This window comes from Vitis vinifera, chromosome 13 (genome assembly GCF_030704535.1).
Source record: "Vitis vinifera cultivar Pinot Noir 40024 chromosome 13, ASM3070453v1".
In the NCBI taxonomy this organism is placed as follows: domain Eukaryota; kingdom Viridiplantae; phylum Streptophyta; class Magnoliopsida; order Vitales; family Vitaceae; genus Vitis; species Vitis vinifera.
Genome location: NC_081817.1, coordinates 15,945,853 through 16,017,941, shown reverse-complemented (window position 1 = coordinate 16,017,941; position 72,089 = coordinate 15,945,853). Strand labels below are relative to the sequence as shown.

At 31.0% G+C, this 72,089-nt stretch overlaps 2 protein-coding genes across 3 annotated transcripts; both read left to right on the top strand.

The window, feature by feature from the left end:
* The first annotated feature begins 10,709 nt into the window (after positions 1-10,709).
* On the top strand, positions 10,710-22,150 carry LOC100244053 (SUN domain-containing protein 1). The gene is made up of 2 exons (XM_002265610.4): positions 10,710-12,170; positions 21,591-22,150. Exons 1-2 carry the CDS (start codon positions 11,088-11,090, stop codon positions 21,894-21,896), a joined length of 1,389 nt encoding a protein of 462 aa, XP_002265646.1. The 5' UTR covers positions 10,710-11,087; the 3' UTR covers positions 21,897-22,150.
* A 33,927-nt stretch (positions 22,151-56,077) lies between these two features.
* Positions 56,078-63,819, top strand: LOC100249224 (calcium-dependent protein kinase 1). Of its 2 annotated transcripts, XM_010660615.3 has the most exons (8): positions 56,121-56,251; positions 56,762-57,738; positions 60,988-61,131; positions 61,278-61,430; positions 62,193-62,308; positions 62,494-62,661; positions 63,001-63,225; positions 63,487-63,819. In XM_010660615.3, the coding sequence occupies exons 2-8, from the start codon at positions 56,955-56,957 to the stop codon at positions 63,604-63,606; spliced, it is 1,710 nt and encodes a 569-aa protein (XP_010658917.1). In that variant the 5' UTR covers positions 56,121-56,251; positions 56,762-56,954; the 3' UTR covers positions 63,607-63,819. The 2 variants fall into 2 exon arrangements, with proteins under 2 accessions (XP_002265450.1, XP_010658917.1); XM_002265414.4 differs by having other exon boundaries at positions 56,078-57,738.
* Positions 63,820-72,089: the final 8,270 nt, after the last annotated feature.

The following is a 72,089-nucleotide window of genomic DNA, read 5'->3' as shown; positions in this document are numbered from 1 at the left end:
GCTTGTGCGAAACTCGCACAACATTCGCACAACACCTTCAGCTTGTGCGAAACTCACACAACACCTTCAAAATTCGCACAACCCATGCGTGGTGTGAATTTTCCTCTGTTTTTGCCAACTCCACTTTAGATATTTTCTTATGTAATTTTTTGATGTAATTTCCTTTCTTATCCTTGTAACTAGACAATCACAAGCTTTTGCTTTTGTAAAGACTATATAAGGGGTGGAAATCACCTCTTGAAAAATATACAACATGTGTGTTACGTTTTACACTTAGTAAAATACAGAGCTCTCTCGTTTCCCTTTTCTCTTTACTATTTTCTTTTTCTTGGAAGCCAAACAACCTCTGAGGATGTTTTCCCGGAGGATGAGAGGTTAAAATTTTGGTTTCTTGGAGTGAAGGAAGCTAGGTGAAAAGTCCAGAATAAAAGGTGGAAAACTCCCGTGCATTAAATACAGGTAGTTGGAGTTCATAAATGACTTCTAAATCCAAAGTTTTGCTTTAAATCCCTTAGAATCACTTTGAATGACCAATACATGGTAAGCTTCAAGTCTCTGTGGATGCTTATTGCTAGATCCATATCAGTCCATTAGTTATCATGTACGAGCCATTGGAAAGTGGTTCAAGGTGAAGACCCATAGTGTCTAAAGCCATTAACGGACCTTGACTACCATTTCTATTGACTTTTTATGGATTAAATCTTCATTGTTAAACCTATACCGGTTCGGGAAATAACTATAGGTTAAATCCCCAATGCGAGGAGAAAAATCCGAAATTTTCCACTTTGCATTCTGAACTTGATCCTAGCAACCTCTAGCTCCGGGAGACTTTCTTTCTTCCATTTTTACTTAGTTTTATGTTAGTTTAGTTTCAAACACCTTTCAAAACAAATTTTACTTTCTTTTAAACTTTAAGTTTTTGATAAAGGAAATCATTAAATTCAATTTCTAATCTTGAGTATATCACTGGTAGAATGAAAACCCATTCCAGAGTTCAACCCTAGAGCCACTATGCTATAGTAGCTTTGCTACGCTAGTATGAGGTCATAGGTTTTATAAATGTTTTTGATTAAATGACCCGACTGGAGTTATACGCGAATCAGAACCTGAAGTCTCTTTTCACTTATGTGACCAAGCCGTTTATGCCATAACTCAGTAAAGGCTTCATTCTTAACAATGTTCACCTCTCTCTTGACTAGTCTCGCTTCTTTCTTATAGAGAGTATTGTTTTTCTTCCCCTTAGCTAAAACAAGAGAACCCTTAGTAAGCTTCTACTTACCCTCTTCAAGGTGACTATGGTTGCCCTCATCACCAAGCTTCCCAATAGAGATCAAACTAAAGCGTATTTCAGGAACATGTCTAACATCTTTCAGAACCAATTTGCACCCAATGCTAGTTTCTAGCTCTACATCTCCCATGCTAACAATTTAACATTTTGCTTCATTTCCCATCCTAACCCAACCAAAACTGCCACTGGTGTAGGAAAAGAAGAAATCTCTACATACAGTGATATGAAACAACGCTGTTGTATCAACCACCCAAGTGGAATCCTGGCATGCCAGGTTTACACACGCATAATCACAAACAATGAGCATATCACCATCAGATGCAACTATTGCAATGTCTTTGTCCTCTTTCTCTTCTTCAATTTTTCCTATAAACTGTTATCTTTTGAATTTCCTGCACTCTCTCTTAATGTGCCCTAACCTTCCATAATAAAAACACTTTATCTCTTTTTGGGACTTTGACTTTCCTCTTGACTTGTCACAGTTATAATCACTGTAAGGTTTTCTGCTTTTACTTTTCCTCCGCCTCTCTGTAACAAGTGCTTCTATATTAGAGGAAATACCTAACTTTTTTCTTCTTGCCTTTTCATTAAACATGTTGTTTTTTACCATGGTGATAGTTATCACACCATTTAGGGCTGAATTAATCAAGGATACCCCTAAAGTTTCCCAATTGTTTGGTAAGGAACTTAGCAAAAGTAAAACATGTACCTCATCATCTAGCCTAAGCTTCATGGGTAGACAACTCATTCAACAGTCCCTAAAAATTATTGAGATGTTTTGCAACACTATTACCATCCTTGTACTTTAAATTCACAAGCCTTCTTATCATAAAGGCTTTGTTCTGTGCAATCTTTCTCTCCTAAAGACTCTAATTTCTGCCAAAGGCTATATGCATCAACTTCCTTGGCTACATGATGGAAGACACTTTTATCAACCCACTGCCTAATTTGTCCAATGGTTTTCCTATTTAATTTCATCCACTCATCCTCGGTCGTAGTAACTGGCTTATAACCCTTGCATTCAATAGGCTCAAACAACTCTTTGCAATATAGAATATCCTCCATCCTAGTTTTCCAAATTGAATAATTGGAAGCTGTGAGTTTAATCATTCCCCTACCAGTCTCCTCCATTTAATTCACACAAGAAATCCCATTGCTAATCAACTTGGCTCTGGGTGAATTCTCAATATACCAACAAACACCATAATTTTTGTACTATTTCTTTGTGCAAAATTAAATAGGCAATAACAACTAGCAACAATAAATAAAAAAACTCATGCAACAAAAAAATAAATCAAACACTAGAATTTTTACATGGAAAACCCCCTAATGCGAAGGGAAAAACCACGAGATTTAGTTCAGTTCAAACTTTAACTATCAACAATAATGGGTTACACCTGTCTTCTCTAAATAATCTCTAGAGGCTGCAAAATACATTCAGAGCACATATAGCCTTGGATTATACAATCTCTCTTCGCAAAAGAAATAAAGAAAAATTGGAGAAAGTATACCCAAAAAATGTCATTACTGTTCATGGGTAGTAACACTAGTTCCTAAGCTCAAAATCTGATCTCCACCGTTCAGATTGTAGCTACTCGAGTTTCAAAACTCTCCTCCAAATTTCAACTCGATCGAACCACAGATGAAACAGGATCGACTTGTTGATGAAATCTGGGTAGATGCGTTTTTTTTTCTCTTTTCTTTTTTTTTCTGTTTTTTTTTCCTAATCTATTTTTATTTTTATTTTTAATGTAACTGACTTGGGCCCCAAGCATATGGGGCCAACTCCCTCACATACGAGGGAGCCCAACAGTGAGGAAGAATGAGTATTGTCTATCTCCCATGTTTGTTTACCAAGAAAATCTAGAGAGAGAAATTAGAGAGAAAAATGACTGAAACTTGGCATTTTGGAACTGAGATGGAGTAGAAAATGGTTTTAGGTTTCTTGTTGGAGAAGAAGAAAATTATGGGCTTCGGTCTTTGGGTTAGAACAAAGCCCATAAATTCCATTCAGTTTAAATGGAATATTTTTTTAATTTAAATGAATTATGCATATAAAAATTATTTATATATTTATAATATCAAATTAATTGAAGAAAACACTTTATTAATTGAAAAAAATTAACATCCAAACATATTTTTTGTTTTACTTGTTAATTGTTTATTTATTAATTCAACCAACTATTTTTTTTAAAACAGAAACTGTTTTTTGGAATTTAATTCCCAAATATATATATATATACCAACAACACCTATGACAAGGTCATATGCAATGAAAACAGGAATTATGCCATGATTCAAAACAAAGAAGAGGGTTAGAAAATAAATAAGATAAATAACCAAAGAAATTTAAAAAGAGAAGGAACCACAAACTTTTTTAGTTCATAAATTTAAAACTATCCATGATAGGGGGTAAACTGGAAACATAAAACAAACCATCCATGATAGGAGGTAAACATAAAACAAACTTGAAAATTTACATAATTTAAAAACCATCCATCATAGGAGGTATATCATAAAACATAGATACATAAGGAGAAATATCTTACAATGGGAAGAAAGCTTTGAAGAAAGCTTGGGGCTTGAAAGGCTTACATGTTGAGAGAGAAATAAGAGAGAAGAGAGAGTATAAGCTTGGGAGAGAAAATGGGAAATTTCAGATGAAAAATTCAAGATTCAAGGTGCTTACAAATGAGGATCAAGCCTCCTTAAATAGCCAAAAAGAGGGAACAAAGCACTGTTTGCTTTTTGACTAACTGCCATGAATAGTAATCTGATGCATGAATAGTGAATAGTGAATAGTAAAATTCACTTTTCCATCGAATTCCATCAAAAAACCCATTTTCGACTGAGAAGACTATTGACAGGCAGTTTTAGACTGTGTAGTCACATGCTTGCTGCTTTTGGTACTGAAACTGCAAAGCTGTAAAATATTCTTGACGATAGGAAGACATAAGGCTGATGACTACTTGGACCTTCTTATTGGAGGAAGGATTCCTTCACAGTTGTCACCATTGTTTGGAAGGTAGCTTGTTGAATCATCAGATTCTGCATAAGAATTTTCTTGGGAAAAGCTTGAGCTTCCTTCTTCAAGGATTTTCTGGAAATCTTAAGGGGTCTTAGCTGCTGCGAGCATGGCTTGTAGCTATTGCTTTTTGAGGAGAAACTGAGACATATCATCACTGGCTGAGACTTGTGTGGGGTTCTTGAGGAAATATTGCTTAACTGCATCAATAGATGCATCATTTTTCAAGGTGTCCTACCATTTAGTTTTAAAAGTCCTTTCCAAAGTTGGAAAGACTGTTGATTCATCTGTAATGATAATATAGTCCCATTGGACTATCCAAGCAAGGCCAAATTTGCTGAAAAAGAATAGTAAATGGGGAAAAGTTGAAAGTTCTCTAGGGATAACAAAAGAACTGCTGAATAGCTCAAAGCCATCCAGGATGGGCTTAGGAAGAATCTTAATAGTCGGACCATAATAAGTCTACCAACCGTGGAACCAAAATGGGAAAGAGGAAAACTGATTCTTAGATGGAAAATAGAACATCCATGAATGATGGAAGTCCTTATTCTGGATCAGAAAAGCATTGAACCATGCTCTCTGATAATCCCAATAATTAAAAAACCTTGGCTTTGATGGTTCAGAAAATTCCCTTGAAAGATTAGGATTTCCACCCCATTACTTGACAGTAAGAATCTTATAGATATGACAGGTGGAGAATGCCAAGCCCATATTGCTGAATTTATCAGCGTTATGCTTAATTTTAACAGAACCAGTTTCTGTAAGGACTACTTCATAAAACTCTCTTATTTTTAAAATACCACCAGAGGGATAATGAAAGTTTTCTTGAAAAGCTTTTGCAGCAATCTCTCTGGGGTTTTCAGAGAAAAATTCTCTTTCAATAACCAAAAGAGGTTGATTTAAATCATTTTGCCAATATCTTGATTTTGTTGAAAGATGTGTGGGGTTGGCAGCCACCACAATTTGCTTGTTTGAAAAAGAGGAGCTTGATGCTAATTCCTTTTAAGAAGGATTAGCCTTAGTGACTTTCTTGAAGGTCTGAGATCCTGAAATGGCTGGGTATTGGGTGCCCTTGATTGGATTAGCTGGATCAGAATGATCATAGTACAAGGTCATCATCTTATTAGGCATAGGGTTAGAAGAAGGAATCCTTGCTTCTTCTTCTTCAACTTGTTGGCTCCATAGCATTTTATGGGGAGAAGGAGCTTGACTGGATTGGGTTTTCTGGTTAGGAGCTTGGGTATTCTTTTTAGGGGCCATGGTCTCGTGAACCCTGTAAATTCCACGAGTTGAGTGATTAGGAATGGAACTTTCTCCTTTAATAAACTTAATTTGAAAATTAGGGTTTAAAATAATCCAATCAATTAAATTATACTGAAAAGCTATATACTTAATTGTTTTCTTAGATGTGAAAACAACTTTTAAAAATCCTTGGTTCAAAATATCAGTTTGAAATTTTGAAATGCATAAAGGAATGCTTAAAATATCATTTAGAATGAGATTATGAATGAATTGGGTACCTAATATCTTAGGTGGATCATCTATTCCAACAAGATTAATTTCTTGATCATAAGGAGTGATGTTTACAACAGGATTAGCAAATTCAAAAAGAATTTCCTTATCAAAAAGCTTTGTTTTTATACCTTGGTTATCTACCCACAAGGGATGAATAGAGCTTAAGAAGGGTATTCCTAGGAGGGCTTTTTCCTTAAGATCCTTAACAAGGATAAAGGTTTGCTTAATGCAGATGTCATGGTTATGGATATGAACATCTGTTAATTTATACTTAATGGCAAGTCTTTTGCCATTTGCTCCAAATAGAGTCTGACTAGTCTCTTCACATAAAAGAATAGGTACAAGACCTTCTTGAAGACAATTTTCGGTTGCTCCTGAATCAATCAAAGCAATAATATCAAAGACAAATCTATCTTTGACTACTATAGTAAGGGAGACTTCCCACCTCTGGAAGATAACCCTACTCATAGTATTCGAAAAAGTATCTGTCTCATTATCATTAACATGAGAAGATTCTGGAATATCCATAAGGTTTCCTTGGTTGACAATTCTATTGATTTGTTCTTGGAGATCAGAGAGACCTAAACCTATGAATTGTCTTAACTCCTTAATCTCCTTTCTATACTGCCTAACTTCATCATGAAGTCCCTTAATGTTAACTTCCTTGGGAGACTGTTAGTCAAACCTGTTTAAGATATCATTAAGGTTATAAGGATTTACAGTCTTCTTAGCTTCTATCTTAACAACAGATTTCTTAAAAACTTCATAGAGATTTTGCTTAGTCTTTCATCTTCAACTTTCCTTAAAGTATCTAGGATAAATTCCTGATCTTGGCTTATGACATTTATAGTTTTAGGACGACAATTACAATTACCCTTAATACATTCTGCTTGGTCACTAGAAGATTGGTTAGAAACTTCACCACTACTGTCTAGTTGATTAATATCATCTTCATTATTTGAATTAGTCCTTGATTCAAAATCTGTGGAGTTTAACATTACCTTACAAAGCATATTTTTTAGGTCATCTGAGACACTTAAGTTATTAATCTTTTGCTTAACTCTACAATCTTTTTTATAATGGTCAACCTTGCCACATTTAAAACAGATAATTGGTTTGACATCTAAAGGGGCTTCTACCTTTTTCTTGGTATCTTTGTTGACACTTCTTTAGACGTGTCTTGATTGCTTAGTATCATTTATCCTATAGTTGTCATAGGTACCTCTCTTACTGTGGTAAAACTTATCTTTGCTAGGCTTCCCGCTTGGTTTTTGCTTAAAGGGAGGCATAGTTTCCTTTTGGCTGAAACCAAATTGGCCACAGAATGATCCAAATTCATTCTTGTAGATTTTTTGTTCATTCTTCATTTGTTGCTTAAGCTTGAAGTCATTGCACAACTTAATCCCTTCAGCTGTGACAATGCTTATAATCTCACCATAGGTTAGCTTGTCATAAGGGATTTGACCATTATACTGTTCCCTTATCTTAATCCTAATTCTCTCAGAGAAAAACTTGGGTAATCTTGAGATGAATTTTTCTTTCCAGAAAGACTGGTTACAATTTGATCTTAACATGACTTTGGTTAGGAAGACTTCCTTATACCACCTAAAATCATGAAGCTTGGGACACTTAAGGTTGGTTAAGAGATCTGCAGTTTTATCCTTAATTTTTTGCAAGATCTCCAATGAAGTGCTTGGATATTTAGTAGATTAGAGTAGCCACTGCATCCTCTATATCTTGGCCATCTTCGTCCTTAACAACTTCACTATTCTCATTAATCCTAGAGGCTTTTAGGATACTATTTTTATCATCAAAAGTGAGACAATTATCCCACCAACCCTTAAGCTGACCTATAAACCCAACAACAATGGTTTGAGCTACAACATGATCTGGCAGTCTATTGTTTAATTTATAGGCTGTACTTACCATGGTCATTTCTTGAAGCTTAGTGAGTATGTTATACTCAGTCATACCGTCTATGTTTCATTCATAGATAGTACCACTGGTGTATGAGGCTTGAGTATACTGATTTCTTTCCTCAAACGGCATGTCAGCAAAGGTAGGTCTAGGAAAGTAATTCCTAGTCTTAAAGGCTTCCAAATTGTTAATACCTTTTGAAATAGTTTGATTATGGGGTTCCTCAAACATCTTAATTAGTTCATCAGCTTCTTCTTCTGAACTAATATCACCTTTAACCATATTGATTCTCTTATGAGGCTGGATAGTCAAAGGGGCAACAAGATTATCCTTAATCTTCTGGTTAATCCTATCAACAAAAGCCTAGTTAATTTGGGGATTTTCCTGGAATTCCTTAGAAAATTCAAAAGACTTAATTTTATCAGTGCTCTTGGTGTTATTAACATGCTTATAGGGATAATCTGGATATTCCTCTTGTTTGAAGAGTTCAAACCAAATCTAAAACTTAATATTTTTCTTTTCTTGTCTTAAATAGGCATAGAATTCTTCCTGGTAAATGGCTCTAATGACTTTAGGGACAGTGCTAAAGAACCAATCATTCCTTTGCTTATTGACTTCAGAATAGAAGTCCTTCCTTAAGAGATCCTTGTTGATCTCAAAGTCCTCATCACTTAGGCTTATAGTGTTAATCATCTAGGAATAGGTAGGAGACATAACAGGGGACTCATCCTGTTAGGATTCCTTAGTAGACTCATTTTCCTCCGTGTAAAATGGTCTAGCTACGTTGGTGTGACTTCTAACACTTGTTAGCTTAATGTTCTTAGGATTTCCTAAGCTGGAACCTTCCTTTTCCCTAGTGGTTCTAACTGGGATAGAAGAGCTTGAAGCTCTAGAGGGTTTATAAACTGAAACCCTAGGACTGCTGGAATGTCTGAAAGAGTTGGAGAAAATCAGATCTCCTCCTCCATCAGGGTATTGAACAATCTGTTCAATCATTTCAGATCTCTGTTAAATGGCTGGAACGACATTAGCAAAATGCCAGTTTTCAGGAAACTCAACATCTTTCCACAAGATCTTCTTGGGGACAATGAAATCTGACTTATCAAGCATATTTGAGTGAAAGTAAGTGGTCTCACCCTTAGGACTGGTGCAAAGAGCCCCAAAACCAACGCTTGTGTTCATGCTTTTATAGGCAATCCTGGTTATGATTGAAACATGACTATTTCCTGGTTTGATCTTAAAACCATGGTTCTTAATATGCAGGACAACAGAATCTAAGATGTCTGTATCTCTTATTCTAACTGCGAAGTTAGGAAAACACTGGAAATAAACTGGGCCATCATTCAGTCCAGCTTGGACTGCGTCTATAATAGAATCTCGATATTCGAGATGCCTATTATCCCTTAAACACATGACAATAGAGGTGTTTAAACCTAATCTTGTCAAAGGCTTAGCTGCTACTTGAATCATACCAAAGTGTATGAAATTATAGCCATCTTTCTTATGCTTTTCAATGGACTTGTTATCTAGGAGTCTTATGACTTGGTCGTCTTGTTCTAAGTTGACTGACATTTAAGAGGTTTTGATGGTATAATCCGTGAAAAACTTAAAGGTTCCTTTCTTATAAATTTCTTGATTAGACACCTTGGGTAACTTCCAATCATCTAAATCATTTTGGATCTTAGGATAATTGATTTCTTCACTGTTTACAACAGTATCTTGAGAATCACTAGATCTCCTAGACATGGTTTTGAAAATTGAACTCATTTTAGGGTTTTGATCTAGAGCCTAATAGTAGATTGACAAACCTTATGAGACGTCACTCCAACCCTCTTACAGCCTAACAAACGCCTATCCATGGCTAACAACGGCTCAACCGGCAGGGCTCGCGCTCCTAGGCACACTGCTACCTATCGTAGGATAGCTCAAAATTTTTTTTTTTTGAAAACACCAAAAACTGTTTTTAAAAACTATTTTCCATAACAGTTTTAAAAAACAACAACCATATAGGCCCTATACTTTTCAATTTATTATGTGCATGTTTAACCTATAGAGAAATATTTTATATCAGAGAAAGTTGAGAATATGAAATGGTATGTTCGTGATGAGATAATTTTGGAGTCCATGCGACATATTAAGGTAAAATGATATTGTTTTTCCAACTTATTTAACCATATTTAAACATATTATTTATGTTTGTGGACATAATGAATGTATTAATAAGTTACATTTTATTTTGATTATTTTAATATTAGCTTACTAATGAAAATCAAGATTTATGAAAAACATGGAACTATGAAAAGGATACTAGAGTGACATTGATCACAAGAAATGAGGAATGATAGCTTATATATATAATTTAAAATGTTATAGTTTTAAAATTTACATTCATATACTAATTTGAACATCATTAATAGAAGTAATCTAAGTTACATAGTCTTAGTGGGGTTATATCATCAAAATAAACAGTGTAACATGCTAAAAGAATACAAAGTTTATAAAAGTTAAATTTTAAGAAAACTAAGAGTCTGTGTGATTTAAAAATATTTTTTCATTTTTAAAAACAAAAAATTGTTTAAAAAAATATATAACATTGTTTGGTTGTTGTTTTCTAAAAATAATTTTTAAAGACAAAGTGAAATAAAGAACAATTTTTAAAAAATAAGTAGAAGTTATTTTCACCAGTTGGACATTCAACTTGATTGTCATCGAACAATGAAATGAGTGGTCAATACTCTCTCAAGAATGTCTTTTTTTGTTATTGTTATTTTTTCAAAATTTAATTTAAAAATTGTTTTTAAACTTGTATAGTTTTTTTGGTGAGTTTTCTTTTTGAATTTGAAAATTGAGATTTTTTTTCTTGTGGGATGAATAATATAATGATAAAAAAAAATTTAGAATATTTTTTAATTACTAATTTTAATAAGAAAAGATATAAGAATCTAGAGCATTAGAATTGATGGTAGTTTCTATTTTCGAAACTAAAAACATTCGAACCTTCCATTTCCTTTTGCACCAATTTGGAATTTGGAATACATGAACGACACAACATTCAAAGAACCCATGTTTGGTACCTGGAGAGAACCTAACCCTAGTCTGGATTAAGAGCAATAACCAAACAGCAGATTCAAATCCAAACGGCGCGTCGGTTATCGCAATCTCCAATCGTTGTGGATCCTAGTCTCTCTCGAATCAAATCTCTCTCAATCCTTCCAATCCATCGCTATTACAAATCCCGGGCACCTTTTTCCTTTCTCGTATTTTCTTTTCTGTTTCCCGATAACTTAGGGTTTCGTTTTCTTCCCGCCAAACCCCCTTTGAATTCGTATTCTTGCTCCGGTCATGTCCGCTTCGACGGTTTCCATCACTGCGAATACGGCGGCGAGGCGGAGGCCCGTCGTCATCGGTGAGAAGAAGCCCAACATTGAATTGCTGTCCGGCGATGCCGGCGTTTCTCAGTTCAATGGCATTGCCGGAGAGGATAAACTCACCGGAGGCGGAGGCAAGGACCTGAGCCATTCAATCAGGGGAGAAACAATTCTTGAGAGATCGAAAGAGGTGGTGCAGATCAAGAAAACCTCCGCCAACGCCGCCACCGAGCCTCGCCGTACCAGAAAAGTCGTTTCCAAGTCGGAGAGGCCTCGGTGGGTAACTGCAGTTAGTATATTCACTAAGAATTTGGTACTCTTGGTTGTGATTCTTGGACTGGTACAGATGATTCGGAAATTGGCATTGAAATCTGCGGATTCTTCGGGAGGTTCCTTGGTGGCGGTTCCGGATTTTGAGCGGCGGATTGCTGAAGTGGAATCTTTTTTGAAAACTACAACGAAAATGATGCAGGTTCAGGTGGAGGTTGTGGATAGGAAGATTGAGAGTGAGGTTGGGGGTCTGAGAAGAGAGTTGAGTAAGAAAATTGAAGAAAAGGCTGGCGATTTTAATAACCACTTGGAAAAATTGGATTCCAAGAGTGAGACTTTGGAGAAGAAGTTAGGCGAGTTGGGGGCAATGGAATTCTTGAGGAAAGAAGATTTCGACAAAATATTTGATGAGTTGAAGAATGCTAAGAGTGCTGATTATGGAGACAGGGAAATGAGTTTGGACGAGATTAGGGGGATTGCCAGAGAAATAGTTGAGAAAGAAATCGAGAGGCATGCTGCTGATGGGCTTGGTAGGGTCGACTATGCACTGAGTTCTAGTGGGGCCATGGTTGTTAGGCATTCAGAACCATATATTCTTGGAAAGGGAAGTGGTTGGTTTCCAAAGACAAGTCTAACTGGGGTTCATAGGGATTCAGAGAAGATGCTGAAACCGAGTTTTGGAGAGCCTGGTCAGTGTTTTCCTCTGAAAGGGGACAGTGGATTCGTTCAGATTAGGCTGAGGACAACTATTATTCCAGAAGCTATTACTTTGGAGCATGTTGACAAGGTGATGTTTCTGCTCTTTTATGTTATGACATTAGCAATCCTATTTGTTTGGTATCTTCTGTTTACAAACTGTTGATTGACATGTGTGTATTATATTGGGGGTTTCATATCCTTGCTTGGCATTTATGAAGCAGATGGATGGTTTAAGTATTAAACATATTGTGCACTCTCACAATTCACATGATCTTAACGAAATATCAAAGTTATGCACTGCAAGTATGGTTGTAATAGATTTCATGTTTGACTACAAGATGTTTGTGGCTTCTTCACTGATATTGTTATTGGCAGCAATTCCAATGATTAAATCCCTTGCTAACATGTGATAGTTATATAGGACTGGGATGAGTACTTAGAGATGTAAGGGGAACCTCAAATATAGATAGAGAAATTTATAGTATCTTTTATAAAACCTAGTTCTCTGTTCTAAGATCAGGTGGATTGCATATGACAAGCAAAAACATTTCCTGCCATGGATGTGGAAAATAGAGTTGCATAATGCAGCATTACTTGTGCATGGGATTTACACTTTTTTTTTTGATAAGTGTAAATGTATTAGAGTAAAAAAGGAGTATACACGATGTATACAAAGTAATCAAAAAACCAAAAAAAGAGCGAGAACTATATATGGGATTTACTCTTGCATCATTTATGAGTCAATCATGTTATCTATGTGATCATATTTGCCAATGATCCTCAACATATGTGGTAGATCTGCTGGCTGAGTCCCAAGTGTTTCTAGAAAGTTCTTGAAACTTCTTTCTGAAGTATGAAACAGATTAATAGGTGATGGAAGGAAATCAATCAGGTGAAATTTTAGAATTTCCAGGAAGCTGTCTTTTGAAGGTTGATACATCTGGCTATATTTATAAAAATTGAAGTTAGGATGGTCAGTTAAGTCTAAAGAATTAAATAAAACTGAGAAATTGATGTAGGAGATGGAGGTGGAATATATTTTGGAGTTTTAAGAAGGAAACCTTGTTAGTTTTAAAAATTAGAAACAATTAATAGTACTCATAATTGATGATACTTGGAGTCTCACCAACAGAAATCATAAGAGAGGGACAGTGTTTCATTATTTGAGTAATAATAATCAAAGTTATAGATTATTAGAGTATTTCATATGATTTACAAACTTGGTGCTGTTCGTTGACCTTTGGTGGTATTACAATGTTTATGAAAATTGATTTATGTGGAACATTTTCCCAGACAGATTTGGAAACAGATCTAAGCATGCCATATGCTGAAAATGAGAAGAAAGAACTTAGAAAACCTTTAGAAGAGACTTATAATAACAAGTTTATCTAAGAGTCCAAATTTGTACAAACAATATAGGATTAGAGAAGAGGATTAGATTATTAGAGTATTTCATATGATTCACAAACTTGGTGCTGTTTGTTGAACTTTGGTGGTATTACAATGTTTATTTAAAATTGATTTATATAGAACATGTTCCCAAACAGATTTGGAAACAGATATAAGCATGCCATGTGCTGAAAATGAGAAGAAAGAACTTAAAAAACCTTTAGAAGAGAGTTATAATAACAAGTTTATCTAAGAGTCCAAATCTGTACCAACAATATAGGATTAGAGAAGAGGATTTAATTCCTTTCATTTTATTTTGTTTTGGTTGGGGTTCTTTTGGGGAGGGGGAGAATGAAGTTTGCACAATGAACTAATACAGTTGCTTCATTAGAATTTGTTAATTGTTTTTTTTTCTCTTTTCTCAAGCTACTTGTTGCTTTCCCCTATAGCTGAACCCTAGGATCAAGGTTTAAAATTGAACCTATAAGATATGGCATTCTAGCATATGGAATTTTCGCATGATTAGGATATATTGAAATTTTAACAATTAATGCTGCATGTATAATGTTGTGGATTAGCTTTTCCTTGAGTATTGAATTAAAATAATGAGACTCAAATGATCACTTTCCTTTTAAGAGAGGTTTTTGGAGGCCTTATGTTTTAAGAGACCACCCTCTTGGAATATGTGGTGTTTCAAATTGCTGTAACAAAAAGGAAAAGCAATTGTAGGATCATTTGGAATGACATTTGGTACTGGATAAACTAGACTTGACTGACATGGGAAGCAAGACAGATCTTCCATATCACTTGTTTTCCCTCCCCCCTGGGGATCATTCCTAGAAAAACATGCAAGTTCTTCAAAGAATTTGACATCCATGGTTACAAATTCTTTCTCTATCGAAGGATGAAAACATTTGAATTCCTTGAGTAGGAGAATAACTTGGCAAATCCAGACAGATCTTGGATTAAATTGCTTTTGTGATGGGCAGACAGATCTTAGATGCTTCGCTTATAGCTAATGAGGTGATTGACTCTTGGCAAAAACAAAAAGAGAAAGGGTTGATCTGTAAATTGGATATTGAAAAAGCCTATGATAGCATCAACTGGAACTTTCTAATGAGGGTTATGCATAAGATGGGCTTTGGGGCTCGGTGGATGGAGTGGATATGGAGATGTATTTCAACAGCTAAATTCTCTGTTTTGGTTAATGGGGTGCCAGTAGGGTTCTTTTCGAGCTCCAAGGGGCTGCGTCAAGGAGATCTTCTATCTCCTTACCTTTTTATTTTGGGAATGGAAGTGCTGAGTGCTCTCATAAGAAGGGCTGTTGATGGGGGTTTTATATCAAGATGTAGAATTCGGGGAAGAGGAAGGACGGAGATGAATATTTCCCATTTGCTTTTTGCTGATGATACAATTGTCTTCTATGAAGCAAAGAAAGAGCATCTAACCTATTTAAGCTGGATTTTGGTTTGGTTTGAGGCTGTGTCCGGCTTAAGAATCAACTTGGCTAAAAGCGAAATTATTCCAGTTGGTGAGGTGGAAGAGATTGAGGAAATGGCAGCGGAGTTAGGGTGTAAGGTGGGGTCTTTGCCCTCTTCTTACTTGGGGCTGCCCTTAGGAGCCCATCACAAGGCCCCTTCTATGTGGGATGGGGTGGAAGAGAGAATGAGGAGAAAATTATCTCTTTGGAAAAGACAATATATTTCCAAAGGCGGGAGAATCACCCCCATTAAGAGCATGATGGCCGACATGCCTCTCTACCAACTGTCCCTCTTTTGAATGCCCAAGATTGTTGCAAGAAGACTAGAAAAATTACAAAGAGACTTCCTTTGAGGAGGGGGAAATTTGGAGAGGAAAGTCCACTTAATCAAGTGGGAGGTGGTGTGTACTTAAAAGGAGAAGGGTGGTCTAGGCATAAGGAAGCTTGATCTTTTGAACAAGGCCTTGCTTGGTAAATGGATATGGAGATTTGCCCACGAAAAGGACAATCTTTGGAAGAAGGTGATTTTGGTGAAGTATGGCCAAGAGGGTTTTGGGTGGAGGACTAATGAGGCTAGTGGGATGTTTGGAATGGGGGTTTGGAAGGAGATTTTGAAGGAGACAAACTGGTGTTGGGAAAATTTAGAGTTTAAAGTGGGTAAAGGGACTAAAGTCAACTTCTGGACTGATCGTTGGTGTGGCAACGCAACGCTATCCCAAAGTTTTCCCCAGTTATACGCCTTGGCGGTCCATAGGAATGCAACGGTGAATGAAGTGTGGGACTCGAATTTTGGTCAGGGAGGTTGGAACCTAAGATTCTCTAGAGGCTTCAATGACTGGGAGCTAGATTTGATAGGAGACTTGCTTACTATGTTGAGGTTCAGGATATCTTCTGAGGAGGAATCGGTTTTTTGGAAGGGTGGGGATAATGGAAAATTTGGGGTTAAGGAAGCTTATAACTTGCTGATTGCTCTAAACGAATTTGCCTTCCCAAAAAAGTGCATTTGGGTGGATAAAGTCCCAACCAAAGTTGCCTTTTTTGCTTGGGAGGCCATGTGGGGGAAGATTCTTACCCTAGATAAGCTTCAAAAACGAGGGTGGCAGCTCCCTAATTGCTGTTTTTTATGTGGTTGTGAAGAAGAAACTGTAAATCATATTTTTTTACACTGTATAGTGGTCAGGGTCCTCTGGGAGATCGTCCTTGCCTTGTTTGGTATTCAGTGGGTGTTCCCAGAAACAGTTAAAGATGTGTTATTTAGTTTGAGGGCCCTTTTGTGGGAAAAAAAAGGAAAAAGATTTGGAATTCCATTCTGTTGTGTATCTTTGGATGGTTTGGAAGGAAATGAATAGATTAGCTTTTAGGGGGGGGTCCTTAGCTATAAAGAAACTCAAAAATTCTTTTGTTTGTAACTTGTAGAGTTGGGCTAGGGTGTATATTGGAGAGGAATCCTCTTCTCTTATAGGCTTTTTGGAGTGGTTAACGTCCACTTTAGGGTTGGTGAGGCTGTTTGTTTTCTCTTTTTGCTCTTTGAGGTTTAGACTACTGGGTATACTCCCTGTATGCTTTGTGGCCTTTTGCCTTTTGATAATATATTTCGTGCTTAATTATAAAAAATAAAAATAAAAAATAACCTGGCAAATGCACCTGAGAGCTCTAGGATCAAGTTTTGATTGTTCTCCACTTTGGAGATGAACAAAAGATAAACATCCAAAGATCTTAAGAGGAAGCAATCCAAATATGTTGACATTAGGAGACAAGGCTTTTTAGGACCTGAATTTGAGGGTCTTCGAAGGCATGTGGTTTATTAAACATTCAACAATTAAGACAACATAACTCTTAATAAATTTCTAGGACATTGCGGGTAAACATTAAAGCTCTAGCAACTTATATCACATACCTATTTTTCATTGGAGTGTGCTATGCACAAGGAAAGGTATATAATCCCATTTTCAAGAAAATAAGTCACCAAGATATTATTGAAGTACTCTCTCCCATTATCTGATTAAAAGACTTAGATCTTTGTTTGCAATCAAGCTTATGAAACATTTAAAGCCAGAATGAAAATTAACATGGGATAGACCCCCATACATCACTGTGAACAATGGAAAATGGAATTTGAATTTCTGTTTTTTTATTACTCACTGGAAATGGAGCATGATGACACATAAACTATTTCAAGACTAGAAAAAAACTTCAGGATACAAAATTTTAAGGGAACAAACTAGTATTTTGTAAAATTTCTCTTTGAGTCCTTAAAATCCTTTTGTTTTTTTTGATAGATCAAGAAGATGATATGTTAAAAAAAAGTGCCAAAAGAGCGATTCAGGGTATTTGAATCCTTAAAATCTAAAAGTCTTCTTGATTAGAAACTTTTATTATGAAAACTCTCTCTCTATTCTAAAAAGTAAAGTTTTTGTTTTCTTTTAATTTTTTTAGAAGATTTAATGTCCTAGGAAAGGATTTCTTTTAATAAATTGCTACGTAGGTTAGGCTTACTTTTTTATAGTTTTATTCAGTTTTCAGCGTTTTCTAAAGCTTGTAAAAAGATAAATTGATGTAAAACAGGATTAATTATTGATGATGAATAATGTTAGGTTTTTGCATATTTTGCAATTTTCAATGATAAAACTCCATTGCTTTTCTTCTAGGTAAGACTTCTAGAAGATTGTAGTGAGGCTCTTAAGGTTTTCTATATTTCTTGATTTCTTCTTTATCTTTTTGTTTCCTATCTTTTATTTATTTTTTTCTTTGATATAATTTTATTCTTATTCTCCTTTTCAAATCCTAAAAGATTAAAACCTTAGCCCATTTTATTTGATTATAGATAACCATCTTAGGGTTCCTACATGACCCATAAACACCATGGGTATTGATGAAAATGTCATCTGTGCATTGGATGGAGAATGTGATATCCTACATACCTTGGGGAGTGATTCATTTCATATGTGCTGACATGTTTTAAAGCCATCCGGGCTAGTGGGCTCAAAGAGGATACATGGGGTTACGACATATATAACATACCTACTGATTGGTTTTTGGAAGCACCAAGTGGCTTCAAATAACATGAAAGTTCTTTACCAATAGGGTTAGGTCACCAAATATTCTAGTAGTACATGATTGATTCTATACTTATGAAGGGGTTTTTATTTTTTATTTTTTATTTTTTATTTTTATTTTATCTCCTTGTGATCTGGTTAATTGTTAAAATCACTTAGTTCTAGAATATATGTGATTCTGTGTGTGTTAATGCTGAAGGTTCGTTAGGGACTTTGAATGGAGGGATTGAATCTCTGTCTGGACCTTTAATATATACAAATACATGTATATGTGTATATATGTATAGTATAAAAAGGAATTCAATCCCTCCATTGGAACTTGCTAATGACACTTGGGAATCAACATGTATGTATGTAGGGTTGGAGACTCCAAAAGGAAATTCAATTCCTCCACTTCCCAGTCTTGTAAATCCCTAATGAACCTTTGGCTCCAACATATATAGAGAGAAACACATACCTATTTGTATATATTTATGGTCCAAAAATGAATTCAGTTGCTCCATTGGTAGTCCTTTATGAACCTTGGGCTCTGCTATCTCCCTTCATACCCATCAACACACACACATGTATTTATTTATGTATGTTCAGAGGAGAAATTCGAGTCCTCCACTTTACAGTCTTGGAGGTCCTTAATCAACCTTGGGCTCCAATGCTCTGCTGTCTCCCTTCACACCCAATAATCAGCCATCTTAGCGCTTCTCTATCTTCCACAAAAATATCACTTGAAAAAATCTCCTCACAGGACACATAATGTCCCAATGTTGCTTTGTACCCACCCCATTCTAGATAGAATTCACACTTAGAGAACTCTGCCATCCCTCGTTATCCTTTTTCTAAAGCCCCACTTCAGAAGAGCCCCTTCACCAGAATACAAGTCTCTCTCCCTCGTACTTCTTTGATACTATTCTCCTTGCAAACTATCCTTTCTAATGGTAAACCTCCATATAGCCATTTTCCTTAGAGGACCTTATTTAGCCCCTTTGGATTCCTATTACCAAAGCCTCTCTCACTTGTTGAAAACAAACAACAGAGTTCACCAGACATGTCTTACATTTCGTCCTCCACCTTATGGCAAAATCACTTTGCCACCTCTCCAACCACTTCACTAATAATGGACAAACTAATATGAAATATGCCAGTGTTAAATTCAGTAATTTTTAATAGGCTAAGAAATAGATAATGCATCTTTTATTCTGCTAATGTTTTTTCCTTTCTTTTTTTCTTTTTTCAAATCTTTCTGCTATTATTTCCCAGAGTGCATTTACCTTGTGGGGAACCTCAATGGAAGGCCCAAGTTAGTAGAAAGAAAGGCCTCCAACTTGCATCCCAACATTGCATTCAGACTGTGGACTTTCCCCATTTCCCTAACAGAGTTAAGTGCACTATTTTTAAAATTGGCCTCCAGACTCAGCACTGCCTCCAAGCCCATCAGGAGGTGTGTGCAACCTGGTGCAACCTCTTCCACTGTCCTGCCCATCGATCTTCTAAAGGCCTCCATTTAATATACATTATAGGGATAAATAATCACCTTGTAAGTGCCTGTCTACCTATTGGAAGTGAGAATTTTTCCAAGAAAATGCATGGTTTTATTTTTTCCAATGATTGGAAGTGAGAACCTTCTGTTTTCAGGCTTGACACCACCTTAGTCTCCCTATTCTCTAGTTTCTTCCATCTTTGCCAATCTCCTGTCTTCATCTGTTTCCTCACTTCCCCTTGCGCCCCCGCCAGGTTCCCCCGACAAACCCATTTCCCTCTATTTCCTCCAGAGAATTTGCTCTTCAACTTCTACATTCCTGAGCACTTCTTTGTTTATATTTTATATTTTAAGATCCTTTATTGCATTTATTTTCCTTGCTATTCTCAAGTTGAGCTACCAATTGTGTGGCTTTCCCTCGAACTCTTTACGTTTGCCACAAACACTTACTCCTTCACCCATTCTGCTGAACCTTAATTCACAATTTCTTCTCCTTAAGCCTCCTTTCCTGCAAAATGGGGCTCTGATCTGATGCAGATTTAGATGTGCTGAATGTGTCTGAATTATGTTCTCCCATGACAAAAATCTTCCACATGTTGACCTCTGAACAAAGTGGCCAAAAATCTATGCCTTGGACATCACCCGACAGTTATCTCCCTCTGATTAACATGCTGCACCAAATTAGAAAGATTTCCTGAATGGTCCAATAATGAGAAGCCAGCTTTTCTAGAAAGGAGCCTTCACAACGATCTTCAAAGAATTTTGAACATAAGACACCACTCAATCTTCATTAGATCAACTAACCAGACTATACATGCATTCCATCTGGCAATATCACCCCTGAAACTATGTGCCCCTAAGAACTGCACTTCAGCAGAACCACATTTAGCCTGTCAATACTGAACCCTAAATAATCCTTGCCTCAACCCAGTCTTTCAGGGTCTCCAGCCCAACACCTGTCAAGCCAGGCTCAACAAACAGAGATTTCTCATTGTGTCCATGTTATGAAAGATTGTCACCACTCCGAAGCCTGAATTCAACCCTAGTTCATTGTCTGTCATTGTGAAACTCCTCTCAGAATTGTTCAGAAAAAGACCTAATCTATCTGAATATTTTCCTTTCTGAAACATCCTCTTATTCCATCTTAGCATCCTTTGAGGTTAACTCCTTTCAAAAAACTGGGTTTGAATTTGGGAGGATCTTGATTCTTCTCCTTAATTAGCTTCTGTCTCTTTATGAGGCAAGTATTGCCAACCCTATTATTCTTTACTGTCATGGAAATGAATAGGCACTAGGCAGTATCTTCCACTGTGCCTGCAAGTGACTGTTAACTTGCATGTAAGACTGGGTGATTGGTCTTCTTGTATGCCCTCTTCCTCACCTGGACCAATCCTCATTCCTCACTACAAAATGTAATCCTCAGCCAGACTACAGCCAACATAGGATGGCAAATCAGGAAGTTTACCTACATTTTTAGAGATGGTTGCCATAATGGTTTTCTTGGACCCTCAAGCAATCAACTATTATTCACCTAAAATAGGGAAACTTCAAAGTACTGATATCTATGTCAAGACAAAACACCTGTCTGCAATTGACTCCGGACTCTTCTATTGCAGTTGTAACTTCTGGTAAAATGCTTGTCTGGACCAATCTCTTTAGACAATCAAAACAGTGCTCCAAATAGGACCTTTTAAAACAACTTATGATTGTATAGGGAAGGCAATCAAACAAATAGTCTTAAAATTCTGTTGCTCTGAACAGACTAGACAGAAACCTGCAGCCCAGAAAAATCAGATCCCTTTTTATGAACAAATTCTGCTCTTAGCCATTGATATCACAAACTATGTTTGCATTTTAAGTTGGTGTAATGTTGGAGGTATTGACTATCTTCAAGTCTTAGGTTTACACTAATCCTTTCATCCATCACTATTGAATGCTCATCAGTGTTGAATTTATTACTTATAAGTGAATGGCAACATCAGTTTTAGTTCCGGTTCTTATGTGTTTATTTAATTTTTTTTGCCTAGTGTAATTTTAGTTATTCTGTGTTTCTTCAAATATCTACTTGGACTGAAGGCTGAAGTATAACTTTGATTTTAACACGAGCAGATGGTCGCATACGACAGGTCAAGTGCTCCCAAGGACTGTCGGGTTTATGGATGGCATCAGGGACATGACACTGATATAGCAGCTGAAACCGGAAGTATGTTTCTTTTGGCAGAGTTTAGTTACGACCTTGAGAAGAGTAATGCTCAGACCTTTAATGTATTGGACTTGGTGGGCTCTGGTCTTGTGGATATGGTCAGGTTTGACTTCGCATCTAACCATGGAAGCCCTTCTCATACTTGCATCTATCGGTTGAGGGTGCATGGTCATGAGCTTGACTCTGTTTCGATGTTGGCCATGCAGTCCTGATTCAGGGTCCAATGCTGGCTCGCTCCCTCGGTATTGTTCTTGTTCTATAATTGTTGTTTGCAGTCTTCTTTGTATTGTGTCCATGCCTTGCTTCAACTTTCATGTTCTAAACCTTTGTAATCGACTAGGTACAAATCTTTAATTATGTTTGTGTTTAGATGTGTTTCTCCTCCTCACCTAGATGTGTTCTCAAATGAATGTGTTCAAAAAATAGTGGCTAGTAATTGATGTATCTCCGTTGTTATTTTTGGCGATATATCTTCTTATTTTTGGTTGGATAAATTTAACCAAGAAAAGAGGAAAAGAAATGTGCACTTGGTGTCCGATATTCAAACAACTATGACTCCCTCTTTCTCTATCAATCAACATCGAGCGAGTTCCGGACTAGAAAATTGGTGGTTATCTATGTAGATAGCCGTGATTGGTGCTGATATTCTATTGACCAGGTCGACTTTCGGACCCCAAAAAGTGTTCCGTGTGCTTCACCCAAAGAATTTGTGTATGTCCAACGGCAGGCACTATGAGGAATCAGTCCTTTGTGCATCCTTGGCGAATATTCTTCGTCTTCAACTTAAACATTCATCCAATTTACCCCATTTTACAATATTCAGCATGAAAGTGCCACGGAGTTGAATATGGATTTTAATTTTGTCCACGCTTTGTACAACCTCTTGGCGTCTATGCATGTGTCATAAGTTTAAAGCTCAACAGGCATTAGTTCGAATAATTTTACCAAAATGGCCTGTCGCTTAAATAAGAATGTGTGAGGGATAATAAGGAGTTTATTTTCATCATACTAAAGTTGCTCCTTTGTAATTACGATTTCCACTTTTCACCTTTTAGGTAAGTTATGAATAAGGATTTATACCGATAAGACTTGATTTTTAAGGAGGTTCTTACCCCCAAGTTCTTTTTCTTACCTTATTGTAAAGGGAGTTAATAATCCATTACACTCGAGATTTAAGTTCAAAGTTGAAACCAAAGTGCGAAGTTGGAAAAAACCCTTTTTTTTTCTACACTACAAATACAACAAAAATAAATCTTTAGCAAAATTATAAACCAAATGCAAGGAGACTTGAAGTCTATTTGATAATGATTCTAAAATGCGTTTTTAGCTTAAAAAGTGTTTTTAAAAGAAATTCACTTTGAGTAAAAACATTACCAAAGACTCTTAATATTTAAACAAGTTTTTTTAGCAGTATCTTCTTCTAACCTAGTTGCCTCTCTAGACACATAATTACAAATTAAATTCTAAATTCCTTTGAATATTTTTCATAAACATGCAAATACTACTAGAAATGACTACAACACTTTTAAATCTTCTGACAATTTTTGAATCTTTGGTCTAGTTATAATATTGAAGATATGCCTATTGATTAGGTCTCATTACTTTGTATATGTTGCTTTGTATTTTGATCCCATTTACTTATACCCTAGTTCTATTTTTTGTATGTAGTCTCATTTTTTGTACCTTTATCCAATGACCTAAATCTTTTTATGCATTTTTAACGGTGGAGATTGGGAGTTTGATAGATATCAAATGACTACCTTAGTTTGTTTCTTATTTCAATATGGTAAATACTCTACTAAATAGAATAAAGGATTTTATCCCTCAAAGCATTGCACTCAACCATAATAATGGAAGTAGTTCCTCAAGTCCTTATACATACAACATCTATATTACCTTATCTATTTCGAATCACCCATCATCTAATAGTACTATACAAGTTCTTAGAAGCATCAAAATTTAACCTCCAATTAAATAATTTAGGAGTATACCCCATGCCCACTCAAAGAATTTTATAAACAAAGAAAGGAGCATACCTTAATAACATTGTTAAGTGTTGCCATAAAACAAAAGAATTAGTTCACAAGCAATAATATCATAATATACACAATATGTATTTCACCCAAAATCAAGAAGCAAAGATATGACAACATAGGAATCAAGTAAGGCAAGATTGATCAATCATGAGAATAGAATAAACATACTAATGGAAACAAGGAGATATGGAAAAGAGGAAGCATACTTTGATAACACATAAAACGCTTTGATAAAAAATAAATTAATTCACAAATAATAATAATAAATTCAAAATCATAGGCTAATCTCATATATAATACATCTCAAATTAAGATATATAATCATGCTTAAAATTTCACAATTAACTAACATATTCACATATGAGAATTAGTCTAGATAAAATATCAAATGAAGAATGCATGTAACACATAATAATAATTCCTAAATAAATATCTAGAGGTGTTATTTCATCCAAATCAAAATTAGACTACATCTTTAACATGTCTAGATCACAATCCAAGAGTTCAAATTAATTAATTATATGTCAATTAATACCATATTAAATCACAATTGGGTTACCACACACAATAATCAACATATGATCAGAAGAAGGAAGTCTATAAAATACCTAAAAAAATATTGAGAAGTGGAATTTAATCATTAAAAAAATTAGACAACCTCTCCTATGTATCTAGATTATAACTTAAAAGGCCAAATTAATTATTTAGGTGTCATTTAATACCAGTTTTCATAAATTCTTAGTTGGTCCAGAAACAAGGCATATTTCCAATTCACATAAAGAGTGAATTATTTAAGCAACTTAGAGATGTGATAAAATCCTACCAAGTACAACTCATTTAATGTCTAGTTTACATGAAAAATAACCCCAAGACATGATCATACATATGAAATATTTAAAATTAAATAAACATTTCTTAGCTTCAGAAAAGAACCTATATAGTAGGTGCAAAAAGGAAAAAAATCATATCTCCTACTTATACTTGATAGGTTGATTACATTTACCCAAATATTCTTGTAAATAATATCTCTTACCTTGATATGGTGGTAGAAATCTAGATATACAAGGATAACCAGAATTAACTAAATAATATTTTCTTTCATTTGGCCAAGGAAAATGGACTTTTGGTCTAGTTAATACATTCAAAAAGACACGTGCATCATTCGTTATTCTTTCACAACCAACATAAACAAATGTGAACATCATATCAAAATCATATACACATAAAATTTTATGTTATAGTTGTTTTTCTACTCCTAAAACTAGTTTGTCTATCAGTTGGGACCCATGCGCTAATACGGTTGTCATCAATTGCATTGATGCAGTCCGACAACAAAAAATATTTATTATTAACAAGGAAATAAAACAATGGTCATGAAAACTTATGTACATGAGATTCACATTTATAAATATGTTTTATAAAATCTTACCTTAAACCATGGAAAATATTTAGGATTATTGACAACATATAAAGACACCTTATTAGCCATATTGCTAGGACATATGAGAATTTTGCCTAGTCAATATAATGTTTGTTTAACTTCTTTAAAGTGTCAAACGATAGTCTCTATGAAGTGTTGAAAATAGTTTGCTACAACCCACATTCTCACATTATATCCTACTATTAGTAAGAACATAGTAACTGCCTTTTCAAATGCCACTAATCGTGTATCATGTAAGTTTTCATGTCTCTTAAGATGATCACTAAGAATAAAAAATGTTTTCTATCCATTTGAAATAGTTCATAGCATGTCTAAAGATGACCATTTATTATCTCTTATAAATTGTGCACTACTTAACATTGATGTCTTTTGAGATGTCTTATATAAAAATATTTCCTTATACTCATTTATTATGTGAGCAATAAAAAATTCATCTACATCATCATCCTCTTCAGAAGATAAAGTTGAATTATGTAGTAAACCACTGCTTGTGTTGTTACCATCCATTAGTTATTGCACATTATAAATTAAGTCACAATATAAACTAACATCAAACGAACATTCAAATACATATAATATAAGTTTCATAACCATAATTAACATTCACACAATGAAAACGTAAATGATACGATAGAAGAGTCTAAACAAAAGATAAATTGTACATATTACAATGTCACCATAATACTAATTCATCTAAATGTAATAATATTTAAAGCCTATCAAGCCATGCCCTTTTCCTCTCATTAGGCATATTAATAAAAATATCTCTTCAGTTTGGAGACGTGAACTTCTCAATAACCTTTAAATATTTGTCATTATCCAACAAGTCAATGGTTTGTAAGGTTGTTATGCACTTTGTTATACTAAAATCATTAGTAATTGCACTAGTAACTTCACTACTAGTTTCACTTTTATCTCTCAGCTCTAGCCAATAATGCTTTAATTTCAACTTTACATGTCTCAATTCTAGCCTTAGATGTCTTGGCTCAAGCTTTCAAAGCATCACCCATTTAGCTTAATCTCAACTCTTTTTTGCCTCTATGATCTAATAGAGAATCAATTATACGCTTTCCAAAATGGGTGGTCACTCCTCTCATAGGCTTTGCTAATAAAGGATTATTAGGAATCTCATAGTCTACATCCACATGCACTCTACCATGTTCAAGATTGTCATTCATCTCATCCTCATCATTGATGTTTGATGGATCTTGGGTTGAAGAATAGTGGAGGATACCAGTTATTGTTGACAGATTAAAGATCAATCCTAGCAACTTGTAGTATGGACATCCCTTCGAACAGATTTTTTTTGCATTTGGGTAAAGAAAAAACCCTATGCTTAGTGTATACCAAATATTTGAAATAAAAAATGATTAGTTTAGAAGTTGTTTTTATCTGAATGTAATTTTTTTCATGTTTTCTCTAGAGCATGCATCATGTTAGTTTCAATATCCTAAACAAATCTAGTATGCTTAAAAGATTAGAAAACTTGCAATGCGTTGCATGTAATCTATTAAACTTTTGTTTAAGTTGTTTCAAATTAAAATTTCTTTTCCCTTGACTATTGACCTAAAGTAACATCCTCCTCCATGTGTTGGTACTAAATATACTACTATCCATGTTACTTTTATTAACTCCATTTACCATTATATCAATAAATATCTTCTCTATATTACTTATCCACATTCCTACATTCTCAAAAATTTGTTATTTCAATTCCTATCTGTACAATCTCAACGCAAACTTTGGACATTTTTATTTTATTCAAATATTTATAAAAGTGGATGTAGTATTTTGATCATCAATATTATATCATGCACACTTCATGTTTTTTAAGCAAGTAGTTAAAAGAAATCCTCAAAGTTGACTAATGAAAAACAATATAGGAATTGAAACATGCTAAAGGGATTTAATCCACAAGCTCATCTCTATCACCCATGTGAAGCTATTTGTGCCCAAATCTCAAAATGAAAACATGATTCAAATTCATAAAAATCATAAAATTAGAAATCCAAAAACAGTTAGAAAACCCCCAAAAAATATCACATTTTGCTTTAGAAACAATAGCAAAACAAGATGAGAATACCACAAATTTATTTAAAAACCTCCACCATGTTTTCTCTTTTCCTAGGTCTAACATTTTTTCCAACAAATTTCTCAAATCTAGCAAAATAATCATAATTTTACCAAATCTAGCAAAAACAAATTCAATATATACGAATATAATGAGAACCAGAGATGTGTTGGTGGAGCTAACCTTGGTCCCGTGCTAGTGGAGACATTCTTAGTGTGTTGGAGGAAAAATCACAAGCAAGGAAGGTGAGAACAGGGAGAACAACAAGTTGAGAAACACAGAGAGCAAAGATGTTAATTAAGAAACACAGAGAGCAAAAATGTTCTTTTTATTCTTTAAATAGTAAAAAAGCAAGCAAAATAGAGTTTTTTTTCTTGGAAAAGAAGCATTTTGAAAACACGAAGAACATTGAGGACAAAAATCACTCCTTTGTCAAGTGTGTTATTAGTATTTTTAGTGTGTTTTTTTATTCTTAAGAACAAAAAATAATTCTAGAAAACACCAACCAAACAAGCTTTATGTTTCATCGTAGTCAATACCTAGTCTTTGTAAGAAACCTTATGCTACTTATCGCACTTTATATCTTATGATTTTATTTTCCTCATTGTGCTTTCGTATAAAAACTCATTTGTACCTAACAGGCTTTACATTTTTAGGCATTTGGACTATAGGTCTAAATACTTCTCATTTTGTTGAGTTTAACTTTGTTTGAATTGCTTATTTTATTTTGGCCTATCATGTCTATGTCAGCATTCATCCATAGATTTTGGTTTTGGATCCTCATAATTTCTTATGATGTCAATAGCCACTTAGAAAGAAACTATATTATCAATAACAAGAGTATTTTGATATCATTTTTCTCTTATATGTAACTAACTAATTGAGGTCTCATTATTTTGACGTATTTGTGCCTTTTCATGAACTAATTGTATAATTTGTGCCTCTTTAGAGGCCATTTGATTGTTAACATGGGACTAATCAGTTAATTTTAATAGCTCATGTTTGGGTACAACTTCTACAGGAGTGTCCACCTTTTCATATTATTTTCCTTGTGTTTTTTTCCCCTCCTAAGGAATTGTATCTTTTAAGCCAACAAGTCTACCACACTTTAGACATAGTTTAGATTCATTTGCTTTAATATTACATAATTGTCCTATAGGGACATTAATTTGTGTTAGAGTATTTGTAACTGAAATAAAAACATGTTTGGTCACTTTCTTAGCATCAATGAATGTATCTTGTAGTTGATTCACAATTTCTTACAAGTGAATAATCTTTTGAACTTCTAGGTCACTTTGATTTGTTCAAGGATTAAGGTGAAACAAAGTCAATGCATTCCAAGTAATATTATTATTATTTTCAAGTCATTCTTCTAGAATTGACTTTCCTCCTCTTAATGATGGGAAAATTGTCTCATCAAAATGGCAATTAGAAAAACATGTCATAAAAACATCACCTGTTTGAGGATCTAAATATTGAATGATAAATGGAGAATAAAAACCAATATAAATCCCAAGATGCCTTTGAAGACCCATCTTAGATCTTTGAGGAGGAGCAATAGGGACATGGACAACACAACCAAAAATTCGTACGTGGATAACATTTGGTTGTTGACTAACTACAAGTTGTAAGGATGAAAGATTATGGTGAGAGGAAGGTCGAAGACGAATTAAGGATGCGACATGGAGTATAACATGACCCCAAGCAGAAAAAGGTAGTTAAGTTTTGAGAAGTAATGGTCTAGCAATCAATTGAAGTTTTTTGATAAGGAATTCAACTAAACCATTTGGTGTATAAACATGAGCAACAAGATGTTCAATGCCAATTCCAATTGACATGTAATAGTTAATAAAAGATTGGGATGAAAAGTCTCTTGCATTATGAAGATGAATTTTCTTGATGGGATAATCTAGAAATTGTGCTCTTAAACCAATTATTTGAGCAAGTAGCCTTGCAAAGGTGACATCGTGAGTAGAAAGAAGACGAACATTTGACCACTTAGTGAAGGCATCTATTAAGACCATAAAATAATGAAATGGTCCACAAGGAGGATGAATAGGGCCACATATATCCCTGTGCATTCTTTCCAAAAGGTTGGGGATTTTGTGACAACTTGGGTAATAGAAAGTTTGATAATCAATTTACCTTGTGAATAGGCAACACAATTGTAATCATTAGGCAAAAAAATCTTCTAGTTTTTTAAAGGGTGCTCATGAGAGCTATTGATGATACAACGCATCGTAGATGATCCTGGGTGACCAAGTCATTCATATCAAAGCATAACAGTATTTGGGTCATAGAACTCTAGTTCATGACAACATATGTTTCAATGGATCTAATGGTTGCATGATACAACCCATAAGAAAAAGTAAAGAGCTTCTCTAATAGATGCTTTTGTCCAAAAATAATTGAAGTAATATAGAGATACTCCATATTATCTTTATTTGTAGTTTCAGTATGATATCCATTTCGACAAGTATTTTTGAAACTACGTAACTTCCTTTTGGATTTGGCAAAACATAACACATCATCAATGGTGAATTTGGTTCCATTATGTAAGATAATAATAGCTCTTTAGGAGCCTTAAATTAGGTTTATAGAACTAATATTGTATTAACATTGGTTGGTGCAAGTGTTAAGTTAAAGAAATATATTTTATCTTAAAGAATTATATGTGTTGTTACATAGTCAACAAGGCATACACATTCATGATATCTTATGTAATTAGGAGGATTCACCTATCTTATCACATAGAAGTCTTTAAAAATAGATGAGATTTTTTACTTTGCTATAGTCTCATTCCCCTCTACTATAGCCTAGTGCTCTATACTTATACTCGTGTTGATAACGTGTTATAGAAAATAAAGTGGAAGGAGAAGAAAATGAGAAAAAGAGAATAGAGTGCTTAAAATATACTAGATAAATATTTTATTAGAGGTTTGCCCTTTTTAGAGGATGTCATAAAGAGATTTACATTATCACGAATGACATCCACAAGTTATTATGATATAAAAAATTCTCATATTTTTTAACACTATTAATTTTGTTTTAAAATTTTCTCATTTGTTGTTAATTTTTTTTCAATTTTTTATTAGTTTATTTTCTTAATTATTCTTTTAGTTGTATATCAATTCATGGATGTGAGGATACATAGTGTAGATGCCATGGGATCCAAAAATGAAGGAATGGGTATTTAAACCTAGGATATAGGGGGGTATATATGGTGAAAGAAGAAAAAAACACAAAAACATGACCTTGCATAAATGATTCCAATGCCTTGTACCAACAAAACACCTCTTCTAAATAGGACAACACAGAAGAAAACATCTTAGTGACGAATTTCAAATAAGACAAATATATATATATATATATATATATATATATATATATATATAAAAGAAAATATAAAAAAAAGAAAATATCCCTCCAAGAAATGTTTCCAAGGACAAAACAATAATGTGCTATTATCAATAATGAACATTGGCTTTATAGGAATATCGATATGAATATAAATGGAAATATCAATATTGGTGAAAATTCAGGAGAAAATTAAATATATATATATATATAGACAAAAAAAAATTGAATTTTTTATTAATGAAACTTTGAAAAATAATTAATAATGTAAATGTTAAAATTATTTTTATACACCTCACTACCTCTCCACGGCACAAATGCAATATTTTTAATTTAATTAATTAATAATTATTTTTTCCACTGCCAAATGCATTTGCCAACAAGTCATTCTTTTTTTTTTTTAATCATGTAAAGGTACAATATCCAAAAAAAAAAAAATAGATTTTATAAGAAGTTTTACAAAATAATTCAATAAATATGCACTTCAATAATAATATTTTTAAAATTCCAAAATGGCCCTCCAACTCTCCTCTCTTCCACAAGCCAACCAATCCATTTTTTTTTTCCTTTTATTGTTTTACTTGACATGACGAGAACTCCATCATGAATGTCAATTTTTTTTAAGCTTGACCCGTTGTGAACCAATATGACTTTATTTTATTTTTATTTTTTCCTCTTTCTTCATTTCACCTAGAAAATAATTTCACTTTTGACTTTTTTTTTTAATATGCTAGTTATACATTCTCATTAAATCTTTATATATATATATATATATATATATATATATATATATATATATTAATTTTAATTATTTATGAATACTTTAAACATAAAATAATAATAATGATAAATGAGAAAAAATTAATAAAAAATAAATATATAATGAATAAATTTAGAGATTTATAACATAAGATTTTATATATCCATACTAAATAAAATATTTATTTATTTGATAAATTTTATCATATATAGATTAAATAAAAATATGTTTTTTATATTATTTTATTATTCATATTTTTAAAATTTTAATGTGAAAAATAGAATCAATAATCATGATTTTTTAACTTTTTACTTATGATTCTAACTTAACTGTAGTTCTAACCTTTTTTACTTTGTTATAATGTTTAATTTTTTATTTTTATAAAATAAAAATTTAACCATGTTCTAACCTTCTGCTTGATTAAAAAATTTAATTTTTTATTTATATAAAATAAAAATATAATATATTTTTCATAAAATTATATTTTATATTTTACATTAATATTCTTTCAATTTTATTTTTTATTTTTTTCACAATTGCATATTTATTAATTTAGCTATATGTATATTTTAAACACAAAATAATAATATATAATAAATAATTAATGAGAACAAATTTAGTACAAAAATAAATATGTAATGAATAAATTTGGAGATTTAGGATAGAAGATTTTATATATATTTTTGTTAAATAAAATACTTATTTATTTTATAAATTTTATTTCATTTTCATATTATCTTATTATTTATATTTTTTTAAAATTTAAAATTTTCATGTGAAAATAAGAGTTGATTATGGTTTTAGCTTTTTTGCTTATGAATTTAACTTGGTTGTGGTTTTAACTTTTTTTCTTGATTAAAATGTTAAATATTTTTAATTAAAAAAAGATAAAATACTTGGTTATGGTTCTAACATTTTGCTTTGTTGAAATTTTTAATTTTTAATTTATAAAAATTGTATTTAATCATTTATATTATTTTTCTTTTAATTTTATTAAAAATTAAATTTTTTGCATATTGAAGTTACATACGATCGACACAACCCTTGAAAAAGGGGGTATCACCTTTTTATAAAAAAAAAATAATACTATTTTTTTATATATAAAAAAAATGTATCACTAAAATGTGTTAGAAGTACCACTAAGCTATATAAAAGTGTCATTGTGATGAGAAGAATATACCACTCTTCTTTAAAAATTTTAGTAAAGCAAATTGTTAGAACAACAACTAAGTTTTTATTTTTTATTTATTTAAAAATATTAAACATTTTAACCAAGAAAAAAAGTTAAAACCATGGTCAAGTTAGATCTATGAGCAAAAAGCTAAAATCATAATTATGGACTCTGATTTTCATATGAAAATTTATTTTTTAAAAAAAAATATAAATAATAAAATAATATGACAATGTAATAAGATTTATAAAATAAATAGATATTTTATTTAGTAGAAATGTAGAAAATTTTATGTGCTAAATCTCTAACTTTGTTTATTATGTATTTATTTTTATATTAAATTTGTTTTCATTAATTATTTATTATAATATTATTTTATGTTTAAAATGTCCATGAAAAATTAAAATTAGTAATTATGAAAAGATGAAATATTTAAAAAAAATGAAATTAAAAAGATTTTGTGAAGCCAATACATTAAAAAAAAAAAAGGTAATAGGAAAAAAGAAAAAAGAGAAAGAAAAAAATCATGTGGCATGATTGGTTGTCATATATCATTTAAAAAATAAAAAATAAAAAAATAAAAAACATGATGCTCTTTAACTTATCACATCAAAGTAAAAAAAAAAAAAAAAAAAATTGAGGATTGTGAGAGAATGAAAGCAGCGTTAAAGGGTAATTTTGGAAGGTTGATGATTTATACTATTAGATGCATGTTTTGAAGATTATTTTTTCCAAAAGACATATACTTTGAAAGTCAAAAGTCAAACTTTCCAAAAACATTATTTTTTAGATGATGTATTATTACATGATTCTTTTTTTGGTTTTTCAATCTTCATATTCCGGATCACACACATGCACACATTCTATTTTATTTATTTATTTTTATATCCAAATTCATACAATAACATTCTATTTTATTTATTTATTTATTTTCATATTCCGGATCATACACATGCACACATATTGAAGTTGCATACTGATCCTCATAACCCTTGAAAAAGAGGGTGTCACCTTTTTATAAATAAATAAATAAAAAAGCTATTTTTTATATAAAAAAAAGTACCACTGAAATGTGTTAGCATGGATGTATAGGTGGTTGAACCCCCAAACAAAAGGTTCAATGTACATCGCCAACTCTGCTAGGGCAAACTTATCATTTGGTATATAATATGCACTAAAAAAATATATATCAAAAGTTAGGATATAAATAAAATATTAAAAAAATATTTTAAATAACAAATTAATTATAACTATTTTATAATTGAATGAAAAATTTTCATTTAATTGATTAGTAAAAATATATCATAATTTTAATATTAAATAGAATTTAAAATTAAACATATTATAATCACATATCATAATATTATCATCAAATAATATTTTATATAATTTAATAATCAATGTACACTTATCAAATTTATATTTTTTATTAACATGTACAATATTATATATATATATATATATATATATATATATATCAATTCATTAGAAAAAAAAACTTTAAAATGTCTATTATGCTTTTAATTTCATTTCTAAGAGTTTTATTTTATATTTTTATAAGTTTTGATCAACTTTAGGTTTATGGATATTTTGTGTCAAAATATCCACCAAAATATATTATAATCAAATATCACAATATAATCATCAAATAATATTTGATATAATTTAATAATCAATATACACTTATCAAATTTATATTTTTTATTGACACGTACAATATTATACATATATATACATTAATTTATTCAACAAAATAACTTTAAAATGTCTATTATATTTTTAATTTCATTTCTAAAATTTTTATTTTATATTTTTATAAGTTTTGATCAATTTTAGGTCTATCGATATTTTATGTCAAAATATCCACTGATATATCTCCAATATATCCATAAAATCGAAATACCGATATATCCGTGATTACTGATATTTTCATCCTTGGTTAGAAGTACCACTAAGGTATATAAAAAGTGTCACTCTGATGAAAAGAATATACCACTCTTCTTTAAAAATTTTAGTAAAGCAAAATGTTATAATAGCTAAATTTTTATTTTTTATTTATTTAAAAATATTAAACATTTTAACAAAAAAAAAAGAGTTAAAACCATGGTCAAGTTAGATCTATGAGCAAAAAGCTAAAACCATAATTATGCACTCTGATTTTCATATGAAAATTTAAATTTTTTTTAAAATATAAATAATAAGATAGTATGACAATGTAATAAGATTTATAAAAAGAATAGATATTTTATTTAGTAGAAATGTAGAAAATTTTATGTGATAAATCTCTAACTTTGTTTATTATATATTTATTTTTATATTAAATTTGTTTTCATTAATTATTTATTATATATTATTATTTTATGTTTAAAATGTCCATGAAAAAAATTAAAATTAGTAATTATGAAAAGATGAAATATTTTAAAAAAATGAAATTAAAAAGATTTTGTGAAGCCAATACATTAAAAACAAAAACAAAAAAGGAGAAAAAAAAAAAAAAAAAAAACCAAACATGATGAGCTCTTTAACTTATCACATCAAAGTTAAAAAAAAAAAAAATTGAGGATAGCGAGAGGATGAAAGGAGCGTTAGAGGGTAATTTTGGAATGTTGATGATTTTTTACTATTAGAATGCACGTTCTGAGGATTATTTTCCCTAAAATATATAAAGTCAAAAATCAAACTTCTCAAAAATATTATTTTTTAGAAGGTGTATCATTCCATGATTCTTTTTTTGGTTTTTTAATCTTTGTATTCTCGGCCGGTCACACACATGCACACATTCTATTTTATTTTATTTTATTTATTTTTATATCCAAATTCATACCATAACTTTTCCTGTTCTTTTTAATTTTTCATCTAACATCTATGATTTATTTTCTTTTATTTATTTTTATTGCTATTTTTTGTTACATTTATTCATTTGGATATTAATAAATTTTCAATTTTCATCCAAGAATCATCTCCTATAAATATCTAAAATTAAATAAACAAACTCTAATACAAACAGGATCTTTTAAAAAATATTTAAAGCATTTAAAACTAATTATTGAATCTTAAAGACTAATATAAGGATTTGAATGTGATGAAAAATTGAATTTCAAATCCTAAGCTTCCCAATGCTCAACCCTATATTATATCATCGTGTTTAAAAAAAAAATCTAATTTATATGTTTTTAAAGGGAAAAGACTTTTCTATCATTTTTTTTTAATTTATTTTTTATTTTTAAGTTCCAATTTTACCCCTATATTTTAAGGCATTTTTCTCTATTTGCCATATAATTTTGAGATTCTTTTCCATTTGAAGTCATATTTTAATAGGTGTCACAAGAACACGTTATGGCCCTTGAAGTACACGATTGAAGAAGAAGACAGCAAAATAAAGCATCCTTGGAATGTCACACTCACTTATACACATATATATACAAACTAGAATTATCGGTGCACGATGGTTGGGCCGAATATTTAAAAGAGGCAGCGATGGGCGGCATAAATTGCGATATGAATGATTGACAGGAAGGAGGGCCTTGAAGTTGGCAGCCTACCTAAAACGACAGACACGATTGATTCCCCTACTGCTGACTCGCTTTCCAAGAAGAATCGAGGTCCGACCTCCCTTCTATCACTCCCAATTCCCAATCATCCATACCCACTTACCCATCAAATACTTTTGACTAAATCCGAATGCCGACTTAAAATTCCTTGTCGTTTTAATTTTTTTCTCCTTTGTTTTTGGGATAACAGAATAAAAAATAAATATGAAATTACAAATCTAACCTTTCACCTTTTTTTTTTTACTTAAAAAAATACCCACAAGAATATCATTACCTTTTTTTTAAAATAACATTTTATTTTAAAATGCATGTAAATAATAAAAATGTTGAAGATAATCTTTATTTTAAAAAAAAGAAAATATGGATTATGACTCACTAATTTAAAGAAACATAGAAAAAATAACTTCAAATTTTGTAAGTCAGTTTTATCCTTATCCATTTAAAAATATTTAAAATACATGTACTTTTTTCATAAGTTAAATAATTAATTTCAAAAATGACCATTTTTTACTTATTATTGTATCAATAATCATCAATTTAACCGGTAAACACATGACTGTTTAATTGTAAAGAACTAATCTATTTTTTAGTTTTGATTTTTTTTTTCAACCGTGATGCTTGATTTAAGATAAAAAAAAATATTGACTCCTATATTTTCATATTTTTCTTGATATTTGTATTTTCAACTATCATAATTTCTGAGCTTTTAAGTGTTTTTTAGTTTAAACTTAATTTAAAATTTTCTTATTTTATTGTTGATGTCAACCAACAAATTTTTATTCAATTTATTAAAAAGGATAAAACGATGAGGGAATTTATATGATATAAAATATAAAATTATTATTAAAATATTAAAAATATTTTATATATCACTTGGGATCTTGAGATTTTTTTCCATAATGACTTGTACTTCATATTATATAATAAAAAATGATAATATATTTATTTATAAAATAATTTTATTAACTTAAAATGATAAATTAATTTTTTTGATAATTTTATTTAATATTATCAAATAAAAGGGTACAAATGAAAAAATGCATGTATTTTAAAATATTTTTGAATAGATGAAAATAAAACTGATTTATAAATTGTAAAGTTCTTTTTTTCATATATTTTTAAATTAGTGGGCCAAAACCCGTTTTTATTTTTTTTTTTCTTTTTCAAAATTTTGACAAACCAAGAATAGACAATGAAAACAAATAAAAGAAGATTAGAGTTTGTTTGGCTGTGTTATTAAAAACCAATTTCTTTTTTAAAATCATATATAAGAGTGTTTGACCGTTATTCTCTTACAATAGTTTTTAAAAACAAAGTGAAATAGAAAATAGTTTTTAAAAACAAGTAAAAGTTGTTTTCACCGATTTTTAAAAAGAAAAGAAAAACATAATTAAAAAAAACCATAAAAAACAAATAAAAGTGAATATGTGTAGACCCCGCATTTCTGAGCTCATGCGCTTCCACTCAATGGCGAGATCAATTTTTATTTGAAAAATGATTTATTTTTTAGAAAATGACTTGGAGTCGCCACTTATTTTTGTTTTATTATTATTTTTTAAAAAAATGGTAGACAAAATAAGAAATAAAACCCTAAGTGTGACTCTTTATTCGGAAAAAATGGTCTATGAAAAACTAAATCGGGGCTTGGGGGTCAAGTTACTTATTGGGAAGGTACGGTAAAGACCGTAGCACCCCTCTAAATTCCTAAAAACGGGTCTCTACTAATAAGATGAAGCAAGTATGACAATTGATTGATTGAACATGGATACTGAACAGTGATCAAAGGTGTGAAAACTAGACACGCATGATAACAAATAAATCGATAGACACAATCAAGTGCGAGACGTAACTTAGTCATAAGTTGAGCGTTGTCATAAGAGACAAGGTTAGTGCACAAATACAAAATAATCGCATGCATGTCATATAGTGCGGCAAGCCAATCAAGCATAGCAATTAATCAATCAATGAGAAAATTCCCTATGTTGGGCCCCCACCAAAGCCCGATTCATTTTAGCATGAATTGGTCTCACAAATTCCATTGTTTTAGAATTATGAGAAAAAAAAAAAAAACATTCTTGCTTATTAAAATCAAGAGAGATAGAAGATTATTTGAAAACTAGAGTGAAATTAAAACTATTCAAGAGAAAATTGGATTATTGAAATTTATTTGAAAAATCGGAGTCTCTAAGATTACTTGAAAATCGGAGTTTTGAAAATTAAATTTAGGAAATGGAATTTTGGAAATTAAATTGAAGAATTTAAATTTTGGAAATTAAATTTGAAGGAAATCGGAATTTCGGAAATTAAATTTGAAGGAAATTGAAGTTTTAAAAATTAAATTTAGGAAATGGAATTTTGGAAATTAAATTTTAGAATTGGAATTTTGGAAATTAAACTTAAGAGTTGGAATTTTGGAAATTAAATTTGAAAGAAATCAGAATTTTGGAAATTAAATTTGAAAGAAATGAAATTTTGGAAATTAAATTGAAGAATTTGAATTTTGGAAATTAAATTTAAAGAAATTGGAGTTTTGGAAAATTATTTGAAGATTAAAGTTTTGAAAATTAAATTTAAAAATTGGAATTTTGAAGAATTATTTGAAAATTAAAGTTTTAAAAATTAAATTTGAAAATTGGAATTTTGAAAAATTATTTAAAAATTAAAGTTTTAGAAATTAAATTTTGGCATCAAAAGATGAAGAAAAAATAATAATAAATAAATAAAATGACATATGGCTTTTGGGTTAGTGAAAACCGGGCCTTTCTTCATGCATCCAAGGTAAGTTTGAGAGTGTGAACACTCTTTTGCCAAGAGCAGTGACATGCAATCCTTGGAATTTTATTTATATGTCAGCATCAACTTTAACAAAGAACTCAAAGTCAAAAAAGTGCATAGGTAGCTTTGAAGAAAGCTAACATTTTGTATGGGGGCTTACTGCAGCTCTGCCATCTTTGCTTGATTGTTGGCAATACCAATAACAAACATGAATGCCGAACCAGTAGCATCTTCTAGGCTCTACAATCTTTGCTGATCCGCGGGCATCCATGACTTCCTCAGTGACCGTTGTCGCCCCCACAAACCTGAACCCAATCTGAATCCCCACAAACCCCATCACCTTATACCTTTCTACAACTCATGCGTTTGGGCAAGAACCAAAAACAGAGGAAGATTATAGCAAGTAAACGTTTCCAGAAACAGAGTATAACGTAATGAACAACACAAGATATCAATGGAAACTCCATTGCAGAGATTATCAGTGAACTTACTGATCGGGTGGGGGCGATTAAATCAAACATGAATGGAAAATGATTCTTGAGCATTTCACAACAAAGTTAAAACAAGTTGAGGTTACTTTTCAACAAGAAAAAAAAAATAGTAGGTAACGTGAGGATAACAATGGCAGATAAAACAATGTTAACAAATCCAAAGTCATCTTTGGGACTGACCAAAAGACCAAATGTGTGACTCAATATCCACACTAGAACTGAGCATAAAATATTGCATAAAAAAAAAATCAGTAGAATAAGGAGCAAACGAGAAAAACAGAGACATGAAATCAAGATTAATATTTACCTTATGTTCCTCCTCTTTCTTTTGCTCTATTTTTCCTCCTTTTCAGTTCCCTTTCAAAACCAATTTTTCTGCAACTCCCTTCTTCCTCGATGCCTTTTCCCGATTCCTACCCCACACTCCTTTATTCGAAAAAAACTCTCTTCCCCCTCTAAATCCTCTTTTTTTTCCTCCTAAAAAATGAAGACCCCCTGCTAGCCTTCACCTGCTCTTTGTTTATCCCCTTTTGCAAGTCTTCACCTGTTCCAGTCATCAGCTAGTCTCCATCCTCAACCACCACCATGGCAAGGTGGTGGTGTCTATGGCCACACATCCTAGCATGCTCAGCTTCTCCAGAAACCAGCCCCCACTCTTCCAAAAATGCTGCTAGCTCTCTCGGGATTGTGACACTTGGTAAAAAAACTGCATGGAAGAGGACCCCAAAATGGGGGTCTACAATATGGTATCATTTTTTTTTTCTTTTCACTATCTAATACTAATATCGAAAATCTTTAAATATGATTTTTTTTATTACACGTACTTTTCTAAATTTTTTAAATCTAAAATTCTTCATTAAATAAATAAATTCTAAATCAAATTATATTTGATATATAAAAATTATTTTTCAAAATAATCCCTCCAAACAAGTTTTTTGTTTTTTGTTTTTTAAAAACTATTTTTAAAAATAATTCCATGCGACACTCAAAAACAATTTTTTGTTCTTAAATTAAAAAGCAATTTTTTAAAACAAGATTATGAAAACATGGCTAAACACACTTATTTTTGAAATATTTTTTTCTTAGTACATTTTAGAACCAACTATGATGGGAAACTTGTGTTTTAATGAGGTCATTTGGGAAATATATGGTTTTCGGAACCCAACTTTATGATATCTGAAAACCATCTTTTAATGTGGAAAGTTATATATTTTTCATGCACTCTGAGTCGGGTGCATATTTTGTGCTGAGATTGCCCCTTCGAGTATCCAAGTCAGCAACATCCTGAGGCCATGTCAGCACGGGCCGAAATTGAACCGCTGAAAAACTCCGAAATCAAAATTTGACCTTCCCAAAAAAAAACCCTAGTCGATGGCTCTTTATTCCCTCTTTTTCTCATTTGATAGCCATTTCTCTCATCTTTCTTCACTCTGTCACTGAGGCGAAGCAGAGAACCATGTATAGTTTTCAAAAAATTCTCTCATTTTAGTTCAGAAGCCTTTAATCCCAAACTCCAACTACATTTTTCTTTCTTTAGCCCCTTCTCCTCTCAAAGTCCTAACCAATCATACCTGATCGTCCCAATTTCCTCATCCCAAACTCCAATCATCTGTACATTTTGATTGAAATTATGGTTTAGGCTAGCGAACTAGAATGGAAACGACAACTGTGATATATTGGCTTCATGAAGAAGAAATCTCCTCTTCGTGTCATTTGGTGGAATTTTACCCTAACCTCCACAGAAAATCTTAAGGTAATTAATTTTTATTTAGGGTTGTTTTTATTTTATTTTATTTTCAAATGGAGCACAAGAGCGATTGTGGAGTGGTAGTTGTAGTCCGAATTTTGTGTGCATTGGTGATGCCATAGCTTCAGGCGCATGTGGATTTTGGACAACATGATTGGACGGTCGATCTCTGTCTTTTTGTGGATTGGAGATTCATGAAATGTAAAATGACAGTGGTAATTTATTTTTGATTGTCAAAAAAATGTTGTGGAGATATATAGAAATTGGGTGGAAGGCCTTTTTTTTTTTTTACATTTTTAGACTGATGGTAATAATCGATGGTGTCTTACTTTTAGACATCTTCTTGGCAATGTAGTGAATTAGTGTTATTGTGATGTGTTGCTTATGATATTCTGGATGGTATCTTATGATAGCCCACCATGCTTGTGTTTGGAAAAATATAGACTTATGGCCTTATCTACCTTATCAAGTTGTACATGGTATTTATAGTTGGTTTATTTATGAATTTATACGGTGCATCATAAAATGTCTCTGATTTTCGTGTGCAGGACTTCGAAGTTAATGAAGTCTCACAAATATTTCTTTTTGTATCAGAACCTGTAGATTGTATGAAGTAAGGATGACTGACCTGCAAATGCATTTTGGAACCCTTTTTACCCCTTGCAACGGAAGATGTTGTTCCTTTAGGAGAGTGAGTGGCAGTCCTTCAAGATTAACATCCGGATTCTCATATCCCAAATATGAAGAAGATGAGGAAATACCACATAAAAAAGAAGGGGAATCCAGTCACTAGGACTAAAACTAGGGTTGAAGCCTGATATATCAGGATTTCAAGGCCATGGAAGAGGAATAGGGAAAGGGAGCAGAAGGAGTGGCATTTTGGCTCAATCTAGAATTTCATTTGGGCTGAATCTAGTCATTTTGGTTGCACATTCATGTCCACCGTCTTTGGCATCAGAAGATGAACTCTGATGAAGACAACTAAATTATGGATGGTTCAGATTTGGCCTATTTTAGTAGTTATGTTCAGTTATTTTAAAAAGTCTTTATTATTAGTGTCTTGAGTTCACAATTAATGGGACTTCGGATTCCCTTTGTTGGAAGGTTACCTAATGATCGATTCTTAAAATAAATCCAATTCATAACAAGCAATTCAAATATATAACATTGCTTATTATTATTCTTATTTTTTATTATTATTATCATCATCATCATCATTGTCATTATTATTATTATTAATATTATTAATATTATTAATATTATTGTTATTATTACTAACTTTGTTGATAATCAAATGTAGTTTTTTATATTATTTTCACTTATTTTATAAGAATTATTTTAAAAAATAATTATATAAACATGTAAAATGATTAAAAATAAAACATTAAATATAAAAATTATTTTTAAAATATATTTAAAAATATTAAAAACAAATTTAAAATATTTTAAATTTTTAAACAGATTTTTAAACAAGTTAAAAATTGTTCTCAAAAACTGCTTTTTAGAGTTGTTTTTAAAAAGAGTTATTAAATAAACCCTAATTTTTTTGCTCTTCAATATAAAAGGTATAATGTTCTTATAAAGTGTTTTTTATTATTTTTAGTTGTTTTTTTTTTGGTAGTTATATAATTATGAATAATAGTTTAAATTAAAACACAACGTATAAAAAAATATTTTTAAAAAATATTTAAAAAGATAAAAAAAACATATTAAAAATATTTTACTCTTTTAAATATATTTTTGTTTCATAAAATATTAAAAAAAAATAGTTTTCAAAAGAATTAATTGATTAAAAATGATGGAATAATTCTCAAATATATGGATTTAACTTTTCCTATATTTTTATTTGAAAAATAACTCATTTTTTACATAAATATTCTTTACAATTTCAAGTATTTACATGTAGGTTTTAAAAGAGATGATTATTTTTATAAGAAAATAATGAGAATATTTTTTTCTAAATAAAACCAAAAAATGATGAAAGTTTAAATTTCAAAAATTGAGTTTTCAATGATTCTTTTTAATCAAATAACCATATTCAAAAACTGTTATTTTAACATTATTTTTTCATATAAGCCTATTTGTTGTCTTTGTGGAGGGAAATTGAGAACAAAATCATGATTTAAGTTTTGGAAAGACATTTTTATTTTACAAAACATTCAAAATTTGTTCTTTTAAAATTGCTTTTGAAAACAGTTTTCATACAAGCCTAATATTGTCCTTTTTTTATTGTCTAGGAAGGGAAATTAAAAATAAAAAAATAAAAAAATCATGATTTTAAGTGTATAAAGTTTCACTGATCATATAATTAGAATAATTTTCCTTTTTAGTTTTTCAAAAAAAAAAAGAAACAAAACAAAACAACTATTATGGTATGGTGTGTGAAGAGGAAATATGGGAGAGATATATGGCGGAAGAAATTCATCCACATGCTTAAGGCCATCTTAGCACCTTATAATCTCATAAAATCACCAGTGCCACTACTCTTGAATGTTTCCTTACAAATACCAATCAATGTCTTCACCATCACCCATGAGACCTGAATTTGTCACCATGGTTTAGAGCATTTAGTTTCAAAACCATGGTCCTTTTATTTTAACTACAGTTGTAAAGGCCACTAGCATGGAACATAACATTGAAATATAGAAAGGATATTTAAGAATGCCTGATCTCCGTTATGATTTCCTCACTAAAACGAAACATAAACATAGTCCATGGAATTTGTACCTCAACATAATTATGAACCAAAGAAACCTCGAGAGAAACAACTATGTAAAACCTTACACACCAACTAATTATGAAAGGAAACCCCAGAAACGAAGTACTACACTGACCATAGAAGGATAAATTGAAAGAGGATCAAGTTAGAAACGAAAATTGCCAGTCTTTGTGTCTCATTTTCCTATTAAATTAGTACTATCGCTGATAAAAAGGTTCACTTTGGATCACAACTAACAAACTAACATGTTATCGAATCAGTCACCAATGCACCATGAACGCGCACCTTTCATCAACATCACAAATTATCACCTATTTACTTTTCTCCATGTTCTTCCTCCATTTCCTACACACTATTTCACATTAATCAACAACCCTATTACAGTCATGAATATCCTCACTTGAAGAGGATTGAATAATTGATTTATTCGTGTACTAATTTTGATCATATGGAAAGACGAGTTTGCTTGATACAATCTAAAGAAGGAGGATAACATATGACCCAGTCTGAAATTGCTTTCTCCCGTAGGCTATAGCACCAGCATCACTAGGAAGTCTTTGTTTTCCTTACGTGTTGTCCATTGTTGTACATAAACTCTTGACAATCACCATGACCAAAATCCCACTGTTACAATGGTTAGTGGAATACTTAATAAGATAAAACAGATATAGAACACAAATAATGGTTTTACAATGGGAAGAAAACCACATTAGCATACAACAAGATAACCATTCAGTCATTTATGGACAAACTACAATCAAACATTGCTTTATAGGGTTAGCAGCATCAGTTAGGAAAATACTTATCATCAACCATTCAGTCCCAATTGACAGGAGTCCATAATTTTATCTCTGATGCTATTCTGTTCATTGAGCAGTAACTTCACAACTAGTTGGAGTCGATACATGTGCATCTTGTCCTACAAAAATTAGAACAACTGATTTCATGTTGTGGGATAGAATAAAAAGATAAGCAGTACAAATTAGGGTGTAAACCAACTCTAACCTCTGCCAATGAAGTACTTAAGGTCGCCCCATTCCAAAATTCCATGAACTTAAGAGCGAGGATACCACAATCGTACCTATAACACATCACACTTAGGTTTGTCATGTAGATGATTGAAATCTGAAAAATATAATTGAATACAAATGTCTTTATTGGTTAGAATATATGAATCTTTTACCTATTAAGTTGTTGGACAAGATGTGGTTGCACATGCACAAATGTTGAGACATCCAGGTCCATTTGAATTCCATGTGCATGTAGTGCTTTGTGGATAGCCATTGATAATCGCCTGGTTGATGCACTAATGTTGTTCCCCCGCTGCAGTGGCAAAGATGAAAATATCTCAACTTGTCCAGCTGGAAAGTTGACCACGTGTATGTGCCAGTGATTGTTTTCACATACGGGGATAAACAACTACATGATCATTATAGAGTTATTAGGTTTTATGTTATTAGATAACGGTCATGGAAAAGTCCATTGCATATATTAATAAGGAAAGTAACTTTAACAAGCGTTATTTACCATATCACATCTCCCTAGATCACAACCCAATATGTCAACATCTAAACACATGCGACATCTGTACATGATGACTTGGCTGGTTGCATTTGCTTTCAGGTTGCTGAGAACAACCTGTTCAAGTGTGGGATTAATCAATACAAACATCAACAAATACTATTCTATTTTGACACCATCTAAATTTAGGATATTAGAGGGTCCACCGAGAACGAAAGATCAAAATATTGTGGTCGCGCTGGTGGTGCTTAATGTACATTCAACATGTGGGACATAATCGCCACAATTTGAAAAAGTTGTGGAAATGCACATATTTTACAACCTCAATCTACACTTTATGCATTCATATGACTTATTAATTGGGAATTCAATTCAGCTAAAGGATAAGTAATTTACCATAGAATTAACCCACCGTCCTGCATTTAGATAAGACATTTCTTCCTGGGTAATGTACATCCCATACATTTCACACAAAATCTCACTACAATGACAGAAAAGGATTTTTGTCATATTGATGTCAAGTTATTCACATATTATATCACTATAACAATCATTGGTACAAAAAATAAATGTACCTAGGATCACAATTTTCTACCAATGCGTAATCCGCTACTATCCTATCAACATGGGGGATTTTAGGGAATTGTTTAACGCATTGCGCGAAAAACAGGCTTTTGCAAGGGAGAGGACGCTTGATAATCCTCTTAGTAGTCTGCTTAAATCTCCTCATAGATGAAGGTCTAACTGATTGGCTGCCATTTCCACCTGTCCCATCATTTTCCAGCGCTTCTTCTACTCTCAATTCTGGTGGAAGCGATGACTTTGCATGAGATTGCGGGGGCAGTGGCTGGGAATCAGTGGCTGCTGGTGATGCTTCCATTCCAATTAGCGAGTGGGGGGTTGGTGCGAGGCTGTCTTGTGGTACCATTTCTTTAGTTGAAGGTTGCTTGTCCGGTGTCTCGCGTCTTGGTTGATATTCAACTTGCTGTGCTGTCTGTGGACAAGGGATTGAAGAAGTCTCGTCTAATCCACAACACCAAGAACATAATGCAGCAACATCCTGCGCCAAAGAGGAAGCTAATCTCAGCATAGTCTCTAATGTCTCAATGACATGGGCTTCAAGTACCTATTACATAGTGGAAAATTTTATATACTTGTATTCATTGTATGACAGAACTGGTATACGTGGTGAGTGGGTATGTACTACCTCGGTAGCATCCTCAGAAGCTGAGGATGTCGAAGCTACTGATGGTACATTCAAGTGGGGTGTACTTTCTGGTTGCTCTTGTGCATGCGTGTTGCATCAACAGTTCAATGAGATAATAAACAAATTGGTCATTAGTTGAATAAGCTAATATTGTTTATAAGATGTAGGGAAAACTTTGTTGAGTTAGAGCATATATGCACATGTCCATAAGCACTGAATGTTGATATTTCAGCTACTAATCAACGTTTGATTACATTGTCACTCCAAGCGACAGCTAGCGGGCTGGTAACTTCAACCTTTATTGATGGTATGTAGAAGTATGCCATGTAGAACAGCTGTGCATAGGTAGTATATGAGATGAGGAGCATTAAAACAACAAATTGCAGTAAGCATGACATTCAAATCAAAATGTAAACTAAGTTCATCCTAATTGCATAATGTGTTGGAGCCTTTATTATACCTGCAGGAACATGAGGCAACCTCGGATGTAAGTAGGATGATTTTTGAGATAATTCTTGATTCCATCCTCTAAGCGTTGGAGCACAAACTTGGCCCAATTCCTTTAGACACCAACATCACCATCCCAAATGGTGTCTCAAAGGTCATGGATTCCTTCAAACATTGAGTTTGGTGCTAGCATAGTGGCACATGAAAAAATTAAAAATGATTTTAAAAATTCTTCACAAATTGGAAAATTCTCAAGGTTTTGCTCTAGTACGCTGAGGCTGTATGTCCGATTGGTCGGGGCTGTTCTCTTAAGGACAACCATGTTTACCTCGATACTAGGGATGCCCATAACCCTGTTGATATGTTCTTCATTGATAGGGACAACATTGTCGGTTGCCATATTCGGTTAATGGCATGTAAAGTCGTATTGTGAAATGAGCCACCCGCATAGCTCATACCTCAGTTCGCGACATGCAAAGCTCAATAGTCCCCTAAAGCCCATCTCCTTAATGGCTTGTTGTTTTTCATCGGATAGTCGTGCAATGACACTGATAAATTTCTTCCCTGAACAGTGGGACTTAGGAAGCTTTTCCTACAGTAAAATGTAAGATTTGTTAGTGACAAAAAAAATGCAAGATATGGAAATTTGCAATAAGGTTGAAAATGAACATTCAATCCATTCTAGAATGAAAATGTTTTTGCCAACCTGTGTACATGTCAACGGAACATGCTTTTTTTTTTTTTTGTTTTTTTTTTGTTTTTTGTTTTTTTTTGCGTTATGTGGCCATGTGTATAATGAGATAACTTTATGTTCGGAAGGTGAAACTGAAAACTCAAGTTTTGACACCCTACAAGGTAAATATTGTTAGCCTAAAGTGTTGTTTGGTAATGTATAAGGCATGAAGAAATTCATTTACAAATAAATTATTAGAGTCCAGGAAAAATAAACATAGATTTGGAAAAAAATTGAACAATACACTAATCAATGGAAGCTAACAATAAGAAAATTAACCAGTTTTCTTCTTAACCAACCAAATAGTTGAATATTAAGGACAACAAAAGTAACTATTAGTTGCACATTTAGTACAATAAAGTGAAACAAATTTTTTGTTTAACTATTCGCTGCAATTTTATAGGGAATCAATGGCCTTATGCACAATCAAGAGTATGGATATGATAACTGTAAAATGGAATAAAATTGAGATAGCTATGGCTTTATGTGCAATTGAGCTAAGGTAGTACCTAATAGATTGGTAAGTTCTATGTGCAATTGAGTATGTTTTATGCACGTAGCCCATGCAATGCCACTTATTGGTTATATCCTTGTGAAATGGACTACATATTGACCAAGGAATTAACTAATGTTAAGGAATGAAGTTACTAAGGCTAATATGACAAGTGAACATTTTCTAACTAGCACACCACTTCTAAAAATTTTGTCACTCGTAATGACAAGCAAGGTTTTGTTAGATCAACTTATTTTTTAAGGGCATCTTCATCAGGATGGGAAGTTTGTACTGTTACAGTAAATACAAAAAGCAACAGAATGGGAACATGTTAATGGTCAACCATGGAGACGAAGGTAGTTCTCTATTCTACAGAAGACCAAAATTGAGAACAATACCCATGGAGATATGGCTCCTCCCCACACCGTTTATTCATAAAGAACCATTTATTTGAAGACTAGAGTGTCATAAAATTTTCATTTCTTCATTTAAGTCATTGTAAATTTAGTTATTTCATTTGAAGGGTTACATTTATTACATGCATATATAAAATATAAATTTGACCAGATAATTTTAACTGCTGAAACCTGTGTCATTTTTTTCTAAGCATTTATAACAACTGCCTAATAGTTCAAGTAATTTTATATAAATATATGAAAATCAAACTGATAAAATTATCAAATCTAGGTCATTTTGTGCTAAATGGGAGTAGTCACAGACAAACAAAACAAAAAATATATAGCTCAATATGCATTTCATCCATTCTACTTGCATTCCCTAGTTCCAAAAATCTTATTAAGGAAATTAAACCACTGCATGGATACCAATAGTTCCTATACAACCTTTCCTATTTCCTTTTTCTAAAAGGGATCTCTAAATCAATATCAATTACTAATCAACAAGAAGAGTAACATATACTAACCAAAAATATTTGAAGAAATGGGATGTAAATTTAAATTATAGACATAAAAAAAAAAACAACGAAAACTTTAGCACTTATCAACCATCAATATCACAAAATCCCAAAAAGCTGAGTAATTTGGAATCTAAAAATCACCATTTCAAAAGCACTTATTTCACTCTCAAAAGAAATACATCCTCCCAAAAAAGTGTTCCCTTTTGGTAATCCACTGCAAAGCCCAATCCAAAAACACAATCCAATAAATGGGTTTCACTAAAAATGCATTATTTCCTAACACCCAAAAACAAAAAGGAAAAAAAAAAGGTTCAGTTTTGGAAAATCAGTTCAAAATCCGCTTTTCCCAGTTCAAAACCACAACCAAAACAAATGGGTTTTTTCAGCAAAACAATTCCCAACCCATATTCTTGCCTTCATTTGATATCAAAATAGTAGAGTTTCAGGAATTTGCCAATCCAAATAAAACCGTAGAAACTGAGAAAAATGCATGGAATTGAGTCATTACGAACATATTTAAAAACTCATTACGATCTCCTAGATGCCAAAATTTGAGCCACACCTAGTTGAGAAAAAACCCAAACAAACATGAGATTTTTGTGAATGTGAATGCGAATGCAAAAGAAAGAAGGAATGGGTTACTGAGAGAGAGCAAATCTAAGATGAGACAAATGGGATTAAGGGCTTCTGAACTGAAATGAGAGAAACTTTTGAAAACTATACACGGTTCTCTACTTCACCTTAGTGATAGAGTGAAAAAAGATGAGAGAAATGGGTATCAAATGAGAGAGAGTGAAGAAAGAACCGTCGGCTAGGGTGTTTTTGTGGGAAGGTCAAATTTTGATTTTTGAGTTTTCAAGCAGTTCAGTTTCGCCTCATGCTGACATGGACCCAAAGATACTGTTGGCCTAGAGACCTGGGAGGCAATCTCGGCACAAAATATGCACCCAGCTCAGAGTGCATGAAAAATATATAACTTTTTACATTAAAAGCTGGTTTTCATATTTCATAAATATGGGTTCCGAAAACCATATATTTCCCAAATGGTCCCATCAAAACACAAATTTCCCAAACATGATTGAGGTTGTCCAAAAAAGTGAGACCACCCATGCACTATCCACCCGACAAGATGATCCATTTAAAAAATGGACACGTGCCCATACAACTCCGATTTTTGTATATTTTAGAATTTAAAAAAAAAATAATAAATCCATTTTTTTTTTCAAATATAGATCACTGAAATCACTCAAATAAAGCGATGAAGGTTGAGAGTGAAGAGAGGAAAGACGATTACAAAGAAAAAAGGTTAAGAAATTTGCAAATCATAAAATGATATGAGAGAGAGATTGGAAAACATATAAAGTGGTGATTTGGTTTTGTGGGAGCTCCTAAGGACTTTCATGAACTTGAGGCTCACAAGATAGGTTGTATCATTAGGGCAAAAGAAACAGGGGGAAGGGGAGTTGTCTATAGAGAGGAGCCCTAAAATTAAGATTGGAAGTTGTTTGCTAAGAAAATCTCATCGAAATACAAAGCAAAACCAAAAATTGGCAAATCCTCACAAATTTGGACCAAAAAAAAAAAAGTTTGTTCTAGTAGCTAGAATATAAATTTGAAGTCCTAATTTTTATATTTTCATTTTTGACTTTTTACCATGGATGGTAATTGGATAGGGCTTTTGGGTCTCTGTCCGATCCCCTCTAATGAGACGAGTTTTGAAATTTAAATAAATAAGTTTGATATTTTTTAAAAACCTGGAACATGTTTGGATATTATCTTGTCCCGTCTCGATTATATATAAAATTTAATTTCAAAAATTAATTTAATTTAATTTATATTTTTCTATTTGTAATATTATTATTATTATTATTATTATTATTATTATTATTATTATTATTATTATTATAAATATATACTTTTTAAAATAAGTTATAAAAATGTATAATATTTTAATTATTTATAAAAATATATTTATTTTAATGCAATTAAAAAAATTAATTTTTTTTAATAATTAAAATTTTTCAAAAAATAAAAAAATAAACAAGTAAAGAGAGGTGGGTATGAGAATTTCTCATACCTGCCCAACCCGTTTAATTTTTTGAATGGAATGAGGATGATTAATATTTTGAATAAAAGTAGGGTTGGTATGAGGCTAACTAATTAAGAATATTTTCAATGCAAAAACTAAAATAGTAATGCCAAATTTATTTTTTCGCATTGATAATAGCTTTTTAATGTTAATATTAAAATAACAAAGCCAAATTTTAGCACAAGACTCCAATAGAAAATGTTATTTTTTTAACATTCACTGTTCTTCAACCAAATCCTCAAAAATGGCTTTATACTTGATAATGCCAAAAGGAATGCCAAAAATAACGCTGCCATAATAATAATGGCAATGGACATTGGAGAGCCAATATTTTAAAGGTGTGTCATTTTGATAATACCACCCTATTTTGGCATGAAATTTAGGATACCTAAGGCTTAAGAAATCACCATATGGATTAGTTGAGTTATCTACTATAATTTAATACCATTCACAATTTGATTTGGAGGATAGAAACATTCAAAATCATGAATTGAACAATTTTATGGGTTAAAGTTGTACTTTCGGTTCAACAGTATTTAAACTAAGATAAATATACATTACGCAAATGAAGACATTATAGACCTCAAAATTGATGTTAGGAGTTTTTTTTTTTAATTTAAAATTTTCAAGTCCATCTTATTACAAATAACTTAGCATGTATTTAAGTTGAGAAGACATAATTAATTGTGAAAAGCATAAAAGAAAACTACGTTTTTGTTGTAAAGAATACATGCATTTTTTAGTGTTAAACTTATAAAAAGTTGAAAGACGATGTCGATTGAGAGGGAGGGGTAGCAGTTTTCTAATACAAGAAGGGGAGACTCTGGCAAGATAGAAACCATAGCCTTCCTCGATGTTAAAGAGTATCATTAACATATTGAACCAAAATCTTGCAAGTTTAAACTTTTAAGAAAATTGGTAGTTCAACATGATATTAAAATTTGATTTGATGGAAGATTTCGGGTTGATCCAAATTATGTCTGTCTCTTCATTGTTAGTTTTGGGAATCACTTTGGGTTTGTAATAATAATCCACATGCTATATGAGACTTGTATGAGCTGAGTTGCTAAATTGATTTAGATTGGTAGTTTTTATTTTATTTTATTTTATTTTGTCCTTGTTTATGGAGATGGCAATTTGGCATCTGTTTGGTTTTATGAACTACCATATTTTTCATTTTGTTTAGGGAGATACTTGGTTTCTTTTGCTTGATATGGAGATTAACTTTGTAAAAAAAATAGACTACTAATATTTTTTTGCAATTAAAATTAGATGGAATATGTTTTCTTTAAATTAATGGATTGATAACTGTTTTTGCCTGCAATTAAAATTAGACAGATGTATTTCTTCTGTAAGGGCGTGTTTGATACATGGAAATGAGGAGTAAGAATGAACATCTCATTCATTTTCTCCTTCATTCCTTCGTTTGGATAACTTAAATAATGATGGGAATGTGATCAAATGTGATTCTATCCTAACTATGAGGTATTTTGATTCCCTAGTATAAGTTATTTTTAAAAATATTTTACAAACATTAAGGATTTTTTTAGATAAATAGCTTTTAAATATATATATATATATTTGTAAGAAACACAAATTGTAAATTTGTAAAATAAATTTGATTCAAGTCTTATTTAAAATAAAAACAATTTTTAATTACAAATAAATTTAAAATAAATATTTTCTAATAAAATATGAATATTAATAAGGGAAAAAGTGGAATTTGATTCACTAATATGAAAATATATAACACAAAGAATCTCAAATTTTTTAGATTAGTAATTATATTCATTTATTTAAAAATAATTTGATATATATATATTTTTTAATGAGTCATCTAATTATTTCTAAAAATGTCCATTTTACTTGCCATATCATCTAAATCAATTGATAACTAAGACTCTTCCATATAGATGTTTCTCTTCATATTTTATTATTTGAGATTTTTTTTTCTCTAAAAAGAAATAATTTTTTTTCTTAAAAGTTCAGGAAATATTATGCAAAAAAAATTTCTATTTAAATACAATTAATATTTTTTTTATTTCCTAGAATGTCAAGAAGAAATATTGTCAAACAAATCCTATATAATCATAATTACCAATCGAAAAGTAATAAGGTTGTTTATTAAATAATAAATAATCAATTTTATAATATATAATTATTTTAATTATGATTAATTTATTTAATATAAAATAATTACTTATTTATTTTTATACTATATATATTAAAGTACAACCATATTGTAAAACATTTTATATCTAAAAAACTCGTATAACAAATTTTATTCTCTATTATGTTAAACAATTATTAATATTATATAATAAATACCAATTTATTATCAAGAAGATGAATTTATTTTTAACTTATTAATACTAGAACAAACTCTTTTATTTATTTATTGTTTTTCAAATTCTTACATTATAATGTTTTTAGAACAAAAAAATCCCAAATAAAATAATAATAATAAAATATTTAAAAGGAAATGAAACATCTGTTGGGAATTTTAATTGTCAATTGATTTGGATGACATGATAAATAAAAATGATATTTTTGGGAATAATAGGATGACTCATTAAAAAGTGTATGTATTTCAAATTATTTTTAAATAAATGAAAATAATACTAGTTTAAAATTATTGATGTTCTTTTTTTCTGTATATTTTCATATTAGTGAATCAAATCTTATTTTTCCCTATTAATAATATAATAAAATCATAAATTTTATATATATATATATATATTTTATAAATATTATAAAAATATAGATATTAAATTAATTGATTTATTTTGTTAAAAATAAAGAATAATTATTCAAGATTAATAACGTCCAATACTATTCTATTTTAAATTAATATAAAAACAAATAAAATTTAATTTTTAAGACATAAATGAGTCAAAATTTTAATTATATGCTATATTTATTACTCAATTATGAAGATAATAGATTAAATTAATTTATTTAATCTATAATTAATTAATCAGTTTTTTAAATTTCAAATTAGTTTTACAAATTACACGGTTTATTAAATAATTTAAAACATTAATTACATCTATTATTTTTCTTAGTCATTATATATATATTTTGAGTTTTACATTATTTTTAAAAATTATTAAACTTATTAATAAATTCAATACAAACTCTCATTTGATTTGAAATTCATTTTTCTAATGAAAAAAACCGTAAAAATAATTTTCTATTTTATTTTGTTTTTAAAAATTGTTTGTAAAGAATATTAACCAAATACTGGTTTAAAATTTTAAAATCAATTTTGTTTTTAAATCACACGCCTAAATAAGTTTTTATTAGAAATATTCGGTTAAAAAAGATGAATTAATCCCTATATATATTTATTTTTTAAATAATCAATTTTTGATATAAATGACCTTTATCATTTCAAGTATTTACAAATATATTTTAAAATAAAGAGTTATTTTTACAAGAAAATAATGAAACATTTTTATCCAAATGAGACCAAAATAAGGCAAGAGGTCAAACTTCAAAATTTTAGATTTTCAAAAACCTTTTTAATCAAATAACCCTTTTATTATTTAGCAAAAAAAAAATCTCAATTTTTTAAAAATGAAAGTAAAAAAAAATAAAATTCAAACCATGTACAATGTGAATTTTTTTAAAATAAAATAAAAATTATTTTAAACCATATGTATGATATTATTGATAATTTATTTATTTATTTATTTTTATTTTCATTTTTACTTAAAATTAAAATGGAAACAAATTATAATTCCAACCTTATATTCCTGCCATACACATAAATTGGAATTATCAAATTCATTTTTATTTAAGAAGAAATAAGAATGAAAATAAAATATTCATTCTAATCCCTTATTCCTCCGGAAAAACCCTTTATAGATAATAAAGATTGAAACCATTTATTTATTTTTTTGAAAAAAAACATTGTTTTTTGATGATAAAAAATGAAATAATTTTCTTTTAAATAAACATTGAAATCATTTTTTATTTTTTTATTTGTAAAATAAAAGCTGGAAAGTGTTTTTCTAAACATAAATTGAAAGCATTTTCTAGAAAATCTTACAGCATTTTCTAAGATTTTATATGTCTATATCTATATATATTAAGTCAATTTTATAACTAATATAGCGCATGTTCATTCTCAATTTGCAAACTAACTTTTCCATGGTTTGATAAAATTTAATACTTATTACTTAACGATTTAAATTTATTTTAAGTTAAATTATAAATTTAAAACTTATTACTTAATTTTTATTTTAAGTATTAAGGTTTTATTTTTTATTTTTTTAAAATTAACTTAAAATTTATTTTAAATCATCCAGATATTTATCTTCATAAATTAAATAACAATAGAGATTGTGGAGTAGTAAAAAAGATTAGTGTGATAATTAGAAGAAATGAGAATAAAAAGATAAAATAAAAATATGAATTTAAAAATGAGTTAATTATTTTTACTTATTATTTAAAATTATTTTTTATTTTAAGTTATACAATTAAATTATTTTACTAATTATACTTAATTTATTTAATGACTTAAATTAAATTATTAAGTAAATTTAAGTTATTAAATTAGTTTATCAAATACCCACTTATTTTAATTATTTTTTAAAAATAAATAAAATCATTGATAATTAAAAACTAATAAAAATCATTTTTAAAAATTAAGGTTTGTATAGAATTGGAGTTTCGCAGGGAAAAACTCATGATGTAAAATTAGGTACAAAGTAACTTAATAATTTAACAGCAAACTTGATTAAGTCAATGCAGATGCCAAAAGACATTTTTAACTTTAGGGAAACGTTTGGCAACACACAGTGATAAATTGAAATATCTAATATAATTTATTATAAAGGGCCGGAGGATTGGAGTTTCAGACGACGCGTTTTCTCATCCGGTGTCTTTGAAAGCCTCTTCAATTCTATTTGATATTTTTTTTTTATTAAAATTTAAAATGATACGTCACAGCCACATCCATAGGCCACCACCAAAGGCACCATTTTCTCTTTCTTTCTTCTGTCTTTCTTCAATATTCAACTGCTTCCACCCACCTGGTAAGCCCCCCCCAACCCAAACCTCCACCTTGTCTCATCTTTCATACCCCTTCAGATTAAGATCCATCTCTGCAATAATCCTCTTTCATTTCACGCTTCTATTTCATGTGCAATTTTTGATTTCCCGTCAGCTTGATTTCTTCCTTAGATTCTACTCTTGTTTTCTTTTCTTTTTACATGGTTTCGGATTGAATTGTTTGAGGCTACTCTGCATACTCTTTTTCTTTCATTTCATTTCCTCTTCTACTTCTTGTTTAGTTTGATCAGTGATTTTGACTTTTGTGTTGGAGTTTTCGTCTCAATTAAGTTTGGTTTTTCTTTCTTAGTTGGACTGTTGTTTGGCAGCTGTTTTCTTCCCTTTTTCTTTGCGTAATAATAAAGCCTTTGATTTATGTTTTTGATGGAAAGAATCTGAAAATATTGGTGAGAATCACTTGAGTTTCTTTGTTGTTTCTTTGTTGTTTTTTTGTTGGTTTTTAAACTTAATTCTAGTTTCATTACCGATTACAGCTCATTTAGTTGGCTAATTTGAGCTTTCAATCCGCCGTTCCCACTGAGTTCTGGATAGAAATGAGGGGTTGACTTTCATATTGGGCTTCCGATCTGAAGATAGATCCTCCATGTTGGCTTAGCACAAGTAACTAGATTAGATCTTAATGTTGAAATAAAGCAAGTTTTTAGAAGCAGTGAAGCTTGTAATCAGATGGGTAATACTTGTGTTGGTCCAAGCATCTCCAAGAATGGTTTCTTCCAATCTGTGTCGGCTGCAATGTGGCGGAGCCGTGCACCGGAAGGCTCGGCTTCTTACACGAATGGAGAAACTATGGATGAGCCACAGGCTACAACTAAAGAACCCGGATCACCATTGCCAGTCCAAAACAAACCCCCAGAGCAAATGACAATCCCCAAGGAGGAGCAGCCTACAAAACCCAAGAAGCCCCATCAAATTAAGAGGGTGTCGAGTGCAGGGCTTAGGATAGAATCTGTGTTGCAAACAAAAACCGGAAACTTTAAGGAATTTTTTATTCTGGGGAGGAAGCTTGGACAAGGGCAATTTGGGACTACATTTCTTTGTGTGCAGAAAGCTACCAGGAAAGAGTATGCGTGTAAATCAATTGCGAAAAGGAAATTGTTAACAGATGAGGACGTGGAGGATGTCAGAAGGGAAATTCAGATAATGCACCACCTGGCAGGGCATCCAAATGTCATATCTATCGAGGGAGCTTATGAGGATGCTGTGGCAGTTCATGTTGTCATGGAACTATGCAAAGGTGGGGAGCTATTTGATAGGATTATTCAGCACGGCCATTACACTGAAAGAAAGGCAGCTGAGCTTACTAGGACTATAGTTGGGGTTGTGGAGGCTTGTCATTCTCTAGGGGTCATGCATCGAGACCTTAAGCCTGAGAACTTTCTTTTAGTCAATGAGGAGGAGGATTCACTTCTCAAAACAATTGACTTTGGATTATCAGTTTTCTTCAAGCCAGGTATATACTTGTGGGGACTTCTGAAATTTCTTGTGATACTTGTCTTAAATTCTTTCTTAGTTGCTATTTTTTTCCCCGTTGGTAACTCTCTAGCTGTTTTTCCAACAAAAATAAATAAACAAATAAATAAAAAATAAAGTTGCCAACTCAAACTAACTGTCTTCAAAAACTAAATTACATAATAGCATGACATTCAAGTTGTTTGCTTTTTAAACTTATTGTTACATGAATATGTAATTTCTCATTTGATATTTGCGATATCCTTAAGTTAATGATTCTAGTGAACCTGTTTCAGCAGATATATTTAAATCTATGCTCCATCTTGTACAGAGTATGGTGTTGTTTGAAAACCTGCTGCTGATTTAACAGCACATTTTGAACTTTAGCTACAGTGAGATTTCCATCATTTTTCTTTAGTAGTAGGATTATAAGCATACCAGCACTGTGAAGTTTATTTACTCATGCAAATGGTTATAAGAAACTTGCTACCCAGCAATAATGCCTTTTAGCTTTCTTTAATTTCTTCTCTTTATGTGAACTTCCAATGAAATTTGTGTCAAAGTATATATTGTTTCCTTTATAATCAAATGAATGAAATTTTATTTCTTTATATGAACTTCCTTTAATCCTTTAATTTTATCTCTTTTGGGGTTACAAGTGGCATGGCAGATTATTTATTGATATTGCTTGAGTGATTAACTTAATACTTCTTTCTTAAATGCATACTTATGTATCTCACCAGTTTGTCCAGACTTGGACTGGAACAGCACTTAAACCATTGTAACCATCCATCTTTCTTGGTTGCTGGCCTTGAGACACATTAATATGCGTTGTTTGCATAATGTTTAGTAAATTATATTTATATTAGACTGATATTATATATATATTGGATGGGACTATTTCTTTTCCACTCTTGCCTATCAGCCCATAGGATGAGAAAGGAGCGAGTAAACAAAAGGTAGAGTAAAAAAATAATCCCACTCTATTTATAAACCACCATATTAGAATGCTTTTTCCTCTGCACTTTGTGCATCGTGGTCATTATTTTAGGTAGGATAATGAGTTTCTTTACCCACAAACCGTCCTTTACAATTTGGAAAATGGGTTAGATTTAAAACTTAATATGCCACTATATCTTGTTGATAGCTAATTTTGTGCCAACATTGGATTTATCTATAAGCCACATGATTATCATAATTCGCAAGATCAGTGACAAATGTTAGTCAGTAGTAACACCAATCTTATTGCATTATCATGTCACCATTGACAATATTAGCATTGAATCTATGTCTATTCCACCACTATCTTTGCCGCTTTTACAGCACACCTGTCATCTTCAACTTGTTTGAGAATGAGAAGGTTCATGTTAGGGGGAGTGAATGAAATAAGAGCCACTCCTGCATCCTAAGGTGAGCTATAAAAGGTCACTTTGCCACCTCCACTAGTTGGCTTCATTGGTTTCTTCGCACTCATCAAGAGTATATCTTCAATAATTGCCTCCATGCCCCTCTTAGAGAGAGGGTCTTGTAAGCATATCGTTGCATCAAGATATTTTCTATACTTATATGAGTGATGCCTAGTGTGATGGCACCCAAATGCTTCATGCTTGCGCAGGTAGGGGGTAAGGTTCGAGGAGCCCAATTGAGCTTGATTTACCTAGGTATTGTGCTTAACTTTCACCTCCATTGAGTATATGAGATGGTTTGAGGTTTTACATTCTAGTATACCCCCACTTATTTGGTCTGGTTCAAATTTAGTTTTCAACCTTTTCTATTCATAATGGAGTCAACTTTTGTTGGAACTCAACTTAACCTGAACTTGAACAAGTTAGATGAGAGGTTTACTAGGTTTTAGACTTTTTATATACTCTTACTGATTTGGTCTGGTTCAGATTTAGTTTATCATGTTGGAGTCAGCTTTTATAGGAACTCAACCCAACCTAAACTTGAACACACCTATTCTATGCTATTGGGCATAAAAATTCCAGAAAGCCTGCTTACTAGACTGTTTCTGCTCTATAATCTGAAGTTTGAGCTTGCACATCATCGTCACTCATGGAGGTGTTTCCTAACTAAATGTGATGCACTATTGAAGTTCTTGTGTGTTTTATGAGGTATCATACCATTATTGTGCTTTTGTTGTGTTATTTGCCATAATTTGTGTTCACAAACGCTACTATCCTTCCATTCTTTATGGATCGACTAGGTGTACACCGCATGCCTTTTAATTGTTTTAAGTGTACATCATCTCATTGGTTCATTTACATGGGTACCATCTCATTGATTTGTGTTGTTTCACTTAGCTCTTATCTACACATATCTGGACATAAAGGGTGACCCTTTAAAATGTCAGAAAATTTCTCTTTGAGGATAAATTCTCGTCTCAAAAGTTGGCCCTAAGTTTTACATTTTGAGACCTTACTGATAAAGATCACTTCCATTTTCTCTCACCCCTTACACCTCACTTTTTGCTATGGTCTTCCCTTGAACCCACTGTTGAGGTACCAAGTGGGTGGGCTGGTGGTGTTAGGGGTTGGTCAGAGGCTTATTGGGTTTGAGATTCTTATGTACCCTTACTTATTTGGTCTTCTATTCATGATTGAGTCAACTTTTGTGGAAGTCAACCCAACCTGAACTTGAACAAGTTGGGTAGGAAGCTCCATCATGTTTTAGATTCTTGTACACCCTTACTAATTTTGTCTGATTCAGATTTAGGTTTTGATTCAGTTCATTTTGGATTCCAACTTTTGCTGGAACTCAACCCAACTGGAACTTGTACACATCTATTCTAGCCTATGCTTCTATTCTATACACGATTGCAGTAAGTGGAATTGGCATTTTATATATAATTATGCCTTAACCAAAATAATGTGTTTGCTAGGTTTTTAACTTTGTGGTTAAGAATTGGTCAGCAATCAAGTTAGCATAATGCTGTTAGTTTCATTTGCATGTGTAAGAATATTATGAGTAGGAAAAGGAAACAAAAGTGGGAAAAAGAAAAGTTAAAAAAAAAACCAAAGAGAAAATGCCACTATTATTAGTCTATGCCTTAGTGGTCCTGAACTCTGGAATTTTCTGCACAATTTTGCTGCTCTCAAGATTCACACCTGCGGGTTCGTTTATCAATTGTTGCATCTTGTTATTGAGTTTGGTTTTATTTCTATGGCTCTATTGCTCTTCCCTTACTAAATACTTTGAAGAAGCTCCAAATTCCATCTCCAATCAAGTACTGATAACTCTCTCCTTTCAGGGGAAAAATTTACTGATGTGGTTGGCAGCCCATACTATGTCGCACCAGAAGTTCTGAGAAAGCGTTATGGTCCAGAAGCAGATGTTTGGAGTGCTGGGGTGATCCTATACATTTTATTGAGTGGAGTGCCTCCCTTTTGGGCCGGTGAGTGTGGAATTTGATACCCTACAAGCCAACATGCTTCCATCTCTCTAGTTTGTGTGTTAACATCTCTGATTATGAAGTTTACTGATTGTAATCATTTCCCACTGCTTTCTTGTTCTTCCTTTTCCTTGTTTGATGATTTACAGAAACCGAGCAAGGTATATTTGAACAGGTCTTGCATGGTGATCTTGACTTTTCATCAGACCCTTGGCCGAGTATCTCAGAAAGTGCCAAAGATTTAGTAAGGAGAATGCTTGTTCGAGACCCTAGACGGCGGTTGACTGCACATGAAGTTTTGTGTGAGTTCAATTCAAGTTTATTTTATTATTTTTTATTTTGAAAAAAGTGTTGATAATGATATCTTATGGTCATTGATCCATAGCTGGGGAGTGTGGTCAAACATAAACAATCATTGTTTCTTAATACTATGACATATTGACATCATTGGGTGGAAATATGCACCTAAATTTTTACTATTTTGTAGTAGGCCATCTTATTTTGTTTGTTTGTTTTGTTTTTGTGTGTGTGTGTGTGACATTTAAATCCCCACCCTTTTTGACTGGCATTGTTGTCCTGGTGATTGATGGTTCTCCAGGAGCTCTTTGTGGTGATCTCTTGTGTATGGGTTCTTTTGCAAAACACAAATCACATGGAAGATGTGAGGTTTCCTACACTCATATATCCTAGGTTTCTGCACTCTGAATGATAAAAGTGATCATTTGTTGTCTTAAAGATTATTGACAAACTTGGGAGCTTATGAATTTAACTGATGCGGAGTTATTCTCTTGTAAGCAACATTTTGAATATAAAAGGTGAAACCTTGAGCATGTTATTCAGGATGTCTAGGCCCAGGTCTGCCTTGTTGTTCACAGTTAGACAGCAATTTTATTTACAATTGATTGAAGTTTCCAACTTCTTTTGAACTTCTTCAGAAAGTCAAAGCTAGCTGCTTCTGTTGTTTCTGTTTTTTATCTCAGTTTTAAAAATGAAAAAAAAGAAGAAAAAAAGACTTTTACTTTGTTTAGATATCAATGTGAAATGTCTGGTTTAAACTTTTGCAGGTCACCCTTGGGTTCAGGTTGATGGTGTAGCTCCTGACAAGCCTCTTGATTCGGCAGTTTTAAGTCGCTTGAAACAATTTTCAGCAATGAACAAGCTCAAGAAGATGGCTCTTATTGTAAGTCTCTAGACGTGCAAAAGACATTGTTCTTGGACACTAATTAACATGCTTTATATATTGCAAATTAGAAGGCTTGATAGTTGGAGTTACTGTACAAAATTATGTCTTTAGATATTCATTGTTGTTTGCAACTTAGGATAAAAGTCTTTTGGTTTACTTAATCAATGTGTTTAATCTTTCAGGTCATTGCAGAGAACCTATCAGAAGAAGAAATAGCTGGCTTAAAAGAAATGTTCAAGATGATAGATACAGACAACAGTGGCCAAATCACTTTTGAAGAACTCAAGGCTGGATTAAAAAGAGTTGGTGCTAATCTTAAAGAGTCTGAAATTTATGATTTAATGCATGCAGTAAGTATTGGAAACACCATGGCTGTCAGTCCTTTTAAGCAATTCAATTCAAAAGGTTGCTCATTTTTCTAGTCATGATTCTATTTAATCAGTTGACCAAAAGGAGCACTTAGCATTTGCAGAGAGGTTGCTTTTCCACAAGTTACATAATATTTGAAGATCTGTTTTCAAGTATTAGTTACTATTCCTATTTGTAGTTTTTTCCCCACATCTTTGGGGACCATGTTACCTAAGGATGTGGAAAGGAAAAAAGGTTAATTATTATTATTATTATTATTATTTTCAGTAGCAGAGAAATATAAATAATATCTCTAATTCAGCTGGTGCTTGGAATTTCAGGCTGATGTTGATAACAATGGAACCATTGATTATGGGGAGTTCATAGCTGCCACACTACATCTAAACAAAGTTGAGAGAGAAGATCATTTATTTGCAGCTTTTTCCTACTTTGATAAGGATGGAAGTGGCTACATAACCCCAGATGAGCTTCAACAAGCCTGCGAAGAGTTTGGCTTAGAGGATGTCCGCCTGGAAGAAATGATCCGAGAAGTTGATCAGGACAATGTAAGTAATTTCCTTTTAATATCTCAATGTTTTAACAAGGACTTGAAAGGGTTGGGAAAAAGTCAGAAGCCGTATCTTTTTCCGTTTAGAATTTATTGCACCAAGCTTGGATACTTTTAAGATCTTGAACTTAGTGGGTCAACTCAAAAGTTGGCTAACTTTACTCAACTCAGTAGGGTTTCTTTTTTATTTGTCTGCATTAAAATTAATATCAAATTGTAGTGAACTATGAGGTTATAATTTTGTACTTTGATTTTTCAGGATGGACGCATAGATTACAATGAGTTTGTGGCCATGATGCAAAAGGGAAATCCAGGCATTGGGAAGAAGGGCCTGCAAACCAGTTTCAGTATGGGGTTTAGAGAGGCGTTAAAACATTAGTTGGTGAGTAGTTGATTACGAGGTTCTTGTTTTCTTTTTTTCTTCTTTATCCCCTCTTTATTTATTTGTTCATTTTCACTTTTCATTTTGACTTTGTTGAGTTGAAGATTGTATGTATAGTAAAGAGCAAAGGTGCTTAATCTAAGAAGCAACCCAACTCTTCCTTGAATTCATTCAGGTTCCCATTTGAAATGGATTTTGAAAGGTCTACTATCTTGTACTCTTATGTAGTAGGGAAAGATACTTGTCTCTTTATCTTTCTTTGGTAATCCTTTAATTTAAGGCTAGTGAACTTCACTTCTCCTTCACTAATGGAGCAATTATGAAGAGTTTGAGATGAAGGGCATGCCGGGGATGCTGGCAGTTGCATTGTCCTTGGTGTTTTGCTTTGTTTTGCTTTGGAAATTGATGATGGTAAAAGGATGCCAGTAGTTATAATGCAGAAGGGAAGCAACAATTTGTGATGTCTCTAAAGTGGATCAGTGGTTCTATTTGTTACACAGCAGTCAAACCTACTCTACTGATTGGTAAATTGTTGGATTTGTGTGGTCTCTTTAATAAGTTGCACCAGAACTATAGGGTGTTGGTTCAGATTTGACTGACGATCCAGGGACTTGAACTAGTACAAATTACAAATGAAGATGGATGCTTTCATTAATTCTTTGGTTTAGTCTCAACCATCAACAGTCAAACACTACATGTGGAAGGCCTCTGTGGCTGAGGGAGGTCAAAAACCACAATAGTCAGATATAACTTACACCCACTTTCGTCGTAACACATTAAATATGAATCGACTGTTGCCATCATTACCATACCTAACAAGGCCGCACACCGTTAACAACAACATGCTCAATTAATGACCTCAAACTGCAAATGGCTAATTCATCGGGACAATTGTCTTTTATACCCTTTAAATTTTAATATATTACCTTTTAAGGATATAAAATAGTGATGAACTAAAATACCACTTTTCATATAAACTTTTTTGGTCTTTATTATATCACTATTCATGCAATCATAATAATTATATTTTAATCATTTGGATTTTTTATTGTTTTTAATTTTTTTTTATAAATAATTGAAAATTAGCATTATTTTCTATTTTAAATTATAAATAAAGAAAAATTATGTTCAAAAACTATTTTAAAAAATACTTTCTAAAAAAAAAATGGTAAAATGATTTATATTTTTTATATTTTCTTTTTGAAAAAACATTTAATTAAAAAATGAAAACTATTTTTAAAAATAAAAATTGAAAACCTTGTTTAATACTATTTTTTATATGCAAATAATAAAAAGAATTCAATTTTATTCATTGATTATCCATTTTTATTTTTTTTTCCATTAGTTATTTTAATAAAAAAAATAAAAAAATATAGTATGTTTACGATTAAACAAAGGAATTGGTCAATTATGTCTTTTTTGTGTGACTATCTTTTACATGAAAAATAATTAAATAACTAAATTATATATATTTATTACTCTTCTTAATTTTATTTTCTTTATTTATTTTTTGTCTAAAAGAAAATTTTAATATATTCATAATTAACAAAGTAATAGATTAATTGTGCACATTTTGATCTATTAAAATAAATTACTTTCTAATTTAAATAAATAAAATGAAATAAGTAAATAAATTTGGGGTTATTTCTATTTTTTAACATATCTTATATTAATATTTTTTATGGTTAAATAATTTATTTATTTTTCTTTAATTCTAAAAATAAAATAAAATAAAAAAATAAATTTGGTATTTTCTAACTGATCTTATATTCATATTTCTTATGGTTAAATAATTTTTTTATTCTTTTTTCTTTATTTCCAAAAATAAAAGGAAATAAATAAATAAACTTGGCTTAAATAATAGTTTTTAAGTAATTTATTTGTCTTATTTTTAATTACATTTTGCATTGAAAATAAAATAAAATAACTTTTTATTTGTTTTAATTGCTTTAAATGTCAAACTATTGGGAACATAGTTTACATACTCATGTGGATATAATTTATACATATATACGAAATTTATACCATTATACAAGGTTATTACACTAATTGTACAAGGGGTGTACAAGATTGTACATTTTGAACAACTTTTTTTTTTCTTGTCATCTAAGGATTATACGCTCTCCTACCACAAATTCTTTTATTTCATGTACTTTATTTAACTTGCCTATAATAATTCAAATACTTACCTTAATAATTATGTTTAGGGAAAAATTTTGTTTTTACGTTTTATATCATTTTTCAAATCAAACCATTGAAAACATGGTTCACACATCATATGTGGCACATAATGTATGCATATGGATGAAATTTGCACCATTGTACAAGGGTGTTATACTAACTATACAAGGTAAATGTTCAATTGGACAAGACAAATGTTATAACTATACAAGACAAATGTTCTAACTATACAAGGGGTATACAAGGCTATCATTTGTGAAATATTTCAATCAATTTTGGACAACTTTTTTTTTTTTGTTTTGTCATATAAGGATTGCACACTCTCAAGGTACCTCTATCACACACTCATCTTATGCACGTTATTTAACTCACATATGATAATTCGAATACTTATTCCACTAATGATGTTTGAGAGAAAATTTTGATTTTTCATCTTCCACTATTTTTTGAACCAAACCAATGAAAACATGGTTAATTTACCTATGGTTACACATTGAGTAGGGGGTATATGGAATTTGAGTCACTATACAAGGTATTTACCATAAGTGTACATGATAAATATACTAACTATACAAGGGTGTACAAGACTATTATATGTGAAGGATTTTAAGTGATTATGAAAAACTTGTTTGTTTATTTCCCTTAACCGAGGATAGATGACATTCCTTACACACATTGGTTAAACATACATTCATCTCATGCTTTTTATCTAACTTGTATATGGTCATTTGAATAGGTACCTCACTTATGATGATTGTAAAACAAAATTATACAACAATTTTTCTTCTTTTTTAAAACAAAACCAATGCAAACATGGTTAACCGACTTATTGTCAGATATTCATGAGATGATGTATGAAATTTGAGTTATTGTACAAGGGTATTACACTAACTGTACAAGACAAATTTACTAATTGTACAATGGTGTACAAGACTACTTTTTGTTAAGAATTTCAAGTGATTTTGAAAAACTTTCCCATTTTTTTCCACTCAAGGATTTTTCCATACTCAAATTCTCTCACTCAAGAATTGTTTCGAATTTTATTTTTAAATTTCATCATCAAAATTTTGTAATTGCATATTTTGTTTTTGTAGTTTTAGCAATGTTCTTTCTTTCCACTATTTTTTTTTTTTGGTGAAATTTTATCCAAATGAATCTATATTTAAAATTATAATCATATTTATCAAAATTTTTACTAAAATTATCTTTAATTCTTTTAATATATTTATACTCATTTATTTATAAAATGAAAAACTAATTTTTTTTTTTTGTAAACATGTTCTATTACCTCTCAAGTAAAAAATTAGATAACTTTGAAAGTCAGTAAAAAAAATTAAATACCACTTTCAATAATTTTTAGATAAAATTTTATATAATATATTTTATTTGAAATTCAATTTCTAAAGTTTCACTAAAAAATTATATTGACAATTTTCTTGATGTGAGTCAAAATACTTTGCATTAGTCTATCTAGATAAGAAAAATTATTAATATAATATCAGAACTTTATATCTTAGTTATTTTTTTCAATAAATTTATCTTTTAAAAAAATTTAAAAATAAAAACATTAAAAATTAAAAAGCTAAAAGGATATATATATATATATATATATATATATAGTGAAGTGATAGTCAATTTTTAAAATATGGTTAATGTAGAAAATATAAAAAAATAATTAAAAATAAGAGAAAAGTATAAAAGAAAGGGTAATATAAATTTAAAATAAAAAATAAAATAAAAGATAAATACAAAAATATAAAAAATATTTGGATGAAAAATCCCAAAATTTTTATCCTTGTTTATAATAAGAGTAAAAAGATTCAATATCTTTAAAAATGAAAAAAAGAAAAAGAAAAACATTATTGTTTTTTATTTGACATAAAATAGAAATATAGATTGGAAGAAAAAGAAAAAAAAAGTTAGAAATGAGTAATACTTAATAGGGAATAGAAAAGGGAAAAAGAACACAAAAAAATTAAAATTCACATTCACTATGTGTCTATGTAAGGGTTAAGGGTATTTTAGGGATTAATGAAGAACAATATCATTCTTCTCAATTTTCAGACTTTCTTTGGGTGTTGAGCTTAATTATGTAAGATATATGGACCAGATCTTAATTTTTGGGCCCAGTTGGGCCCAAAACACAATTCTCCCTAATTCATTCATGATGCAGATTCTCAAGGCATAATAGATTTTTGATAAGAGTGCAATTGTTCAAAAAAATAATTGGTAAACTTCCTATTTCCAAATTTACCATAGGTTTTTTGTGAAAGAAAAAAAAAGTAAACATGATGATTTAGTTTATTTTAAAAAGAAAAATTATAAGCAATGTTTTCAGAATCTGATTGGTCATTAAACCGAAAAATTTATCGGTTCACGGTTCACTAGTCGGATTGATGGTCGAATCATGGTTGAACCGGTGACGTCATAAATATATATTTTATACATTATTAAAAATTAAAAAATTAATAAATAAAAATAATAAATTCTATCTAAATTTTGATAGTATTTATTATGTTTGTTAAGTTTTTTTTCACAAAATTTTTTACCTGTAAATATCAATCAACTCAATATTTTCAAAAAATAAAAATTTCAATGTGCAATAAATAAAACAAAAATAAAAAAAGTTAAATATTAAACATATCACTATAATTATAATCAATAAAAAAACAAAAATGGAAGACAAGGCTCTTTGGGAGGTTTCCAACGCCGTGGGAGGGCTCTTTGTTACTGGGAGCGAGGGAGGGGAGAGAGAAAGAGAGAGAGCTTTCTAGTGCGCCCCTGAGGGTGGGGGGCGACGGGGATTTGCAGCGTTTTGAGGGTGAGGTTGGGAGGTTTCCAACGCACAGTGGTGGATGGGTGGGGGTAGGGTTCCTAGCATCGGGGGGTAGTGGAGGTACCAGCTGCACGGGCAAGGGGGAAGGAAAATGAGCTGCTGGGTTTGAAGGGAATCGGTTGGTTTGTCCGTTTCGCTGGTTGGATTGTCGATTCAAGAGGTCTGATTCCGGTTCAATCGCTTTTTAGTCCAATTGGCTGGATTGAACTGGAATCGTGATTGGCCAACGGTCGGATCGATCAGACCGGCCGGTTCAGTCCAGTTTTTAAAACCATGATTATAAGTAAAAATTATCTTTTGAAAAGATATTTTTAAAAATTCTTTCAAAAAAAATTTATAGGCTAAAATCATCTCTTGAAGAGACGATTTCTATAAATAAAAAAATAGAAAGAAAGGGAAATTAAAAGATAATTTCTCAAGGGAAAAAGGAAAAGATAAAAAAATTTAGGGAAGAAATCAACTCTTGAAGAGACAATTTCTGTAAAAAAGAAAAAAGAAAAAAAATCAAGAGGCGATTTTCATTTTAACTAGTAATATATTTAAATAATTTTTATTGTAAAATTAATTGATTTTATGTTTATTATTATTGTTATATTATTTATAATTATAATATTTATAAAAGTATAAATTATATTTATCATCGCATATTAATTAGAAAATTATTTTGGTATTTATCTCAATTTTTAAGTAACTTAGTATTGTATTATTAATTAAAAATAAAAAAACACATAACATTTATACAATAATATAATTATTATAAATATATGTATTATAAAATTAATTAATTTTATTTACTAAATTAAATATATAAAAATAATTATAATTATTGGGATATTTATCAATAATAATATTTATAAAAATATAAATTATGTTTAACATCTTATATTAAAAATAAAATACTATTTTATGTTAAGTTAGGTATTGATTTAAAAAATATTTTTGTCTTTATTTTTAAATTAATTCAATTGATTATAACTATAAATAGAAACTAATTTAGTTTTATATTGGTTTTTATTCGTAAGATAGATAATATTTATCTATTACTTTTTGTTTTTTTTTTCTCATTCACATTAAAAAAAACTATTATCAATTTTATATGAAAATTGAGTTTATAAAAAATAAATTTATTATTAATTTATTTTTTAATGTGTAAATAAATAATTTTGTTTTGTTTTAATTTTTAAATTAATTTTATTAGATAAGCTTTAAAATTTAAAAATATTATTCTTTAATTAAAATTTTAAAATAAAATATAGAATGACACCTTTTATTCTCCTTGCTCCATCACAAGCCCCCCACTACTTCACACATTAGTCTAACAATGCATTGCACCATTGCATTACATCACTTCACACACCATTGCACTACACCACTTCAGACAATAACATTGTAACCCCAGCTAGTTTGACATTTCACATTGCACCATTTCATATAATTTTACCATTTCAAGTACTATCACTTCTTTTGAAACATTTAAACACTACACTATTTCACATAATTTTACTATTTTAAGTATTGTCACTTCTTCTACAACTTTTAAATGTTTTTTTTTTTAACACAATCCCTTATCTTGCACACTACACCCATCCTACCTTCAAAACTCTTTTCTTACCATCTCTACTCACAAAATAAAATTTGCTTTAATTTCCATCCTCATTTTTCTCTCATTCCTCATTTAAAACCCAATTTTTCTTCTTTTCGTATCCCTCGTTTCCCTTTGTGCAACCTTCTATGCATACCTCCTCCACTTCTTTGGGCACTCACGCCACTCATCTTGACAAGTAATTTTTATTTTTTTTTTTACTTTTTTTTGTTTTATTTTTATTTCATATTATTTTTGTAATGCATGGTCTTTATTGTTATATAAGTTTTTTATTTATTTATTTGAATTCATATAACATTTGTTTGAAAAATATTTGTTGAAAATTATCATTTTGAATAGATTAAGTCATTCAAAAAATAAAAGTTCTATTATTTTATTCCTAGGTAATATTTTTGCTCTACTTTATTTCATTTTGATTTTTGTTTCATTTTTATTTTGTAATGCATGATATTTATGCTAATTTTTTTAGAATAATATTTGTTGTAAATTATCATTTTATCGAAATGAACGGATTAAATCATTTAAAAAATAAAAATGATATTAGTTTATTTAATTAATATGAAATAATAGTAATATTGCTTATGTTTATTTATTAAATAATATGTCTTATAATATATATATATTATATGATATTTTAATAACTAACAACAACGACGACAACAACAACAACAACAACAACAACAACAATAATAATAATAATAATAATAATAATAATAACATATTATTATTATTATTATTATTATTATTATTATTATTAAAATTCTTGTAAAATATTGAGATCTAAAAATAGAAATATAAATAAAAGTAGAAAATCTAACTTAATATAAAATAGTATTTTTTTTTAATATCAAAATTTAAATATAATTTATATTTTTATAAATATTATTGTTGATAAATATCCCAATAATTATAATTAATTTTATATATTGAACTTAGTAAATAAAATTAATTAATTTTATAAAACATATATTTATAATAATTATATTATTGCATAAATGCTATGTGTTTTTTTTTTATAATTATTAATACAATGCTACGTCACTTAAAAATCGATATAAACATCAAAATATTTTTCTAATTAATATGAGATGATAAATATAATTTATACTTTTATAAATATTGTAATTATAAATAATATATCAATAATAATAAACATAAAATCAATTAATTTTACAATGAAAAACTATTAAAATATATTATTAGTTAAAATATTATTTAAAAAAAAGAGAAAATTGAAAAATTAATTTTTGAAAACTGTCTTGAAAAAACGATTTCCCTTATATATATATATAATAGACACCCAGGACAAGGTCATATGCAATGAAAACAGGAATTATGCCATGATTCAAAACAAAGAAGAGGGTTAGATGATACAAAAGATATCCAACAAGAAATTTAAAGAGAAGGAACCAAAAAACTTGTTAGTTCATGATAAACAAACACTGCATATTAGATGATTCAAAAGGCTGATGCTTACTTAGATCTTCTTATTGGAGGAAGGATTCCTTCACAGTCATCACCATTGTCTGGAAGGTAGCTTGTTGAATCATCAGACTCTGCATAAGAATTTTCTTGGGAGAAGCTTGAGCTTCCTTCTTCAAGGATTTTCTGGAAATCTTGAGGGGTCTTAGCTGCTGCGAGCATGGCTTGTAACTGTTGCTTTTTGAGGAGAAACTGAGACATATCATCACTGGCTGAGACTTGTGTGGGGTTCTTGAGGAAATACCGCTTGACTGCATCAATAGATGCATCATTTTTCAAGGCATCCCACCATTTAGTTTTAAAAGTCCTTCCCAGAGATGGAAAGGCTGTTGATTCGTCCAAACCCAACTTCCCTTCCCCATGGCTCTGATACCATAG

What these genes read in the sequence shown, in the direction of transcription:
- LOC100244053 (XM_002265610.4), top strand. Translation starts at nt 11,088, where the DNA reads ATGTCCGCTTCGACGGTTTCCATCACTGCGAATACGGCGGCGAGGCGG. An exon ending in CTTTGGAGCATGTTGACAAG is followed by an intron (nt 12,171 to 21,590) that starts GTGATGTTTCTG and finishes TAACACGAGCAG; the next exon opens with ATGGTCGCATACGACAGGTC.
- LOC100249224 (XM_002265414.4), top strand. Translation starts at nt 56,955, where the DNA reads ATGGGTAATACTTGTGTTGGTCCAAGCATCTCCAAGAATGGTTTCTTC. An exon ending in AGTGCCTCCCTTTTGGGCCG is followed by an intron (nt 61,132 to 61,277) that starts GTGAGTGTGGAA and finishes GATGATTTACAG; the next exon opens with AAACCGAGCAAGGTATATTT. An exon ending in GAGAAGTTGATCAGGACAAT is followed by an intron (nt 63,226 to 63,486) that starts GTAAGTAATTTC and finishes TTGATTTTTCAG; the next exon opens with GATGGACGCATAGATTACAA.